The following is a 72,089-nucleotide window of genomic DNA, read 5'->3' as shown; positions in this document are numbered from 1 at the left end:
TTTATTATTTTATGGCAAATTTTAAACATATATAAAGGTGAACAGGATTATAGAATGAATCTCATGTATATCATCCAGCTTTAATAATCATCAAATTATGACCACTCTTATCTCATTTATATCCCCAATAATTGCACCCTCTGTTTTTTTCAAAGCAAATTCCAAATTCATGTCACTTCATCTATAGATATCTTTAAATTAAGGATGACTCTTTTTCTCCAAGCATTTATGTTAAATATTATCATATCTTAAAAGTACCAAAAAAACCCTTTTATTATGAAATATCCACTCAGTGTTCACATTTCCAATTATCTCCTAAAAGTCATCATTTTTAAAGAACTTAATTGAATTGTGATAAAAAGAAGGTAGAATCACTGTTATTGGTTAATATATCTTTAAAGTTTATTTTAATCTACAAAGTTCCCTGTCCATTTCTTGTGTCCTTGAAATTTTTTATTGAAAATATCACATCATTTATCATTTAGAATTTTTTATCTGGATTTTGCTGGCCATGTCCTCATGTTGTCCTTCAACACCACATAGACTTTGGTATGGTTTTGTGTCCATTAATTCATATTGTGATACTTCTTCATATGACTTCCCATGGGCAATGGAACCTGTTCTGTGATCACATGCATAAACCTGACGTGCCTGACATTTTGTGTCTCCCTGGAGTGGCCCTTAGGCAATGACTTGTAGGCACTGGAGTGTGAAAGCTTGGCTTTCTTGCTTCACATCAGTACAGCCTTGAGGCTTCTTTTATGGTCTAAAATTCTCTTGTGGGACCAGGTTGAAGCTATCTTCCATACATCTTTGCCTGAAACCACATACCTGCATGGTTTTGTTTTCTTCCCAGTCTTGCTTCTTCTACTCCTTTACTAGTTTCTCTTGGAAGTGCTACCTTCATAAATCACTTGCAAACAAATCCTCACCTCAGGGAGTGCTGCTGGGGAACCCAACAATGACAACAAGTTGTGGTTCCAGGAAGCAGATTCTAATGGTGGGAATTGGCTCACTCACTGGCCAAAAGAGACTAGAACCCCTTCATTGGTGGTAAGTGGAGTGTTGATTGCCCTTGGCATATTGTAACATGTCATTACTATCTTTTATGGTGAACTGGGGCAAAATATGGTCAGTGGAAGGTGTTGTGCTGGCTTGTGCAGTATATTTGACATTTGAGACACATGGAGGAAATGGTGATCATTATGGGCAGTGGGATTGGTTGATTATTCCTGGATCCTACTGATGCTTTAAAGAGAAAAAAATGACAAACTCAGGTCATCCATTTACTCTCTTAGGACATGATGTGAAAGTCAGAAAGCCTCCATAGTAGTGTTCAAAGACCCTCCTCTCCTGCAGAGGGCAGATGGTGCTAAATACCAGCCTAGGACCTCATCTTGACCTTCATAGAAAGTTGAATTTGTAGCATCCACATGTTCCTCTTTTGTTTTAAATGAAGTATAGGTGACACCCAATGTTAATTCGTTTCAGTGTACAACATAGTAATTTGACAAGTCTATATGTTATACTATACTCACCATAAGTGTATCTACCTTCTGTCACCATACAATGTGATAACAATACCATTGACTATATTCCTTATGCTGAACATTTCATCCCTGTGACTTGTTGATTCCATAACTGGAAGCCAGTAGCTGCTACTCCCCTTCACCTATTTTGCCCATCACCTACTCCCTCCCCTCTGACAACCACCAGTTTATTTCTTTATATTTATGGTTCTGATTTGCTTGTTTGTTTTGCTTTTTATATTCTACATATGAATGAAATCATATGGCATTTCTCTTTCTCTGATTTATTTCACTCAGCATAATGTCCTCTAGGTCCATCCATGTTGTCACAAATGGCAAGATCTCGGGGTGCCTGGGTGGCTCAGTCATTAAGCGTCTGCCTTCAGCTCGGGTCATGATCCCAGGGTTCTGGGTCCCTGCTCAGCAGGAAGCCTGCTTCTCCCTCTCCCACTCCTCCTGCTTGTGTTCCCTCTCTCTCTGCCAAATAAATAAATAAAATCTTTAAAAAAAGGCAAGATCTCATTCTTTTTGTGGCTGAGTAATATTCCATTGTGTATATATACACCACGTCTTCTTTATCCATTCATATGGATGGACACTTGGGTTGCCTCCATATCTTGGCTATTGTAAATATTGCTGCAATAAACATAGGGATGTGTATATCTTTTTGAATTAGTGTTTTTGTTTTATTTGGGTAAATACCTAATAGTGGAATTACTGTATCATATGACATTTCTATTTTTATTTTGAAGGGAATATCTGTATTGTTTTTGGTAGTGGCTGCACCAGTTTACATTCCCCACCCACAGTGGATGAAGGTTGCTTTTTACATGTTTCTTAGACCAATAGCAGGGCCCTGGGGAAGAAATGGGAACATATTCACAAATGTGCTTGATAACACTGAATTCCAGAATCCTCTGAATTTTCTCAGCCTATAGAAATGGGCCACTCTCCTTGGATAGGAGATCTCAGTCTTCACATTCCCATTGGCTGAAGGCTCTAAAGAGACTTTGACTAAAGCAGATGCCTTGTAAGACAATACTTGTCTAACTCAAGATTTGCCCCCTCCACTCCTGGCCATTGGTTAAAGTCTCAGTAGAGCCAGCTGGGTTAGTGCTGTTTCTGCCTTATAAGAGGGAGATCAGGGAGAATTATTCACTGAAGGAGTCGCAAGTAGTATGTTCCAGCACACAGGAGTGCTTACCTGGGGGACGAGCTTGAGAATGTTAGACCATGGGGGGGCGGGGAGAATAGGAGACTGACTAGGAGACTACTTATTGATCTGAGGCAATACTTATGACTCAATTCCCCAGAGATGGTCCTAATATGCTGCTGGGATACTTGTAGGACTTGAAAAGTTATGGTGAAGGTGCCAGGCCACCTGAGAGTATTGAGGAAGGGATAAAGTGTTTGAGAGTTGGATGTGCTAGAATGAATCTATTATACAACCCAAACCAAGCAACTGGATATGTTCTTCAGGAGAGCTCGGAAGATATTCCTTTCATTAAAGTTACAAAGAATGTACTGATTAGGGGGCATCATCATTGAGAAGCCAGGTACTGACTGTCTTCTGTAGTCTGGGGCTGAGGTAGGAAATATTTATTGAACTGGGCTCCACAGTGTCAGTGAGGATGATACGATTCTGGACTAGCAGAGGACAAGTGGCCTTAGCCTTTAGAGGGAAGGAAGTTGTGATTACTATAATAGCAAGATTTGAATGTCAGAATGTTCACCGTTGCCCTGACTCACAGGGATCTAGAGCAATGGGTAATAGAAGTTGGTACTCCTAGGGACAAGAGGGATGGGCAGTCATTAGGGATATATATTTGTTCCATATATATGGCTGATGTCAGCTACCTCAAAGCTAAGTTACAATTCCTTACCCAATATTCAGTCCTGAGGCAGTTCTCAGACTTAGAACCCATTGATTGAAAGGAGATCCAGTCCTCTTGAGGAAGGACCCTACAATACCTCATCAAGTGTATACAATAGTGATGCACCAAATTATTTCCCAAGTAACTATACTTTGGAGAAAGAGAAATATCCAGATCTTTTAAGGCTATTGGATGTATAGTCTGAGCTGATGCTAATATTAGAGGCTCCAGGGAGCATCCTAGTCTTCCTGTTAAAATAAGAGGGTGAGGAAGTCAGGTGACAGAGTTCTGGCCCAGGTCTTTTTCACAATGGGTGCAAGAGGTCCATAGACACAATCAGAGGCCATTTTTTCAGTTCCTGTATGCACTGATGCCTTAAAGATAAGATGAACTTGCAGGATGAACATACTTAGGACTTGGCAGTTTTCTCATATCTCATATCTCATCCATGGAGTAAGACTTATCATAGTAGAAAGGCCAAATTGAAATCCATAACACCGTGCAACTCACCCTCCCCCACTTCCACTAACCAAGACAGTACATAAAATAGAGCACATCATCCTAGGCAGAATGACAGAGATTAGTGCCACTCTCATAGTAGTTCCCATTATACATTCCTATTTAACTCACCGGTATAACCCCTCAAAAACAAAACAAAACAAATAGATCATGGTGCATGATTGTGATGGCTAATTTTATGTGTCACTTTGGAGGGTATTTACAAAGCTAAACATAATCTTATTGTGTGATCCAGCAACTGTGCTTGTAGGCATTGCCCAAATTATTTGAAAATCTATCTCTAAGACAAAAACCTGCATGCAAAGATTTACAGCACTTTTATTCATAATTGCCAAAAATTGAAGCAGACAAGATGTCCTTCAATAGGTGAATGGATCAACGAATTGTGGGATATTCATACAATGAAATATTAGTCAGTGATAAAAAGAAATCAACTACCAAAATATGAGAAGACATAGGTGAAACCTAAATGCATATTGCTAAGTCAAAGAAGCCAGTCTGTAAAGGCTACATGCTGTAAGATTCCAATTGTATGACATTAGAAAAAGCAAAACTATGGGGATAGTATAAGTGTCGGTGGTTGTCAGGGATTCAGGGAGAGCAGGGAAAGGGTTAACAGGTGAAGCATAGGTGAGTTTTTAGGGCAATGAAACTATTCTGTATGATAATGTAAAGGTAGATACATATAATTTTGCATTGTCAAAGCCAATAGAATTTTACAGCATTAAGAGTAAACCTTAATTTATGAAAATTGAAAAAAATTATTTAGGAAGTCAAGGAATCCTAGGAACAATGCAGACTGTGATGAGAGAATCTATGCTACAATGTGTGAAACAACTTCGCTGGAGGGGGTGACCTCAATAACTTTGAAAATGAGAGGGATCTGTAAGACTAACGGCAAAGGAACTGTTCATAGGTATCGTCCCATAGTTGATAATGATATTATACCCATGGAAAGGGGAAAGTGTTCAAGTTAATAATTCTGATTCAACTATATGTGTACACTGGAAATGAATGATTAGGAAAATAGATGGTGGATGGTAGGTATCAGGTTTCTCACTGTTGGAGTCAAAGTTTGAAGGTGGGAAAGGGGAGGAGGCTAGAATGATCCATGTAGTAATGGATTACAGTGAGAGTTATCAGTGTAAACTCATGTTTGCTTTGATTTAAATACAGTTGGTTACATATAGAAACATACACACATATACACACCAGTTAGAATATTCATTATATTTTCTTTGTCAGCTGAGAAGTCCTGGAAGAAGTGACAAACTAGTAGCAATGAGCATACCAAGTGCTCAGGTTTTGGTTTCTAATATCATTCTTCATAAAATGAAACAAAGCTCCTTGAAGAAATTGTTTCTAGACAGGGGCATAAAACATACAAGACAAGCCTGGAGCATTTTGAGGTGCCAGAAAGTAAGAAAGTGCTCAAAAAGCAAAACAAATAAACAAAGAAAAAACAAAAAATAAAACCAAATTGAAAAGCCTCACATTGATGTATTAAGAAAGGACACAGGAGCTAATGGATAGAGCTCCCAATGGCCAGAGCTGGAACAATCTGAGCAACAAAATAAAGTACTGTCCAGGTCCTTTGCCCATTTCTTAATTTGTTTGTTTATTGCTATTGTGTGGTAAGTGTTCTTTATATATTTTGAATATTAACACTTCATCAGATATGTGGTTGGCAAATATTTTCCCATTTCCTTTTCTTTCCTTTTATTATGTTATGTTAGTCACCATACAATATACACCAGTTTTCAATGCAATGATCCATGATTCACTGTTTTCAGACAACACCCAGTGTTCCATGCAGTATGTGCCCTCCTTAATACCCATCACCTAGCTAACACATCCCCCCACCGCCTTCCCTCTAAAACCCTTGGTTTGTTTCTCTGAGTCCATGGTCTCTCATAGTTCATCTCCCCCTCCGATTTCCCCGCCTTCATTTTTCCCTTCCTTCTCCTAATGTCCTCCATGCTATTCCTTATGTTCCACAAATACGTGAAACCATATGATAATTGACATTCTCTGCTTGACTTATTTCACTTAGCATAATCTCCTTCAGTCCCATCCATGTTGATGTAAAAGTTGGGTATTCATCCTTTCTGATGGCTGAGTAATATTCCATTGTATATATGGACCACATCTTCTTTATCCATTCATCTGTTGAAGGGCATCTCGGCTCTTCCCACAGTTTGGCTATTGCAGACATTGCTGCTATGAACACTGGGGTGCATATGGCCCTTCTTTTCACTACATCTGTGTCTTTGGGGTAAATACCCAGCAGTGCAATTGCTGGGTCATAGGGTAGCTCTATTTTTAATTTTTTGAGGCACCTCCACACTGTTTTCCAAAGTGGCTGTACCAACTTGCATTCCCACCAACAGTGTGAGAGTGTTCCCCTTTCTCCACAACCTCTCCAAATTTGTTGTTTCTTGTCAATTTTTGCCATTCTAACTGGTGTAAGGTGGTACCTCAATGTGGTTTTGATTTGAATTTCCCTGATGGCTAATGATGTTGAACAGTTTTTCATGTCTCTGTTAGCCATTTGTATGTCTTTTTTGGCGAAGTGTCTGTTCATGTCTTCTGCCCATTTTTTGACTTGATTATTTGTTTTTTGGGTGTTGAGTTTGAGAAGTTCTTTATAGATCTTGGATACCAGCCCTTTATCTGTTATGTCATTTGCAAATATCTTCTTCCATTCCGTGGGTTGCCTCTTTGTTTTGTTGACTGTTTCTTTTGCTGTGCAGAAGCTTTTTATCTTGATGAAGTACCAAAAGTCCATTTTTGCTTTCGTTTCTCTTGCCTTTGGGGATGTATCTTTTTTTTTTTAAGATTTTATTTGTAGAACATAAGGAATAGCATGGAGGACATTAGGAGAAGGAAGGGAAAAATGAAGGGGGGCATCAGAGGGAGAGATGAACCACGAGGGACTATGGACTCTGAGAAACAAACAGGGTTTTTGGGGGGGAAGGGGGATTGGTTAGCCCGGTGATGGGTATTAAGGAGGGCACGTACTGCATGGAGCACTGGATCTTATATGAAAACAATGGATCGTGGATCACCACATCAAAAAACTAATGATGTATTGTATGGTGACTAACATAACATAATAAAATTTAAAAAATAAAAAAGATTTTATTTATTTATTTGACAGAGAGAGACACAGTGATAGAGTGAACACAAGCAGGGGGAGAGGGAGAGGGAGAAGTAGGCTTCCTGCTGAGCAGGGAGCCTGAAGCGGGGCTCGATCCCAGGACCCTGGGATCATGACCTGAGCCAAAGGCAGACGCTTAATGACTGAGCCACCCAGAAGCCCCTGAGGACATGTCTTGAAAGAAGTTGCTGTGGCTGATGTCAAAGAGGTTACTGCCTATGTTCTCCTCTAGGATTTTGACAGATTCCTGTCTCACATTTGAGGTCTTTCATCCATTTACAGCTTATCTTTGTGTATGGTGTAAGATAATGGTCAAGTTTCATTCTTCTGTATATAGCTGTCCAATTTTCCGAGCACCGTTTATTGAAGAGACAGTCTTTTTTCCATTGCACATTTTTTCCTGCTTTGTCAAAGATTATTTGAGAAATTAGAGAATCGATTCCATTTACAATAGCACCAAAAACCATAAGATACCTCGGAATAAACCTAATGAACGAGGTAAAAGATCTATACTCTAGAAGCTACAGAACACTCATGAAAGAAACTGAGGAAGACACAAAGAGATGCAAAAACATTTCATGCTCAGGGATTGGAAGAATAAACATTGTTAAAATGTCTATCCTGCCCAGAGCAATTTACACTTTCAATGCCATCCCTGTTAAAATACCACTGGGATTTTTCAGAGAGCTGGAACAAACAATCCTAAAATTTGTATGGAACTAGAAAAGACCCTGAATCTCCAAGGGAATGATGAAAAAGAAAAACAAAGCTGGGGGTATCACATTGCTTGACATCATGTTATATTACAAAGCTATGATCACCAAGACAGCATGGTATTGGCACAAAAACAGACACATAGACCAATGGAACAGAATAGAGACTCTAGAAATGGACCCTCAACTCTTTGGTCAACTAATCTTTGTCAAATAGGGAAAAAATATCCAGTGGAAAAAAGACAGTCTCTTCAATAAGTGATGCTGGGAAAATTGGACAGCTACATATAGAAGAATGAAACTGGATGATTCTCTAACACCATACACAAGGATAAACTCAAAATGGATGAAAAACCTCAATGTGAATTGAGGAATCCATCAAAATCCTTGAGAACACAGGCAGCAACCTCTTCGACTTCAGCTGCAGCAACTTCTTCCTAGAAACATCGCCAAAGGCAAGGGAAGCAAGGGCAAAAATGAACTACTGGAACTTCATCAAGATAAAAAAGCTTTTGCACAGCAAAGGAAACAGTCAATAAAACCAAAGACAACTGACAGAATGGGAGAAGATATTTGCAAATGACATATCAGATAAAGGGCTAGTAATATGAATCGTGGATCGTGGATCCACGATTTTGCCATAAACTGCCAAAATCTACAAAGAACTTATCAAACTCAACACCCAGAGAACAAATAATCCAATCAAGAAATGGACAGAACACATGAACAGACATTTCTGCAAAGAAGACATCCAAATGGCCAACAGACAAATGAAAAAGTGCTCAACATCACTCAGCATCAGGGAAATACAAATCAAAACCACAATGAGTACTACCTCACAGCAGTGAGGCTGGCTAAAATTAACAAGTCAGGAAATGACAGATGTTGGCAAGGATGCAGAGAAATGGGAACCCTCCTACACTGTTGCTGGGAATGCAAGCTGGTGCAGCCACTCTGGAAAACAGTATGGAGGTTCCTCAAAAAGTTGAAAATAGGGGGGGCGGAGCAAGATGGTGGAGGAGTAGGAGACCTGGATTTCATCTGGTCTCAGGAAATCAGCTGAATAGGGATCAAACCATTCTGAACACCTACGAACTCAACAGGAGATAGAAGAGAAGAATAGCAACAACTCTCTGAACAGAAAAGCGACCACTTTCTGGAAGGTAGGACATGCAGAGAAGTGAATCCAAGGCGATATTCAGGAGGATAGATGGCAGGGGAGGGGGCCTCCGTCGGCCGCTTCTGGCAAGTGATAGAGCCGCGGAGCACAAAATCAGAACTTTTAGAAGTTGGCTCCGCTGAGGGACATCGCTCCAGTGGCTAAGCGGGGGGTGGAACCCTCGCAGGACAATGTGGTCTCAGGACCCTCGGGGTCACAGAAAAACCGGGGGTGCCTGAGTGCAGCAGAGCTCCCAGGTATCTGAGCGGGGAAGCCAGCTGCAGAGACGGAGCCGAGGCGCGGACTCTCACCTCGGGGTTGCCATAAACTGTGATCCGCGTCCCAGTTGGGCCACTGCTCCTCCAGCAGGGACCCAACAAGCGGCAGATGCGGGGAGACTCCCCTTCCTCCCCGGAGAGGAGTGGCGCGGGAGCGCACCGCAGGGATCTGCTGGGTTTGGAGACTCCACACGGGGTTGGGTGTCAGAGATACAAACGCTTGGTCACAGGCCGGGTGAGCACAGAGTGCGGCCGGAGACCAGGGAGACGGGAGTGACTGCTTTTCTCTGGGGGCGCACTGAAGAGCAGGGCCCCGAGTTCTCAGCTCCTCCAGGTGGAGATTGGGAGGCCACCATTTTCACCCTGGTCCTCCAAAACTGTACGGAGAGCTTGCAGGGAAGAAAGCTCCTGAGAGCAAACCCGAGCAGCTTGCTTAGGCCGGACCGAGAAGGGCGGGGCAATTCCGCCTCCGGCAAAGACATTTGGGAACCACGGCAACAGGCCGCTCCCCCAGAAGATCAGCACGAACAGCCAGCAAGCCAAGACCAAGTTTACCGATCAAGGAGAACGGGAGAACTCAGCACTAGGGGAATACTGCACATAGAATTCATGGCTTTTTTTTTTTACCATGATTCAGTAGTTCATCAAAGTGAATTTTTTAACTGTTTTTTTTTTTAATTTTTCTTTTTCCCTTTTTCAACCGACATCTTATCAATCCCTTTTTTAAAAAAAAAAACATTTTTTATTTTTCATTTTTAGAGTCATATTTTATCCCTTCATAGTAGTTACCCTTATTTTTGGCATATATATATAAGTTGTTCTCTCTTTAAAATTTTGAGATACAGTTTCTTCTAACAGATCAAAATATACCCTAAATCACTAGTGTATGGCTTTGTTCTAGTCTCCTGCCTGATCACATTCTCTCCCTTTTTGCTTTTTATTTTTTAAATCTTCTTCTTTCTTTTTCAAACGACTTATCTTATCAATTTCTTTTATAAAATCTTTTATAATTTTCATCTTTACAGTCATCTTCCATCCCTTCATTGTATCAACCCTTATTTTGTATATATAAATCTTTCTTCCTTTAAAATTTTAGGAGGCACTTTTTTCTAACAGACCAAAATACGCCCAAAATCTAGTGTGTGGCACTGATCTATGCACTAGCCTGATCATATTTGATCATATTCTGTTTTTTTTTTTGTATTGTTCTGTTTTTGTTTTTATCTTTTTCTTTTTGTTTTTTTTCCTCTCTTTCTTTTTTCTTTCTTTCTCTTTCTTTTCCCCTGGTTTCAGGTCTTTTCTGATTTGTATAGAGTACATTTGCTGGGGATGTTGTTAACCTGTTAGCATTTTGTTCTCTCATTCATCTATTCTCCTCAGACAAAATGACAAGACGAAAAAATCACCTCAGCAAAAAGAACAAGAGGTAGTACCGTCAGCCAGGGACCTACTCAATACTGACATTAGTACGATGTCAGACCTAGAGTTCACAATCATGACTTTAAAGATACTAGCTGGGCTTGAAAAGAGCGTGGAAGTTATTAGAGAAACCCTTTCTGGAGAAATAAAAGAACTAAAATCTAACCAAGTCGAAATCAAAAAGGCTATTGATGAGGTGCAATAAAAAATGGGGGCACTAACTGCTAGGATAAATGAGGCAGAAGAGAGAATCAGTGATATAGAAGACCAAATGATGGAAAATAAAGAGGCTGAGAAAAAGAGAGAAACAACTACAGGATCACGAGGGCAGAATTCGAGAGATAAGCGATATGATAAGATGAAACATTAGGATAATTGGGATCCCAGAAGAAGAAGAAAGAGAGAGAGGGGCAGAAGGTATACTGGAGCAAATAATAGCGAGAACTTCCCTAATGTGAGGAAGGAAACAGGCATGAAAATCCAGGAGGCACAGAGAACCCCTCTCAAAATCAATAAAAATAGGTCAACACCCCGACATCTAATAGTAAAACTTACTAGTCTCAGAGACAGAGAAAATCCTGAAAGCAGCTCGGGAGAAGAGATATGTAACCTACAATGGTAGAAATATTAGATTGGCAACAGACCTATCCACAGAGACCTGGCAGGCCAGAAAGGACTGGCATGATATCTTCAGAGCACTAAACGAGAAAAATATGCAGCCAAGAATACTATATCCAGCTAGGCTGTCATTGAAAATAGAAGGAAGGATAAAAAGCTTCCAGGACAAACAAAAACTAAAGGAATTTGCAAACACGAAACCAGCCCTACAAGAAATATTGAAAGGGGTCCTCTAAGCAAAGAGAGAGCTGAAAAGCAGCATAGATCAGAAAGGAACACAGACAATATACAGTAACAGTCACCTTACAGGCAATACAATGGCAATAAATTCATACCTTTCAATAGTTACCCTGAATGTAAATGGGCTCAATGCCCCAATCAAAAGACACAGGCTATCAGATTGGATAAAAAACAAGACCCATTGATATGCTGTCTGCAAGACACTCATTTTAGACCCAAAGTCACCCCCAGATTGAACGTGAGGGGTGGAAAACCATTTACCATGCTAATGGACACCAAAAGAAAGCTGGGGTGGCAATCCTTATATCAGACAAATTAGATTTTAAAACAAAGACTGTAATAAGAGATGAAGAAGGACACTATATCCTACTTAAAGGGTCCATCCAACAAGAAGATCTAACAATTGAAATATCTATGCCCCTAACATGGGAGCAGCCAATTATATAAGGTAATTAATAACAAAAGCAAAGAAACACATTGACAACAATACAATGATAGTGGGGGACTTTAACACCACCTAACTGAAATGGACAGATCATCTAAGCAAAAGATCAACAAGGAAATAAAGACTTTAAATGAAACACTGGACCAAATGGACTTCACAGACATATTCAGAACATTCCATCCCAAAGCAACAGAATACACATTCTTCTCTAGTGCCCATGGAACATTCTCCAGAATTGATCACATCCTACGTCACAAATCAGGTCTCAACCGGTACCAAAAGATTGGGATTATTCCCTGCATATTTTCAGACCACAATGCTTTGAAACTAGAACTCAATCACAAGAGGAAAGTCGGAAAGAACTCAAGTATATGGAGGCTAAAGAGCATCCTATTAAAGAATGAATGGGTCAGCCAGGAAATTAAAGAAGAATTAAAAAAATTCATGGAAACCAATAAAAATGAAAACACAACTGTTCATAATCTTTGGGATACAGTAAAGGCAGTCCTGAGAGGAAGGTCTCTAGCAATACAAGCCTTTCTCAAGAAACAAGAAAGGTCTCAAATTCACAACCTAACCCTACACCTAAAGGAGCTGGAGAAAGAATTGCAAATAAAGCCTAAACCCAGCAGGAGAAAAGAAATAATAAAGATCATAGCAAAAATCAATGAACTCGAAACCAAAAGAACAGTAGAACAGATCAACGAAACTAGGAGCTGGTTCTTTGAAAGAATTAACAAGATTGATAAACCCCTGGCCAGACTGATCAAAAAGAAAAGAGAAATGACCCAAATCAACAAAATCATGAATGAAAGAGGAGAGATCACAACAAACACCAAAGAAATACAAACAATTGTAAGAACATATTATGAGCAACTCTATGCCAGCAACTTGGATAACCTGGAAGAAATGGGTGCATTCCTAGAGATGTATCAACTACCAAAATTGAACCAGGAAGAAATAGAAAACCTGAACAGACCTATAACCACTAAGGAAATTGAAATAGTCATCAAAAATCTCCCAACAAACAAAAGCCCAGCGTCAGATGGCTTCCCAGGGGAATTCTATCAGACATTTCAAGAAGAATTAATACCCATTCTCCTGAAACTGTTCCAAAAAATAGAAATGGAAGGAAAACTTCCAAACTCATTTTATGAGGCCAGCATTACCTTGATCCAAAACCAAAGACCCCATCAAAAAGGAGAATTACAGATCAATATCCTTGATGAATATGGATGCAATAATTCTCACCAAAATATTAGCCAATAGGATCCAACAGTCCATTAAAAGGATTATTCACCATGACCAAGTGGGATTTATCCCTGGGCTGCAAGGTTGGTTCAACATCCGCAAATCAATCAATGTGATACAATACATTAATAAAAGAAAGAACAAGAATCATATGATCCTCTCACTAGATACCGAAAAAGCATTTGACAAAGTACAGCATCCTTTCTTGATCAAAACTCTTCAGAGTATAGGGATAGAGGGTACATACCTCAATATCATAAAGCCATCTATGAAAAACCCACAACGAATATCATTCTCAATGGGGAAAAGCTGAGAGCTTTTCCCCTACGATCAGGAATGCGGCAGGGATGTCCACTCTCACCACTGCTATTCAACATAGTATTAGAAGTCCTAGCCACAGCAATAAGATAACAAAAAGAAATCAAATGCATCCAAATCGGCAAAGAGGAAGTCAAACTCTCACTCTTTGCAGATGATCTGATACTTTGTGTGGAAAACCCAAAAGATTCCACCCCAAAACTGCTAGAACTCATACAGAAATTCAGTAAAGTAGCAGGATATAAAATTAATGCACAGAAATCAGTGGCATTCCTATACACCAACAAGACAGAAGAGAGACAATTCAAGGAATCGATCCCAGTTACAATTGCACCCAAAACCGTAAGATACCTAGGAATAAATCTAACTAAAGAGGCAAAGGATCTGTACTCAGAAAACTATAAAATACTCATGAAAGAAATTGAAGAAGACACAAAGACATGTAAAAACGTTCCATGCTCATGGATTGGAAGAACAAACATTGTGAAGATGTCAATGCTACCTAGAGCAATCTACACATTCAATGCAATCCCTATCAAAATACCATCCACTTTTTTCAACGAAATAGAACAAATAATCCTAAAATCTGTATGGAGCCAGAAGAGACCCCGAATAGCCAGAGGAATATTGAAAAAGAAAAGCAAAGCTGGCGGCATCACAATTCCGGACTTCCAGCTCTATTACAAAGCTGTCATCATCAAGACAGTATGGTACTGGCACAAAAACAGACACATAGATCAATGGAACAGAATCGAGAGCCCAGAAATGGACCCTCAACTCTATGGTCAACTAATCTTTGACAAAGCAGGAAAGAATGTCCAATGGAAAAAAGACAGTGTGTTCAACAAATGGTTTTGGGAAAATTGGACAGCCACATGCAGAAAAATGAAACTGGACCATTTCCTTACACTACACACAAAAATAGACTCCAAATGGTTGAAAGACCTAAACGTGAGACAGGAGTCCATCCAAATCCTAAAGGAGAACACAGGTAGCAACCTCTTCGATCTCAGCCACAGCGACTTCTTCCTGAAACATTGCCAAAGGCAAGGGAAGCCAGGGCAAAAATGAAATATTGGGATTTCATCAAGATAAAAAGCTTTTGCACAGCAAAAGAAACAGTCCACAAAACCAACAGACACCTGACAGAATGGGAGAAAATATTTGCAAATGACATATCAGATAAAGGGCTAGTATCCAAAATCTATAAAGAACTTATCAAACTCAACACCCAAAGAACAAATAATCCAGTGAAGAAATGGGCAGAAGACATGAACAGACATTTTTCCAAAGAAGACATCCAAATGGCCAACAGACACATGAAAAAGTGCTCAACATTGCTCAGCATCAGGGAAATCCAAATCAAAACCCCAATGAGATACCCCCTCACATCAGTCAGAATGGCTAAAATTAACAAGTCAGGAAACGACAGATGTTGGTTGGGATGTGGAGAAAGGGGAACCCTCCTACACTGTTGGTGGGAATGCAAGCTGGTGGAACCACTCTGGAAAGCAGTATGGAGGTTCCTCAAACAGTTGAATATAGAGCTAACATATGATCCAGCAATTGTACTACTGGGTATTTACCACAAAGGTACAAATGTAGGGATCCGAAGGAGTACGTGCACCCCAGTGTTTATAGCAGCAATGTCCACAATAGCCAAACTGTGGAAAGAGCCAAGATGTCCATCGACAGATGAATGGATAAAGAAGATGTGGTATATATACACAATGGAATATTATGCAGCCATCAAAAGGAATGAGATCTTGCCATTTGCAACGACATGGATGGAACTGGAGGGTGTTATGCTGAGTGAAATAAGTCAATCAGAGAAAGACATGTATCATATGACCTCACTGATATGAGGAATTCTTAATCTCAGGAAACAAACTGAATGTTGCTGGAGTGGTGGGGGGGGAGTGATGGGCTGGCTGGGTGATAGACATTCGGTAGGTATGTGGTATGGTGAGTGCTGTGAATTGTGCAAGACTGTTGAATCACAGATCTGTACTTCTGAAACAAATAATGCAACATATGTTAAGAGAAAAGAAAAAGAAGAAGATAGCAGGAGGGGAAGAATGAAGGGGAGTAAGTCAGAGGGGGAGACAAACCATGAGAGACGATGGAGTCGGAAAAACAAACAGGGTTCTAGAGGGGAGGAGGGTAGGGGGATGGGTTAGCCTGGTGATAGGTATTAAAGAGGACACATTCTGCGTGGAGCACTGGGTGTTATGCACAAACAATGAATCATGGAACACTACATCAAAAACTAATGATGTAATGTATGGTGATTAACATAACAATAAAAATTTTTTTTAAAAAACTTTAAAATAGAACTACCCTACGACCCAGCAATTGCACTACTGGGTATTTACCCCGAAGATACAAATGTAGTGATCCAAAGGGGCACCTGCACCCCAATAGCATCAATGTCTACAATAGCCAAACTATTGAAGATCCTAGATGTCCATCAACAGATGAATTGATAAAGAAGATTTGGTATATATATACAATGGAATATTATGCAGCCTGTAAAAATAACTTCTTGCCATTTGCAACGACATGGTTGGAACTAGAAGGTATTATGTTAAGTGAAATAAGTCCACCAGAGAAAGACAATTATCATATGATCTCACTGATATGAGGAATTTAAGAATCAAGACAAAGGATCATACGGGAAGGGACGGAAAAATGAAATAAGACAAAACCAGAGGGGGAGACAAAGCATAAGAGGGTCTTAATCTCAGGAAACAAACTGAGGGTTGCTGGAGTGGAGGGGGGTGGGAGGGAATGGGTGTCTGTGTGATGGACATTGGGGAGGGTCTGTGCTATGGTTAGCACTGTGAATTGTGTAAGACTGATGAATCACGGACCTGTACCTCTGAAACAAATAATACATTCTGTTAATTTAAAAAAAGGTCTGGTATCCAAGATCTATAAAGAACTTTTTAAACTCAACACTCAAAAAACGAATAACCCAGTCAAGTAATGGGCAGAAGACATGAATGGACACTTCTCCAAAGAAGACATACAAATGGCTAACAGACACATAAAAAAATGCTCAACCTCATTAGCCATCAGGGAAATAGAAATCAAAACCACAATGAGATACCACCTTACACCAGTTAGAATGGGAAAAATTAACAAAACAGGAAACAAATGTTGGTGAGGATGTGGAGAAAGGGGAACTCTCTTACACTGTTGGTGGGAATGCAAGCTGTTACATCCACTTTGGAAAACAGTATGGATGTTCCTCAAATGTTAAAAATAGAACTATCCTATGACCCAGCAATTGCACTACTAGGTATTTACCCCAAAGATGCAGATGTAGTGAAAAGAAGGGGCACATGCACCTCAATATTCATAACAGCAGTGTCCACAATCATCAAACTGTGGAAGGAGCCAAGATGCCCTTCAACAGATGAACGGATAAAGAAGATGTGGTTCATATATACAATGGAATATTACTCCGCCACCAGAAAAGATTAATACCCACCATTTGCACTGACATGGATGGAACTGGAGGGGATTATGCTAAGTGAAGTAAGTCAAGCAGAGAAAGACAATTATCATATGGTTTCAGTCATATGTGGAACATAAGCAATAGCATGGAGGACCATAGTGGAAGGGAGGGAAATCTGAAGGGGGAGAAATCAGAGAGGGAGATGAACCATGAGAGACTATGGACCCTGGGAAACGAACTGAGGGTCTCAGAGGAGAGGAGGGTGGAGGGAGGGGGAAACAGGGTGATGGGTATTAAGAACATCATGTGTTGTGATGAATACTGGGTGTTTATACATAACTAATGAATCATTGAGGACTACATCAAAAACTAATGATGTACTATACAGTGGCTTATTGAACGTAAAAAAAATAATAATTCCTATCACCCAGTTACCCCATCCCCCCACCCACCTCCCTTCCAGCAACCCTGTTTGTTTCCTATAGTTAAGCCTCTTATGGCTTTTCTCCTCTGTTTTTGTCCTAAAAAAAAATAGTTCTTTTTGCAACCTGGCATCCCAGATAACTGACCCACCAACAACACATTTCTGGTCCTGGCTTCCCAAGCTGAGGTTGTGGGTACACAGGTTTGAAAGAGGATCTGGGAAATATGATTAGAGGAAAAGAATAGAAGCTGGCAGTTTCCTGTGTGGGAAAGTCAGGTAGGCTGGTTTAGGTGGTAGGGATAGGTGCAGATGGCCGAGGGAAGAACAGGGCATCCAAGTTGACTGAACATCTCTACATGAAAGTTGCTGTACACATAGTATTAATCTATAACAACTCTGTGAGGGAGATATGATCCTCATTTTCCAGTGAGGAACCTGAAGTTCAAAAGGGTTTCAGTTCCTAAGTTATGCAGATGGTAGGTAGCAGAAACAGAATTCAACCCAGGTCTGTCTGACACTGTGACACCTGGACTGGCATTGGCATCTTTTTACTGCACCACAATGCTCTCAGGAGAAGACGAGCCCTGAGATACAGAAGGAACAGAAAAGGTGAGCAACGTTGCAAAGTCAAAATGAACAGAGAAACAAACACCAGAGTCTTAAATACAGAGAACAAACTGATGGTTGCAGAGGGGAAGGGGGGAGGGGAGATGGGCAAAGTAGATAAAGGGGATGGAGAGGTACAAACTTCCAGTTACAAAATGAAGAAGTCATGAAGATGAAAGTACAGCACAGGAAATAGAGTCAATAATATTGTAATAACATTGCATGGTGACAGATGGTCACCATACTTATGGTGGTGACCACTGAGTAATGTAGAGAATTGTTGAATCCCTATGATATACTCCTGAATCTAATATAACTCTGTATGGTAATTATACTTCAATTAAAAAACTGAAAAAGCTTGGCATAGACAAATTTTATTGTTAGTTCCTAGGTCCAGGGAGAAGTGAGGGTTGTCATTCTGTGTGAGGGGGATGAAAGATGCCTCCATTTGATGGATGGTCAAATTCCCTTGTGAAGGTGTGTGGGTTTAGAACTTGTGGCATGCCACTGAACTGGATAAGCTCACCGATTTCAACAGGTGCTGTAAATCGCAGTAGAGCCACCTGTAGGCCCCACATCCACCTAGGTGAGGTGCTTATGTAAGATTGTAGAGCAATCAGCAGCTTATTCAGATGGCAAAACTCTAGAGGGGAGGCAGAGGCCAGAACAAGCTAAGTGAGAAAGACCAGATCATGAGTAGAAAAAACATAAACCTGTGGTTTACCTCAGATTACAGCACTGCTGCTAAATTTCAGGAAAAACAATACCTTGTGTTATGTTAAAGTGTGATTTAATCTTCCATTGATTTGGGTAAGGAGGTATAATTAAATTTACAACACCCAGTCATAACACAAACAAACACTTCAAGCATTGGTATGGCTACCAATCTTATCAAAAAATAGTTGGTAATTAGAGCACTGAGATCCTGGCTGGTGTATCATGGAAAAGAGAAGTGGACTTTAGTCCTCTGTTTTATTAGGGCAACTATGTGTTTGTTGTGAGTGGCAGGTGGTGGCAAAGATGCTCATTGAAATGACAGCGGATGTTTTGTGAGGGGGAGGTTGCAGTCACAGATGAGTAGAGTTTCAATACAAACACATCTCTCTGCACCAGAGATTGAGGCTCAAATAGCCATTTTCAGGATTAGTGATGGCTGTGGCAGAACCACCTGGAATCATACCAATGCTAAGGTTCATTTAGGGAGCCCCCAAACAGAGGGCATGGACTTTTGCACTCTGAGCTGATTCCTTGGTTATTTTAATACACTTTCCATTATATCTATTAGCTTCATGTTAACTCCTTGATGGAGAAACTTAGGTCTGGTTCATTTTATAATATGCCCAGCACAAAACTGGTGCTCAGTAAATTCGTAGTAACATATAAATATATAGTAGCATAGCATTCCATTTTTATTATTTGTGATTATTTAGATTTGGGATTAGGATTAAAAGATAAAGTGGATTTCAGCCTGTTTATAAGAATTTTTCTCTGGGGATGGTGACTTTCCCCTGGAAAAAAAATAGGAACCAAATAAGGAATATGTAATGCTATGGGACAAAATGTATCATAAAACAAAAGTTGGATTTTTCTGGTCAATGTGGACCAAATTGTTCTAGTTTGTTAAATGTACTTCTCTAAGTCAGATGCCATAGTTGAGGCACTAAGGGTTGACTATGCTCTCGCCAACCACATACACTCTCCATTCCTCTGCGTGAGTCTTGGGGAAAATAGCCAATTAGAGATCCACTCCCTACCCTCTTCTTAGGTAACAGCCTAATAATCTTGAGAGACAGAAACTGATTTTATCCTGATAGATCAGGGGCTTGAGAGACAGAGGAGAGAGTTGGTGTTACATGGGTACATTGAGAGTAATACTCAGATGTTCAGCCCTAATCCTTAGGTTTTCTTTGAGATGGAAATGGCCATAGTTGAGTCATGGTCCAGAGCAGCTGCTAAAAGCCACAGTTATTTTCATAGGAAGAAAGTCCAGTGCTTGAGAATCTTCTATACTGGGCCATGGTCAGGCTGATTAGGACCATTTATATCTTCTCCTTCTTCAAATGTTCTTTGCTTTCTAAATGGCTGGTCTTAAAGAATGCTTCTTTTAGTTCTTAACCTTTTTTGAGTGCTGACCATGCCATGTGCCAGGTATACGTATACTTTTATATGTAAGGGTTTATCTATCCTCACAACTACTAACTATGAGGAGATACCGCTATTTTCTCCACTTTACAGGTAAGATAACTATTATAGGTACACCTGTATCGAGGGCACACTTCTTGTAAGGTGTGCAGCTGAGTTTTGACTGTACTGACTCTACTGACATGGGATGCTCTAAATAACTGAAAATAGTCCATGGAAGCTATTCTGCAACCATACATGTTTGTATAATGTATATACTTATATACATACATATATAATTTTATATAAGTATAATTTATATGCTTTACATATAGATGTATAATTTATATTTTACATATGTATAATTTATAGATCTACTTTGCATATAAGTTTGCACATATCAATATAGACACACATTTTCCTATAGATATTTATATAGTAATTTGCATATAGAAAATCTGGAAGAGATTAAATAACAATGGTTATCTCCGGGCAAGAATATTATTGGTGTTTTTGTACTTGTGTCTTTGCTTGTATCTTTTATGATTTCTCCAGATGAACATATAATGGCTTGGAACTAAATTTTCTTAATTTAAAAAAGGATTTTTTACTTAGGGCATTTAAAAACATGCATTGATTGAACTTGTGACTGCTCTGTATAGGATTATATAAAATGCAGGCAAAACCCTGGGTCCAGAGAAGCATCTGGCTGGCTGGTTACTATAACTGGTTTATTTTCTTTTCTAGACAGGAGAGTGTAGACTTCTCATGGTATGCATTACTGCATTGCCCCCAGGATACTTCTCCAACAGGCAGTGCTCTTCCAGTTGGCCCCATTTTGTTATCTTTGTGATGTTAGCTCTTCTCCAGAAAATGCCAGATAAACTAGAACCAGTGTCCTCTCCATATTTCACCCAGAGCCATGGCCTCAGGTGCACTGATAGCACTATGAAATGGGGAGCCTCTTCCCCTGGAGATCTGCTTAGTGCTGTAAGAAGTTTCAGGGAACACTTTCAGCCATGGTAGGAGGTGATTCTGCTTTGAGAGTTTCACCTTATCTGTTTCAGCAGGCCCACCCCTAATCCTGAACCCCTCTACAAGAACTGGGCCTTGGGAATCTGCAAACATCTTTTTACTCAGGCAGACAATAGAGGTAAAGCCATTTGGCTACTTTAGTTTCTTAATTTTCTCCCTCTGTTACATGGAAATATGTCAGAAGAGGAGGTCCCCTTCCACCCCAAACTCTGCCACTTCCCAGAGATGTGGAGAAGGGAACCACCATTCATTACTTATTGCTCCATGAGTAAATGGGGAGCACTGAGGATGCTCTGCACAGCTGAGTGGTCTACTTCCATCCTGGGAGATGAATTCCATGTTCCTATGAGTGGCCAGGACAAAGACAGGGAACTGCCTTGGTCTCAGGGCTCCCAGGAGAAGTGTACAGATTGCTGTTTCTTGCCTTGAGGGGAGGATGTCTACCTTCCTGCCTCTCCACAAGGACCGCTCCAGAAATGTACTTTCCCAGGTGAGATAATTAGGTATCCACAGGGCCATGCCTGTGCAGTGGAGCCAAAGCCCTCCTGCAGAAGCTTCTTTAGAGGCATCAGTCCTCACCACCACCAGGGGGAAACAATGAAGTGTACCTGCCCTCTATATGAAAACAAAGTACTGGTGGAAGAGGTTGGCTGGGCTTTGGAGGAAAGCTTCAGCCATGAGTATCCCTGAAAACCCATCCATTTTACACACTATAGGCAATGTGACTGGGGCTTATGAGCTTTGCAAACATCAACAAAATGTTTGAATCAACAATAAATAGATGTCTTTCTATAGGTATATATGTATGTCATCTCCAAAATAAAATTGTGCAAAATTGAAATCTGTAAATGTTGAAAGGTCTAGAAAGAAAACTTCATGAACCTAGATTCATTGTGAAATCTAGTATTCATAAAAAATTATTTTTAAGCAATTTTTAATATAGAGTTTTTTAAGAATGTGTACTGTAATTGAAAAGAAATCATAGTTAAATATATGACTTATAAGTAAATAATTTTAAAAAATTATTAAAATGTTTCCAAAAACTTTTAGAAAAATTATATTTAATACCTTTTAATATGTTTGATATCATGTGGAAGGATTATTCCTCTACTCTTCAAAAGAAATAGACTCCATCTCAGGGGCTGTGAACACATACACTCCATTCTCATCAAGCCTCTCTATATTTTCCACAAAATTTTCCTCTTGGCTCCAAGAAACTAAAAGTTTGAGTAAGGCCAGTAAGTCCTGAGAGAAGGAGGGGCATGGCCAGGGATGGAGCAGTGAGGTTACCTTGGCAGATGCCCTGTGGTCACAAGGGTTAGTACCCACTCACAGACACCCAGGCTCAGAAGGAAAGTAGATCCTTCTTGAGTGACAGACTCACATCTGCCAAACACAGAGACTAGAATTGGCAGTCATGATTTCAGTTAAACAATTTATAGCAAAAAACATAACTGTTGAAAGGACTGGTTACTCATCCCCTGAGCAATGCCTTTTCCTCCACATGGACAGCAATATCATAATTAGAAGCTGGTGATCACAGACTCAGAGGAGAAAAGTTAGTTTCCTGATTTGGAGGTTAATGGCATCTGGCCAGTCACCTGATAGAGGTCCATTGCCATCATAGACCTTGCCAATGGGACTTCGTCCTCTTGCCTGGACACAGACTGCTTGTATTCATCCAGCATCATTGACTTCCATGAGTCCCCCTTTCTACATTTAGCTGAATAGCTCCCCCTCCCTTCTGAATGAATGGTTCATACCTTAAAGGTGCAGTCAGATTCTGTTGGCTTGGACCCCATTTTTTCTTTTTAAGGTTGACTGTGAATATGTTTCTAATTTGATCCATTCCAGTGTTTAATATTTACAAGGAATCTGTTTTATTTATATCTAAACCTACCCACTGTAGCTTTCAGGCCCATCCAGCAAAGCACAGGAAATTACAGGGGGTAGGCTGCCTGCTCTCACCTCTGCTTGACTTCATTATTGCTGACCTTCTCTTTCAGAGCCACTTCTGCCTCATATTTCCCCCATTGTTCTAGGGTAACCCCCTCCTCTTTCTGGAAGCTCCCTGGAACATGGATCCTGAGAATGGCATCTCCTCCAGAAGTCAGTGGGCTCCCTGCTTTCATGGCCAGAATGTTCTACTAGGGCCAATGGTGGGATTGGAAGGGCCACTGTCTGTGACTTCTTCCCAATTCTGTTAGGTAAATTCTCACACATTCTGTGCCCTTTGCTTCTGTGAGGTGATCAATCACTAAGTTTCTATCCAAAAAGTCTGGGTTTAGTTTAACTCTGCTTTTTCTAACTGCATGGCTTTGGTAACAATAAAACTTTTTATTAAAAATAGAGCTACCTTATGACCCAGCAATTGCACTCCTGGACATTTACCCCAAAGACACAGATGTAGTGAAAAGAAGGGCCATATGCACCCCAGTGTTCATAGCAGCAATGTCTGCAATAGCCAAACAGTGGAAAGAGCTGAGATGCCCTTCAACAGATGAATGGATAAAGAAGATGTGGTCCATATATACAATGGAATATTACTCAGCCATCAGAAAGGATGAATACCCAACTTTTACATCAACATGGATGGGACTGGAGGAGATTATGCGAAGTGAAATAAGTCAAGCAGAGAAAGTCAATTATCATATGGTTTCACTTATTTGTGGAACATAAGGAATAACATGGAGGACATTAGGAGAAGGAAGGGAAAAATGAAGGGGGGGAAATCGGAGGGAGAGATGAACCATGAGAGACTATGGACTCTGAGAAACAAACAGGGTTTTAGAAGGGAGGGGGGAGGGGGGGATGGATTAGCCCAGTGGTGGGTATTAAGGAGGGCACATACTACATGGAGCACTGGGTGTTATACGAAAACAATGGATCCTGGATCATCACATCAAAAGCTAATGATGTATTGTATGGTGAAAAACATAATAAAATTTAAAAAATTAAAAAAACCTGTTTTCTTAGTCGGTATGAGCTTGGTTATATTTATATTTGCTTTTTCATAGTCACAGGGCTGTCTAGAGATTATATGACCTAATGTATGTGAAAGGGGAGATCAAGTTATTCTGTTTTTTCAACAAATAATTATTGAATGCTACTGTCTGCCAGGATCTACTTCAAGCACTGGGAAAAAAGCAAGAACAAAACAGGCAGATGCAATAATGATGACTTTACCGAGTTCCCTCCACTGAGGCTATATAATTTTGCATTCCCACCAAAAACTGAGTGCCTCTTCTCCACAGCATTGTCAACAAAGTCTGTTCTCAAACTTTTAGATGTTTGCCCAGCTGATGTTGAGAAATGATATCTTGATACAGTTTTAATTTTGTTTCTATTGTTATAAACAAGTTTTAGCATCTTCTCATATATTTAAGGATCATTTGAATGTCTTCTATTAACTATTTGTTTATATCTTCTGCCCAGTTATTTCTTATTTTGTGCATTTATGCCTTCTCACAACCTTTTTTTTAAACATTTTTTAAAAATTAGGTTCATGGGCAGAAGACATGAACACACACTTTGCCAAAGAAGACATACAAATGGCTAACAGACACATGAAAAAATGTTCATCATCATTAGCCATCAGGGAAATTCAAATCAAAACCACATTGAGATACCACCTTACACCAGTTAGAATGGCAAAAATTGACAAGGCAAGAAACAACAAATGTTGGAGAGGTTGTGGAGAAAGGGGAACCCTCTTACACTGTTGGTGAGAATGCAAGTTGGTACAGCCACTTTGGAAAACAGTGTGGAGGTGCCTCAAAAAATTAAAAATAGAGCTACCCTATGGCCCAGCAATTGCACTCCTGGGCATTTACCCCAAAGACACAGATGTAGTGAAGGGAAGGGCCATATGCACCCCAATGTTCATAGCAGCAATGTCTGCAATAGCCAAACCGTGGGAAGAGCCGAGATACCCTTCAACATATGAATGGATAAAGAAGATGTCCATATATACAATGGAATATTACTCAGCCATCAGAAAGGATGAATACCCAACTTTTACATGAACATGTGTGGGACTGGAGGAGATTATGCTAAGTGAAATAAGTCAAGCAGAGAAAGTGAATTATCATATGGTTTCACTTATTTGTGGAACATAAGGAATAACATGGAGGACATTAGGAGAAGGAAGGGAAAAAATGAAGGGGGGAAATCGGAGGGTGAGATGATCCATGAGAGACTATGGACTGTGAGAAACAAACTGAGGGCTTTAGAGGGGAGGGGGATGGGTAGGTTAGCTGGTGATGGTTATTAAGGAGAGCACATACTGCATGGAGCACTGGGTGTTATACGAAAACAATGAAGCATGGATCGCTACATCAAAAACTAATGATGTATTGTATGCTAACATAACATAATAAAATTAAATTTAAAAAATTAGGTTTGTTAGTGGTTTCCTACTTTGTTGTTCCAAAGAAATAGGTTGTTTACTTATTTACTTCCTTATGTACTTATTGTACTGCTTTTCTATTAGTCATTAATTTCTGCTCATACGTTTTAAAATTCTTCCTTATATATTTTTTGTTTTCTTCATTGATATTTTTCTAGATTTTTAATTTCCACTTTTAATTCATTTAATTCTTATACACTTGTAATTAAAGCTATGAATTTTCCTGGGAGCATTTATGTAATTAATACAGATCCTTATACATCTAGTTTAATTATCATTTTCTAAAAGTTCTTCAATTTCCTTTTGTATTCACCTCCTTTTTTCCAAGAGTTGTTTAATAGTGTGTGTCTGTTATTAATTTTAAGAAAACAGTAACAACAGAGAGATTTGGCAATATTCACTGATACTACATGAAGAATAGAAGAGAATAGAAGAATAGAAGAACACTATTTCTATTTTTTCTATTTTAAATACTACATTGAGATTTTTTTTGTTGCCTAATATTGAACATTCCATGTGTAGGAGGTGTAATTTTATTGTTGGGTTAATATATTGATGGGATATACATATATGTTTTATGTATATAAAACATCTTCTTTATCCATTCATCAGTTGATGGACATTTGGGATCTTTGCATAATTGGCTATTGTTGATAATGCTTCTATAAACATCGGGGTGCAAGTATCCCTTTGAATCAGTATATTCATATCCTGTGGGTAAATACCTAGTAGTGCAATTGCTGGATCGTAGGGTAGCTCTATTTTTAACTTTTTGAGGAATCTCCATACTGTTTATCAGAGTGGATGCATCAGTTTGCATTCCCACCAAGAGTGTAAGAGGGTTCCCCTTTCTCTGTGTCCTCGCCAACATCTGTTGCTTCCTGTGTTGTTAATTATAGCCATTCTGACAGGTGTGAGGTGACTTCTCATCATGGTTTTGATTTGTATTTCCCTGATGATGAGTGTTGTTGAGCATTTTTTCATGTGTCTGTTAGCCATCTGTATGTCCTCCTTGGAAAAATGTCTATTTATGTCTTCTGCCCATTTCTTAACTGGATTATTTGGTTTTTGGGTGCTGAGTTTGATAAATTCTAGATTTGAATACTAACCCTTTATCAGATATGTCATTTGCAAATACCTTCTCCCATTCTATAGGTTGCCTTTTAGTTTTGTTGATTATTTCCTTCACTATGCAGAAGTTTTTATCTTGATGAAGTCCCAAAAGTTCATTTTTGCTTTTGTTTCCCTTGCATTTGGAGTCATTTCCAGCAAGAAGTTGCTGCAGCTGATGTCAAGGAGGTTGCTGCTTGTGTTCTCCTCTAGGATTTTGATGGATTCCTGTCTCACATTGAGGTCTTTCATCCATTTTGAGTTTATTTTTGTGTATGGTGTAAGAAAATGGTGCAGTTTCATTTTTCTACATGTGTCTATACAATTTTCCCCACACCATTTGTTGAAGAGACTGTCTTTTTTCCATTGGATATTCTTTCCTGCTTGTCAAAGATTAGTTGGCCATATAGTTGTGGGTCCATTTCTGGGTTCTTTATTCTTTTCCATTGATCTGTGTCTGTTTTGTGTCAGTACCATACTGTCTTGATGATTACAACTTTGTAATATAGCTTGAAATCTGAAATTGTGGTGTCTCCAGCTTTGTTTTTCTTTCTCAGGACTGCTTTGACTATTTGGGGTCTTTGGTAGTTCCATAAAATTTTAGGATTGTTTGTTCTAACTCTGTGAAAAATGCTGGTGGCACTTTGATAGGGATTGCATTAAATGTGTAGATTGTTTTGGGTAGCATAGACATTTTAACATGTTTGTTCTTCCATGAGCATGGGATGTTTTTTCCATTTCTTTGTGTCCTCTTCAGTTTTTTTTCATAAGTGTTCTGTAGTTTTCAAAGTACAAATATTTTACCTCTTTGGTTAGGTTTATCCCTAGGTATCTTATGGTTTTTGGTGCAGTTGTAAATGGGATTGATTCCTTGATTAATCTTTCTGCTGCTTCATTACTGGTGTATAGAAATGCAAAAGAATCATGGGACACTACATTAAAAACTAATGATGTACTGTATGGTGACTAATGTAACATTAAAAAAAAGAAATGCAAAAGATTTCTGTACATTGATTTTGTATCCCGTGACTTTGCTGAAGTCATGTATCAGTTCTAGGAAAATTTTTGGTGGAGTCTCTAGGGTTTTCTACACAGAGTGTCATATCATCTGTGAATGGTGAAAGTTTGACTTCTTCCTTGCTGATTTGGATGCCTTTTATTTCTTTGTGTTTGACTGCTGAGGCTAGGACTTCCAGTACTATGTTAAATAACAATCATGAGAATAGACCTCCCTATCTTGCTCCTGATGGTAGAGGAAAAGATCTCAGTTTTCCCCAATGAGGATGATATTAGCTGTGGGTCTTTCATATATGGGCTTTATGATGTTGAGATATGTTCCATTGATTCCTACATTGTGGAGGGTTTTTATGAAGAATGGATGCTGTATTTGTCAAGTGCTTTTTCTGCATCTATTGAGAGAATCCATGGTTCTTATCCTTTCTTTTATTAATGTGCTCTATCGTGTTGACTGATCTGTGACTATTGAAACAAGAATAAATCCCACTTGATCATGGTGAATGATTCTTTTAATGTACTGTGTATTCAGTTTGCTAGTATTTTTTTATTTTTATTTATTTTTAATTAATTTTATTTTATTATGTTAGTCACCATACATTACATCATTAGTTTTTGATGTAGTGTTCCATGATTCATTGTTTGTGTATAACACCCAGTGCTCCATGCAATACGTGCCCTCCTTAATACCCATCACCAGGCTAACCCATCCCCCCACCCTCCTCCCATCCAAAACCCTCAGTTTGTTTCTCAGAGTCCAGTCTCTCACAGTTCATCTCCGCCTCCGATTTCCCCCCTTCATTTTTCCCTTCCTACTATCTTCCTTTTTTTTTTAACATAATGTATTGTTTGTTTCAGAGGTACAGGCCTGTGATTCATCAGTTGTACCCAGTTCATAGCGCTCACCATAGCACATACACTCCCCATTGTCCATCACCTAGCCACCCCATCTCTCCCACCCCCCACCACCCCAGCAACCCTCAGTTTGTTTCCTGAGATTAAGAATTCCTCATATCAGTGAGATCGTATGATACTTGTCTTTTCTCTGATTGACTTATTTTGCTTAGTTTGCTAGTATTTTTTAATTTAAATTCAATTAGTCAACACATAGTACATCATTAGTTTCAGACATAGAGTTCAGTAATTCATCAGTTGCATATAACATCCAGTGTTCATAACATCCTGTGCCCTCCTTAATGCCCATCACCCAATTACCCCAAGCCCCCACCCACTTCCTCTCCAGCAACCCTCAGTTTGTTTCCAATAGTTAAGAGTCTCTCATTGTTTTTCTCCCTCTCTGATGAATTCCCATTCAGTTTTCCCTCCCTTTCCCTATGATAATCTGCACTGTTTCTTATATTCCACATATGAGTGAAACCATATAATTGTCTTTCTCTGACTTATTTCATTCAGCATAATACCTTCCAGTTCCATCCATGTCAGTGTAAATGGTAAGTATTCATCCTTCCTGATGACTAATATTCCATTGTATACATGAACCACGTCTTCTTTATCCATTCATATGTTGATTGACATCTCAGCTCTTTCCAAAGTTTGGCTATGTGGACATTGCTGCCATAAATATTGGAGTGCAGGTGCCCTTCAGATCACTACATATGTATCTTTGGGGTAAATACCTAGTAGTGCAATTGCTGGGTCATATGGTAGCTCCCTTTCTTAAAGAACCTCCATACTGTTTTCCAGAGTGGATGCACCAGTTTGCATTCCCACCAACAGTGTAAGAGTGTAACCCTTTCTCCACATCCTCGCCAACATTTGTTGTTTCCTCACTTGTTAATTTTAGCCATTCTGACTGGTGTGAGGTGGTATCTCATTGTCGTTTTAATTTGTATTTCCCTGATGCCAAATGATGTGGAACATTTTCTCATGTGTCTGTTAGACATTTGTATGTCTTCTTTGGAGAAATGTCTGTTCATGTCTTCTGCCCATTTCTTGACTGGATTACTTGTTGTTTGGGTGTTGAGTTTGAGTAGTTCTTTATAGATTTTGGATACCAGCCCTTTATCTGATGTCATTTGCAAATATCTTCTCCCATTCTGTCGGTTGTCTTTTAGTTTTGTTGACTGTTTTCTTTGCTGTGCAGAAGCTTTTTATCTTGATGAAGTTCCAAAAGTTCATTTTTGCTTTTGTTTCCTTTGCATTTGAAGTCATGTCTAGCAAGAAGTTGCAGCAGCTAAGGTCGAAGAGGTTGCTGTCTGTGTTCTCCTCTAGGATTTTGAGGATTCCTTTCTCATATTGAGGTCTTTCATCCATTTTGAGTTTATCTTTGTGTATGGTAAGAAAATGGTCCAGTTTCATTTTTCTACGTGTGTCTATCCAATTTTCCCCACACCATTTTGTTGAAGAGAATGTTTTTTTTCCCCATTGGATATTCTTTCCTGCTTTGTCAAAGATTAGTTGACCATAGAGTTGAGGGTCCATTTCTGGGTTCTTTATTCTGTTCCATTGATCTATGTGTCTGTTTTTGTGCCAGTACATACTGTCTTCTTCATGATTACGGATTTGTAATATAGCTTAAAATCCAGAATTGTGAGACCCCCAACTTTGGTTTTCTTTTTCAACATTCCTCTCGCTATTTGGGGTCTTTTCTGGTTACATACAAATTTTAGGATTGTTTGTTTCAGCTCTATGAAAAATGTCGATGGTATTTTGATAGGGATTGAATTGAATGTGTAGATTGCTCTGAGTAGCATGGACATTTTAACAATATTTATTCTTCCAATCCATAGCATGGAATGTTTTTCCATCTCTTTGTGTCTTTCTCAGTTTCTTTCATAAATGTTCTATAGCTTTTAGAGTACAGATCCTTTACTTCTTTGGTTAGGCTTATTCCTAGGTATCTTATGGTATTTGTTGCAATTGGCTATGGGATTGACTCCTAATTTCTCTTTCTTCTGTATCATTGTTAGTGTATAGAAATGCAACTTATTTCTGTGCATTGATTTTATATCCAGCCATATTGCTGAATTGCTGTATGAGTTCCTGCAATTTTTGGGTGAGGTCTTTTGGGTTTTCCACATAAAGTATTATGAGATCTGTGAATAGTGAGAGTTGACTTCTTTGCCAATTTGAATGCCATTTATTTCTTTTTTTGTCTGATTGCTGAGGCTAGGACTACTAGTACTATGATGAAGAGCAGTGGTGAGAGTGGGCATCCCTGTTGTGTTCCTGACCTTAGGGGAAAAGCTCTCAATTTTTCCTCATTGAGAATGATATTTGCTATGGGATTTTCATAGATGGCTTTTATGATTTTGAGGTATGTTCCCTCTACCTCTACATGGTGGAGGGTTTTTATCAAGAAAGGATGCTGTACTTTGTCAAATGCCTTTTCTGCATCTATTGAGAGGATCATATGCTTTCTTGTCCTTTCTTTTATTAATGTGATGTATCACATTTATTTTTTATTTTTTATTTTTTTAGTTTTTTATTGTTATGTTAATCACCATATATTACAACATTAGTTTTTGATGCAGTGTTCCATGATTCATTGTTTGTTCATAACACCCAGTGCACCATGCAAAACGTGCCCTCCTCAATACCCATCACCAGGCTAACCCATCCCCCCACCCCCCTACCCTCTAGAACCCTCAGTTTTTCAGAGTCCATCATCTCTCATGGTTCGTCTCCCCCTCTGACATACTCCCCTTTTCTTCCTCTCCTGTTATCTTCTTCTTTTCCTTTTTTCTTAAAATATGTTGCGTTATTTGTTTCAGAAGTACAGATCTGTGATTCAACAGTCTTGCACAATTCACAGCGCTCACCGTAGCACATACCCTCCCCAATGTCTATCACCAAGCCATCCCATCCCTCCCACCCTATCACATTTATTGATTTGTGAATGTTGAACCACCCTTGCAGCAGAGGAATAAATCCCACTTGGTCATGGTGAATAATCCTTTTAATGTAGTGTTGGATCCTATTGGCTAGTATCTTGGGGAGAATTGTGGCATCCATGTTCATCAGGGATATTGTCCTGTAATTGTCCTTTTTAGTGGGATCTTTGTCTAAAGGTTTTGGAATCAAGGTGATGCTGGCATCATAGAATCAGTTTGGAAATTTCCCTTCCATTTCTACTTTTTTGGAACAGTTTGAGAAGAACAATTATTTGCTCTTCTTCAAATGGTTCATAGAATTCCCCTGGGAAGCCATCTGGTCTTGGACTTTTGTTTGTTCAGAGATTTTTGATTACTGACTCAATTTCTTTACTAGTTATGGGTCTCTTCAGGTTTTCTATTTCTTCCTGTTTCAGTTTTGGTAGTTTAGGCTTCATTTTCTGTTTCTTTTCTAGCTCCTTTAGCTGTAAGGTTAGGATGTGTATTTGAGACTTTTCTTGCTTCTTGAGACAGGCCTGTATTGCAATATACTTCCCACTTAGGATCATCTTTGCTGTATCCCAAAGGTTTTGGACTGTCATGTTTCATTTACATTTGCTAATATATACATATATATATATGTATATATCTTCTTTAATTTCCTTTTTAACCCATTCATTTTTCAGTAGTATGTTCTTTAATTTCCACGTATTTGTGGTCTTTCCACATTTCTTCTTGTGGTTGACTTCAAGTTTCATACAGTTGTGGTCAGTAAATATGCATGGTATGATCTCAATTTTTGTACTTGTTGAGGCCTGATTTGTGACCCAGTATATGATCTATTCTGGAGAATGTCCCATGTGCACTCTGAAAAGAATGTGTGTTCTGCTACTTTAAGATGAATTGTTCTGGATATATCTGTTAAGTCCATCTGGTCCAATGTGTTATTCAAAGCCATTGTTTCCTTGTTGATATTCTACTTGGATGATCTGCCCGTTGCTGTAAGAGGGGGTGTTAAAGCCTCCTACTATTATTGTATTATTATCAATGAGTTTCTTTATGTTTCTTATTAACTGATTTATATGTTTGGGTGCTCCCAAGTTGGGGGCATAAGTATTTACAATTGTTAGATCTTCTTGTTCGATAGACCCCTTCATTATGATATAGTGCCCTTCTTCATCTGTTACACTCTCTGGCTTAAAACCTAGTTTTTCTGATATAAGTATTGCTACTCTGGCTTTTTTTTTTTTTTTGATGTCCATTAGCATGATCAATAGTTCTCCATCTCCTCATTTTCTTTTTTTTTTATGTTATGTTAATCACCATACATTACATCATTAGTTTTTGATGTAGGGTTCCATGATTCATTGTTTGTGTATAACACCGGTGCTCCATTCAACACGTTCCCTCTTTAATAGCCATCACCAGGCTAACCCATCCCCCCACCCCCTCCCCTCTAAAACCCTCAGTTTGTTTCTTAGAGTCCATAGTCTCTCATGGTTTCTCTCCCCCTCCGATCCCCCCTTCATTTTTCCCTTCCTACTATCTTCTTCTTTTTTTTTTTTTAACATATAATGTATTATTTGTTTCAGACATACAGGTCTGTGATTCAACAGTCTTACACAATTCACAGTGCTCACCATAGCACATACCCTCACCAATCTCTATCACCCAGCCACCCCAACCCTCCCAGCCCCCACCTCTCCAGCCACCCTCAGTTTGTTTCCTGAGATTAAGAATTCCTCATATCAGTGAGATCATATGATACATGTCTTTTTCTGATTGACTTATTTTGCTCAGCATAATACCCTCCAGTTCCATCCACGTCGTTGCAAATGGCAAGATTTCATTCCTTTTGATGGCTGCATAATATTCCATTGTATATATATACCCCATCTTCTTTATCCATTCATCTATTGATGGACATCTAGGCTCTTTCCATAGCTTGGCTATTGTGGACATTGCTGCTATAATCATCGGGGTGCACATACCCCTTCGGATCACTACATTTGTATCTCTGGGGTAAATACCCAGTAGTGCAATTGCTGGGTTGTAGGGTAGCTCTATCTTCAACTTTTTGAGGAAACTCCATACTGTTTTCCAGACTGGCTGCACCAGCTTGCATTCCCACCAACAGTGTGGGAGCGTTCCCCTTTCTCTGCATCCCTGCCAACATCTGTCGTTTCCAGACTTGTTAATTCTAGCCATTCTGACTGGTGTGAGGTGGTATCTCATTGAGGTTTTGATTTGGATTTCCCTGATGCAGAGCAATATTGAGCACATTTTCATGTGTCTGTTGGCCATTTGGATGTCTTTGGAAAAATGTCTGTTCATGTCTTCTGCCCATTTCTTGATTGGATCATTTGTTCTTTGGGTGTTGACTTAATAAGTTCTTTATAGATTTTGGATACTAGCCCTTTATCTGATATGTCATTTGTAAATATCTTCTCCCATTCTGTTGGTTGTGTTTCGGTTTTGTTGACTGTTTCTTTTGCTGTGCAAAAGCTTTTTATCTTGATGAAGTCCCAATAGTTCATATTTGTGCTTGCTTCCCTTGCCTTTGGCAATGTTTCTAGGAAGAAGTTCCTGTGGTTGAGGTTGAAGAGGTTGCTGCCTGTGTTCTGCTTCAGGATGTTGATGGAATCCTGTCTCACATTTAGGTCTTTCAACCATTTGGAGTCTATTTTTGTGTGTGGTGTAAGGAAATGGTCCAGTTTCATTCTTCTGCATGTGGCTCTCCAATTTTCCCAACACCATTTGTTGAAGAGACTGTCTTTTTTCCAGTGGACATTCTTTCCTGCTTTGTCGAAGATTAGTTGACCATAGAATTGAGGGTCCATTTTTGGGCTCTCTATTCTATTCCATTGATCTATGTCTTTTTTCTTTTTCTTTTTCTTTTTTCTTTTCTTTTTTCTTTTTTTTTTTTTTTGGTGCAGTACCATACTGTCTTGATGATGACAGCTTTGTAATAGAGCTTGAAGTCCGGAATTGTGATGCCACCAGCTTTGCTTTTCTTTTTCAACATTCCTTTGGCTATTCAGGGTCTTTTCTGGTTCCATAGAAATTTTAGGATTATTTGTTCCATTTCTTTGAAAAAAGTGGATGGCATTTTGATAGGGATTGCATTAAATGTGTAGATTACTCTAGGTAGCATTGACATCTTCACAATATTTTTTTTCCAATCCATGAGCACAGAATGTTTTTCCATTTCTTTGTGTCTTCCTCAATTTCTTTCATGAGTATTTTATAGTTTTCTGATTACAGATTCTTTGCCTCTTTGGTTAGATGTATCCCTAGGTATCTTATGGTTTTGGGTGCAATTGTAATTGGGATCAACTCCTTAATTTCCCTTTCTTCTGTCTTGTTGTTGGTGTATAGGTATGCCACTATTTTCTGTGCATTGATTTTATATCCTGCCACTTTACTGAATTCCTGTATGAGTTCTAGCAGTATTGGGGTGGAGTCTTTTGTGTTTTCCATATAAAGTATCAGATGATCTGCAAAGAGTGAGAGTTTGACTTCCTCTTTGCCGATTTGGATGCCTTTTATTTCTTTTTTGTTGTCTGATTGCTGTGGCTAGGACTTCTAATACTATGTTGAATAGCAGTGGTGAGAGTAGACATCCCTGTCGTGTTCCTGACCTTAGGGAGAAAGCTCTGTTTTTCCCCGTTGAGAATGATATTGGCTGTGGGTTTTTCATAGATGGCTTTTATGATATTGAGGTGTACCTTCTCTCCCTATATTCTGAAGAGTTTTGATCAAGAAAGGATGCTGTACTTTGTCAAATGTTTTTTCTGCATCTATTGAGAGGATCATATGGTTCTTGTTCTTTCTTTTATTAATGTGATGTATCACATTTATTGATTTGTGAATGTTGAACCACCCTTGCAGCAGAGGAATAAGTCCCACTTGGTCATGGTGAATAATCCTTTTAATGTAGTGTTGGATCCTATTGGCTAGTATCTTGGGGAGAATTGTGGCATCCATGTTCATCAGGGATATTGGTCTGTAATTCTTCTTTTTGATGGGGTCTTTCTCTGGTCTGGGGATCAAGGTAATGGTGGCCTGATAAAACGACTTTGGAAGTTTTCCTCCCTTACTATTTTTTGGAACAGTTTTAGAAGAATAGGTATTAATTCTTCTTTAAGTGTTTGGTAGAATTCCCCTGGGAAGCCATCTGGCCCTAGGCTTTTGTTTCTTGGGAGATTTTTCATTACTGCTTCAATTTCCTTAGGGGTTACAGGTCTGTTCAGGTTTTCTATTTCTTCCCGGCTCAGTTTTGGTAGTTTATACATCTCTAGGAATGCATCCATTTCTTACAGATTATCTAATTTGCTGGCACATTTTTGCTTATAATATGTTCTTATAATTGTTTGTATTTCTTTTGTGTGGGTTGTGATCTCTCTTTAATTCATGATTTTATTGATTTGGGTCATTTCTCTTTTCTTTTTGATAAGTCTGGCCAGGGGTTTATCAATATTATTAAATCTTTAAGAACCAGCTCCTAGTTTCGTTGATCTGTTCTACTGTTCTTTTAGTTTCTATTTTTTGATATCTGCTCTGATCTTTATTATTTCTCTTCTCTTGCTGGGTTTAGGCTTTATTTGCTGTTTTGTTCTCCAGCTCCTTTAGGTGTAGGGTTAGGTTGTGTATTTGAGACCTATCTTGTTTATTGAAAGCTATATACTTTCCTCTGAGGACCGCCTTTGCTGCATCCCAAAGATTTTGAACAGTTGTGTTTTTATTTTCATTTGTTGCCATGAATTTTTTAAATTCTTCTTTAATTTCCTGGTTCACCCATTCATTCTTTAGTAGGATGCTCTTTAGCCTCCATGTATTTGAGTTCTTTCTGACTTTCCTATTGTGATTGAGTTCTAGTTTCAAAGCACTGTGGTCCGAAAGTATGCAGGGAATGATCCCAATCTTTTGGTACTGTTTGAGACCTGATTTGTGACCCAGGATGTGGTCTATTCTGGAGAATGTTCCTGCGCACTAGAGAAGAATGTGTATTCTGTTGTTGTGGGATAGAATGTTCTGAATATGTCTGTGAAGTCCATTTGGTCCAGTGTGTCATTTAAAATCTTTATTTCCTTGTTGATTTGTCCATTTCAGTGAGGGGGGTGTTAAAGTTCCCTACTATTGTTGAATTTTTTCAATGTGTTTCTTTGCTTTTGTTATTAATTGGTGTACATAATTGGCTGCTCTCATGTTCGGGGCATAGATATTTACTATTGTTAGATCTTGTTGCATAGACCCTTTAAGTACAATATAGTGTCTTTCCTCATCTCTTATTATAGTCTTTGGTTTAAAATCTAATTTGTCTGATATAAGGATTGCCACCCCAGCTTTCTTTTGGTGTCCATTAGCATAGTAAATAGTTTCCACCCCCTCACTTTCAGGCTGGAGTTGTCTTTGGGTCTAAAATGAGTGTCTTGCAGACAGCATATCAATGGGTCTTGGTTTTTTATCCAATCTGATAGCCTTTTTTTTTGATTGGGGCATTGAGCCCATTTACATTCAGGGTAACTTTTGAAAGATATGAATTTAGTGCCATTGTATTGCCTGTAAGTTGACTGTTACTGTATATTGTCTGTGTTTCTTTCTGGTCTATGTTACTTTTAGGCTCTCTCTTTGCTTAGAGGACCCCTTTCAATATCTCTTGTAGGGCTGGTTTCATGTTTGTAAATTCCTTTAGTTTTTGTTTGTCCTGGAAGCTTTTTATCTCTCCTTCTAGTTTCAATGACAGCCTAGCTGGATATAGTATTCTTGGCTGCATATTTTTCTCATTTAGTGCTCTGAATATATCATGCCAGTCCTTTTTGGTCTGCCAGGTCTCTGTGGATAGATCTGTTGCCAATCAAATGTTTCTACCTTTGTAGGTTACAGATCTTTTGTCCCAACCTGCTTTCAGGATTTTCTCTTTGTCTCTGAGACTTGTGTTTTACTATTAGATGTCAGGGTGTTTACTTATTTTTATTGATTTTGAGGGGGCTTCTCTGTGTCTCCTGGATTTTGATGCCTGTTTCCTTCCCCAAATTAGGGAAGTTCTCTGCTATAATTTCCTCCATTAGACCTTCTGCCCCTCTCTCTCTCTCTTTCTTCTTCTTCTGGGATCCAATTATTCTACTACTGTTTCATCTTATGGTATCACTTATCTCTCGAATTCTGTCCTCATGATCCAGTAGTTGTTTTTCTCTCTTTTTCTCAGCTTCTTTATTTTCCATCATTTGGTCTTCTATATCACTAATTCTCTCTTCTGCCTCATTTGTCCTAGCAGTTAGAGCCTCCATTTTTGATTGCACCTCATTGGTAGCCTTTTTGATTTCAACTTGGTTAGAATTTAGTTCTTTTATTTCTCCAGAAAGGGTTTTTCTAGTATCTTCCATGCTTTTTTCAAGCCCAGCTAGTATCTTTAAAATCATCATTCTGAACTCTAGTTCTGATATCTTACTAATGTCCATATTGAGTAGGTCCCTGGCAGTTGGTACCTTCTCTTATTCTTTTTTGAGGTGATTATTTCAATCTTCTCATTTTGTCCAGAGGAGAATAGGTGAATCAGAGAACAAAATGCTAACAGGGTAATACGACCCCAGAAAAATATACACTAAACAAATCAGAAGAGACCTGAAACTGGGGGAAAAGAAAGGGAAAGAAAGAAAAAAGAGAAAAAAAAAGAATATGATCAAATATGATCAGGCTGGTGCATAGATCAGTGCCACACACTAGATTTTGGGGGTATTTTGGTCTGTTAGAAGAGACTACCTCCCAATATTTTATTTTATTTTTTTAAAGATTTTATTTATTTAATTGACCGAGAGAGACACAGCGAGAGAGGGAACATAAGCAGGGGGAGTGGAGAGGAAGAAGCAGGCTTCCCGCTGGGCAGGGAGCCCGATGTGGGGCTCAATCCCAGGACCCTGGGACCATGACCTGAGCTGAAGGCAGACGCTTAATGACTGAGCCACCCAGGCACCCACCAATTTTAAAGAAAGTAAAATTATATATGTACATAAATAAGGGTAAGTACGATGAAGGGATGGAATATGAGTATAATGCTGAAAATTATAAAAGACTTTATAAAAGGAATTGATATGAAGTTGGTTGAAAAAAGAAAGAAGGGAATTTAAAAAAAATGGGAGAAAATGTGATCAGACAGGAGACTAGAACAAAGCCATACACTAGAGATTTAGGGGATAATGTGGTCTGTTAGAAGAAACTATCCCAAAATTTTAAAGAGAGAACAACTTATACATATGTACCAAAAATAAGGTTAACTACTATGAAGGGATTGAATATGACTCTAAAAATGAAAATAAAAAAGATTTTAAAAAATGGATTGATAAGATGTTGGTTGAAAAAGGGGAAAAGAAAAGTTCAATAAAAAAAGAAAAATTTAAAAAAGAAAACTAAAAAAATTAACTTTGAAAGACTAATGAATCAGGGGGGAAAAAGCCATGAATTCTGTGTGCTGTATTCCGGTAGTGCTGGATTTCTGCCGTTCTCATTGATCGGCAAACTTGGTCTTGGCTGCCTGTTCTTGCTGATCTCCTGGGGGAGGAGCCTGTTGCTGTGGTTCTCAGGTGTCTTTGCAGGAGGCAGAATTGCCCCGCCCTTGCTGGGTCTGGGCTGAGTACTTGCTCAGGTGTGCTCTAGGGAGCTTTTGTTCCCTGCAAACTTTCCATACAGCTTCCGATGCCAAGAGTGAAAATGGTGGCCTCCCAATCTCCACTCTGGAAGAGCTGAGAACTCGGGGCCCCACTCCTCAGGTAGCCCCCAGAGAAAAGCAGTCAATCACTCCCGTCACCCTGGTCTCTGGCTGTACTCCATGCTCACCTGGCCTGTGACCGAGCATTTCTATCTCTGGCACACGACCCCATGTGGAGTCTCCAAATCCAGCAGATCCCTGCGGTGCGCTCCTGTGCCACTCCTCCTGGGGGAGGAAGGGGAGTCTCCCCAGGTCTGCCACTTGTTGGGTCCCTGCCCAAAGAGCAGTGGCCTGACTATGCCATGGATCATGGTTTATGGCAACCCCTAGCTGAGAGCCCACTCTTTGGCTCCGTCTCTGCCGCCCATGTGCAGTCTCCAAACCAGCAGATTACTTTGGTGCGCTCCCGCGCCACTCCTCCTGGGGGAGGAAGGGGAGTCTCCCCAGATCTGCCGCTTGTTGGGTCCCTGTCTGAAGAACAGTGGCCCGACTGTGCAGCGCATCACAGTTTATGCGGACCCTGAGCTGAGAGCCCACTCCTTGACTCTGTCTGTGCAGCCGGCTTCCCCGCTCTAATACCTGGGAGCTCTGCTGCACTCAGGCAGTCTTTCTGTGACCCTGAGAGTCCTGAGACCACACTGTCCCAGTGAGAGTTCCACCCCCTGCTTAGCCACTGGAGTGACTTCCCTTGGCAGAGTCGACTTCTAAAATTTCCAATTTTGTCTCTGCAGCTCTATCACTTGCCAGTAGCGGCTGACAGAGGCCCCCTCCCCCACTGTCTATCTTCCGGAATATTGCCTCGGATTCACTTCTTCACACATCCTACCTTCCAGAAAGTGGTTGCTTTTCTGTTTACAGAGTTCCTGCTATTCTTTTCTTCGATCTTCTGTTGAGTTTGTAGGTGTTCAGAATGGTTTGATCCCTATCTAGCTGAATTCCTGGGACCAGATGAAATTTAGGTCTCCTACTCCTCTGCCATCTTGCTGTTCCCCCCTCCATCTCCTCGTTTTCAATCTGTAGGTGTCTTTAGGTCTAAAATGAATCTTTTGTAGGCAACGTATAGATGGGTCTTGTTTTTTTTTTATTCGTTCTGCTTTCCTATATCTTTTGATTGGAGCATTTAGTCCATTTACATTCAGAGTAATTATTGATAGATATGAATTTCGTGCCATTGTATTACCTGTAAAATTGTTGTTTCTGGAGATCTTCTCTGTTTCTTTCTAGTCTTTGTAGCTTTTGGTCTTTCTCACTCAGAGTCTCCTTTAATATTTCTTGCAGTCTGGTTTAGTCATCACAAATTCCTTTAGTTTTTTTTGGTCTTGGAAACTCTTTATCTGTCCTATTCCAAATGACAGCTTTACTGGATAAAGTCTGCTTGGCTGCATGTTTTTCCCATTCCACATGTTTAATATATCATGCCACTCTTTTTCCTGCCTGCCATTTTCTGCTGCGAACCTGATTTGTCTTCCCCTATAGGTTAAAGACCTTTACTCTCCTGCAGCTTTTAGGATTCTTCCCTTATCTCTGTATTTTACTAATTTTACTACTATATGTCTTGGTGTTGACCTGCTTTTGTTGATTTTGATGAGTGTTCTCTGTGTTTCCTATATTTGGATGTTTGTTTCCTTCCCCAGATTAGGGGAGTTTTCAGCTATAATTTGCTTAAATAAACCTTCTGCCCCCTTTTCCCTCTCTTCTTCTTCTGGAACTCTTAGGATATGAATGTTATTACACTTTATGGAGTCATTGAGTTTCTTAAGTCTCCATTCATAATCCAATATTTTTTCCTCTTCTTTTCAGCTTCATTATTTACCATAATTTTATTTCTATATCACTTATTCATTCCTCTGTTTCTTCCATCATCCTTGTGGTCATTACACCAGTTGGTTTTGCAACTCAGTTATAGCTTTTTTATTTTACTTTATTTTATTTTGGCCTGACTAGTGTTTAGGTCTTTTATGTCTGCAGTAAGGAACTCCCTGGTGTCTTTTATGCTTTTCTGAAGCCCAGCTAATAATCTTATGATTGTTGTTTTAAATTCTGGATCAGGCATATTACTTTCATCTGTTTTAATTAGATCCCTGGCCTTGACCTCTTCTTGTTCTTTGTTTTGGGATCAATTCTGCCATCTTGACATATCATCTAGGTCTCTGTCTTCTGTGTGTTAGGAAAGCCTGCTATGTTTGCTGCTCCTGAGAGTAATGGCTTTATGAAGAAGAGATCCTATACTGTTCAGGGCCTTGTGCTTCAGGAACTGTTTCTGGTATATGCTTTCTGTACTCTGCTGTTTTGTTTTAGCTGCTCTTTCCCTCAGGTCAGTCCTCTGCAGTTGCCTGCAGTGGGGAGTGTTTGAACCTTGTCCACTGTGTGATGAGTTTTAACTTGTTGTGTTTTGATCTGCTTGTTTAAAAAGGCTAGATCCTAATTTCCCTAGAACTTAAGATTTGCAGATCTCTATGGTCAGTAGAGTTGGTGTGTGTGGGTGGTGGTGTTTGTGTTGGTCTTCTGGGGGAGAGGCCTGCTGCCCCGAATCTCAGGCGACTTGTCCTAGTGGAACTGTACCTGTAGGGCACAGTGGCACAGTGCTTGGTGTAAGTGGCTCCAGCCTCCACCAGGAGTACTGTATTTCTCACTGAAGTTGATCAGTGGCATCAACCCACTCTTTTGTCCTTGGAGTGGGGCATTTGCACCTGCCACTATTCAGGAAAGCCCTCACAGAAGAGCAAACAATCTCCCCTCTTGTGTCCCTGGCTTCTGTCATAACCCTGCCTTAACCCTGTCTGTGTCCAGGTTGTCTGCCCACTTGGAAGTGCAGTGCTCCTGTGTTTTATCTCAAGCACACTGGCTGGGCTTCAAAACTCCACATTTTAGAGATCTGGTGGAGCACAGACCCATGCTGATCCTCTGAGGGAGGGTCTTACTGTGCTGGGGCTGGTACTGGTTTGTTCCTGAAGGCAGTTACAGGAATGTGCAGGAGCTTGAAGTTTAGAGTTTAGAGTGCAGCAAAAAGCCAGTGTCCAGGCTGGCTCTCCTCAGGAGGTGTCTCTGCTCCTATGCTTATAACAGAGCTCGCTGGCTCTTTTGTCCCTAGAAAGGCCATGCCATATCTCCCAAAAGCACTCCAAGAAGGGGAACTGTCTCTCCCAGTGTGACCCAGGGATCCTCAGACCATGCTTCCTGCTCCTGGCCTCCACCCTCCTTCTCCACGGGAATGCCTCTACACCCACCAGGTTCCACCCTGGTGATGGCAAGGACTTCTAAAACATCAGACTTTGAGCTCCATTGCTTATAAAAACTTGCAATAATCAGCCCCTCTCATTTTCTCCATCAGTGATTTTGGGGAAGTATTGTTCTTGGGCAATGCTCTGCGCCCTGTTCTCTCTCTCTCTCTCCTCTCTACCTGATCAGGGCTCCCTTCCCTCTGTAGCTTCCATGACGCTTTTCTCCCCTAAATTGCATCTTTGCACCTCCTATCTTCCATGATGTGGCCTCTTCTCTCCCTCTAGTTCTGCAGTTTTTTCTCTCAATCTTCAGATAGATTTCTTAGGTGTTCAGAATGATTTGATATTTATCTAGCTGTGTCAAAATTGAGGCAAGCATGGGATCCTCCTACTTCTCCACCACTATAACTCCTCCCCTGCCTAGGGGTTGTTATTCACCCTAACACATTTTGTTTTCTCCTTGGAGATTGCCCTTACTTCCTGTATACCAAAATGAAATGGAGAATATGCTTTATGCAGGATCTAGTTATTTTGTTGTGGAAGACCCTTCAGAGTATCTAGTCTGCCACACTGCCAGAAGCAGAAGTCCCCTTATAGTTTTTACACAGTTGTCTCCCATCCAAGTACTAACCAGGCCCGACCCTGCTTAGCTTCCGAGATCAGACGAGATCGGGCGCGTTCAGGGTGGTATGGCCGTAGACTTTTACACAGTTGTCATAGGCTCCACTTGAAACCTGTGGACCCAGTGTTTCTGAAGTTAGGTGGATAAATCTATATTTTAAAAACTACCTCTGAGGTGATTATTACAATAAACCAGAGTTAAGAATTTTTACCCCAGAACTTGTTCATATCCAGCAGGTGAAATGTAATGAAAGGTCAGAGCTGACACAGAGGAGGAGCCAGGGCTCTAGTTCTTGGCTCAGTTCCTGGTAGCTCATGCCTTTCCCTTCTTTCCTACACAGTCCTCAGTGGCCTTCTTCCATTTATTAGTAACCTTAAGTCAGCCTTCCTATGTGAACTTACATGTGAACAGAGACTTAACACTCTAGAATTAGAGCCTACCTACCTACCTAAATTCTCCTTGTTTTTTAAGGGTATTGCAAAAAAGCCTTTTCTGGTTGAAAACTTTTCTGATCCACTCTGCCAAGTATAAAACTATAATATCTACTCTCTTCACATTTTTGTAACTCTTGGAATCTTGTGCAATATTTTCTCAACCAGATGCTCTTCTAGGGTAGGGACCATGTTGAGCTCATTATCACAGCCCTGTAGCCCTTAACCCATCATGTGGGTTCAATAGTGATTGAAAGGGACATGAGCTTAGTTGCTTAGGAAGGTTTTATTGGTGCATTAGGATAGATGGGGCAATGGACAGATGGAAGAGATAAAAGTAGCTCTGAAACCTCCCACAAACTAAGGTGAATTTGGCACAAATGGTTTACTGGCTCTGTGTCTTCCTGTTCCTGAGGGTGTCTGTACAGCAGAGCAGCTCAGAGGAGTTTAAGATAGAAAGCACCTTGCAGAAATGTTTTCATTGAGAAAGACCTAAGAGAGAAACACCATGATTAAGAACTGATGTCCAGAGACATGCCAACTGGACTGGTCAGGGCAGGACAAGCCAACCTTGAGGAAGAAGGTATCTTCTTCCAGTACTGGGCACTTTATTCTGGGGCTAGGACATTCACAGCTTGTTGCTCTTGAAGTAGGAATATAGCCCCCTGGCTGTGAGGCCTCACTTGCCTTCTGGCCGGGCTGCCTCCTGGCCCTGGGCTGAAGGCATGCCAATGTGCAGGCTGCCCTGGTTCTGCCTTGAGGTCACCATCTCCCTTGTGTGGTCATCCACCCACTCCTGGGTAACCACTGTGGGTTCTCTCTCTCCCTGCCCACCTGTCACAGTACACCTTGGGTGAGTGTTGCTCCAGTCCTGTCTGCCTGTCAGAGTGCTTGCCCCAGCCTGGGTCTGTCCTCCCAGCTTTCTCTCTCCTGCCTCATAGTGGCTCACTTGTGTCCATCTTTGACCACTGCCTGACTGCCTCTGAGTCTGTCCCTCATCTCTATCCCCTATGTGACTTGCAGTCTGGCTCCTGTCCTGTGCCATGGTCTGGGTGTGTGTCTGGGTTTGTGACCCTGCCTGTGTCTGAATGTGTTCTCCTGTCACCACTTCACTTGTTTGGCACCAGTCTTGACCCTGAACCTCAGTCCCTCTGGTCTGGCCATGGGTGGACTCCTGTGGCTGTGTGCCAGGCCTTCCTATCTGACGGCTCCTGTCCTGCTCCATGGCCTGGGCGGCACCTCCCGGTGTCTGAACATGTTCTCCTGTCACTATCTGGCTTGTCTGGCTCCTATCTTGACCCTGGACCTCAGTCCCTCTGGTCCGGCCATGGGTGAACTCCTGTGGCTGCGTGCCAGGCCTTCCTATCTGATGGCTCCTGTCCTGCTCCATAGTCTGGGTTGCATCTCTCTGGGTCTGAGTTCCAGTTCCAGTCATTGGGTCACTTGTCTGGTGTGTTCTGTCCTGTTCCCTGGTCTGTGACTGTCTCTCTGACTCCCTCTGTCTGGTCTGGTGACTCTTGGCTTCTCCCACTCTCTGGGTCTGCTGCACATGTCCCCCAGCTTGTGTCTGCTGACTCTCTCTCTCTTGTCTCTGAGATTCAGACTGCCTGTCCTGGCCAAGATCCTGACCATGGGTCTGAGCCCCAATCCCTGCCTGTCCTCTGGAGGCCTGAGTGCTCTGTCCACATTGGCTCCCCTCTCGATGCTGTCCTTCTCTAGCCTGCCCCACTTCAGCTCTCCTGCTCTGTTCTTTCCCCAGCTCTTGTGAGGCCCCAGTGGGAAGGCTCCTAGACTCTTGAGATCCACAAGCCCCAGCAGGACTTTCACTCATTGTCTTGAAACAGGCTTGGGCAACTTTAAACACCAGGACCAGGAATTCCTTGAATTCCACAGTCCCTGTATCATCTTCATCCAGCAGGTGCAGGACTTCATCCACAGTGGCAGGATCATGTGGTTCCTGTGGAGAAGAGGCCAAATCAGCATCTCTCCCTTGAAGAAAGTGTGGTTGGGCCAGTGCACTCAGCTTTCAGGCTTCCCACCCCTGAACGGAGCCCACTTGTGCTGGCCGCACACCACTCACATAGCTACAGCAGCCCTAACATGAAATCACTTTCAGTGTGCAGTCCTGCCCCTCTTGTAAGGGTAGAAAGCACCTTTCGTTATGTATCCTCCATGCCTGGCATAATTTCTGGGCTATAGGAGAACTGGATCAAGATTCAATGAAGAATGAATGAAATGATTGAGCTCATAATGATTCTTTGGGTTGTCCATGGCCCCTGGCACCTGGCATTGAACAGGATTCTCTCCAGCAACCCCAACACCAGGAGAAGCATAGCAGGAACATGGCCCCAAGAGGATTCTGTGAGATCGTCACTGAGGTTCAGGTGTTTTTTGAAAATGGGGTGGGTGGGGTCTGGTGGAACCACACGTTGCCCTGAGTATGCATTCTGTTGTGTCTACATTGCTGTCTCTAAGACCATCATCCTGGTTGCTTTAGTTGCAAGCCAAAGACAGGGAGAAACAGGGAAATGCCTCAAGGCCCTGGGTCCGCTTTGCCAGTGGTTGGGGGAGTGGGGAGGGGCTACGGAGTATTCCCCCAGCTGATAATAACCAAACTGCCCTCCAAAACTCATTTCTGTTGTGACCACTCAGCTAATATTTTTGAGCAACTGCAAGACACAGAGCTATGCTTTTAATGAATTCTTATTAATGGATGATCAAATTTCTGATAGACATAAGAAGTAGTTACTATATCAGATTTAAGAAACAGCAGAAAGCAGCAATTACTTTCATTTCTGGAGTATTCAAAGGCTCTGTTTCTCTCTGAGCTGTCCCCTGTGACTCCTTTCACCTTGTTTCCAAATTAGAATTAATTGAAGTCAAAGTATTTTCTCTAAGGACCAGGCCTGTCAACTGCTGTGACTGTCTCTTGTTCCTTTGCCTTCCCTCTTTCAGCCTGCACAGCTGCCAGGAGGCCTGGTGGGCCTGGATCCAATGGCTGTCTCCTCAGATTCCTGAGGCAAAGCATCTGCAGGCAAACCTGTTTCCTCTCTCCTCTCTGGCCCTCCCCACCTGGCCGGGCACATCATACCACAATGACATCAGCAAACTCATGTTCTAGGAGCCTTTTTAGCTCCCCCCGGATGAGCACCGTGCAGCTGCCCTCGGTTCTGGCGTAGCGCCTGAAGGCTTCGATGATCCCATTAATGTTTCGCAATAACTGAGGCATCTTTGGACTCAAGCTGGAGAAAGAAACAAAGCCCCCATGGGGGCTCCAAAATCAACCTTAGCGTTTGCTCCTGCTTCTTCCAGGTCTCTTCTTGCATTTTCAGCTCTGCTTCCGGTGTCTCAGTCTGGGTCTTCCCTGCCCTTTCCTACTTAATGGATTTTATGAATGGGAAGGAGGGGCACACCATGGTTAGTGGCAGGCTCCAGAGTCAGGACTTCTATGCTAGCCTCACCACCTACCTGTCAGGTGAGCTAGGACAGGTTGCTTTGCCTTTCCATGCCTTGGTTTACTCATTGTGAAAGGAAGGTAATCCTATCAAGTATGTACTTGATAGGATTATTGTGAAGATTAAAAGGGATAATTCATATAAAGTATTTGGCAGATGCTGGCTTATACTAAGTGGCAGTTATTAAATATCATTATGATATTATTATACACATACCTAATGTTTTTACATCTATGTAGACTACTGCTCACAAAGCATTTCCATATGCATCATCTCTTGTTCTCCTTATTATCTCCACTTTTTTATAGGTGAGGAAATAGGTTCAGAGAAGTTAGGAGATTTGCTCAAGGCCCCACAGCTTGGGGGAACCAAGAAACCAAGAACCCGTATCTCCTTAACCCAAATGCAATGAGCCTTCTAGACTGTTCCCCGTGGACAGTCTATCCAGTCAATGGTTGTCTGTTATATGATGTTAGGGTCCTGCTGGGAACACTGACAGGCAATAAATACATATGTAAGTCAACCCCTGCCTCGGGTGGGGCCAAGCAGGAACATCAGGGACCTGACTCCACCCTTTCTTGCTGCCTTTTGGGTAGGTGTTCAGGAAGAGGCTGGGCTACCAGCTATTGGCAATGCTCCAAGTCCTAAGTTCCTCTGAATGTAACTTCTGTCCTCAGCACTGGAACCTGTAAGGGAGGTCAGCCTGCCCATAGGTGTGTGGCTTCTGCCAGCCCACAGTGCTGTTGGCCTGTGAGGAATGGCTCCAAAATGAAGGGAGAGATTTTCCTTCTCGTTAGCCAGGGATCTGGGCATAGCTTAAAGTGAGTCTTGGGTGCAGCTGGTTGGGCAACAGGCAAAGGGACTTGGAGATGCATTAAAGCAGAAGCCTCAGAGACCAGGAGATGGCATTGGAGATGGCAAGTTTCAAATGCAGGGGGAGATAGAAGGCTACAGAAGCTGGGACACTGGGAGAGGGCACCATGAGATGGGAAGGAGAAGGCATGAAAGAAGGAAGGCCTGGGTGCAGAGGCAGGAGAATGAGGGGAGGCAGGAAGGAGGAAGACTTGGCACTGGGGAAGGTGGGACAATGTGGCCGAAGGTTACAGACCCTAGGTGGGCTCTTCAGGCAGTGTCCTTTCTACCCCCCAGAAGCCAAAAGTTTCAGACAGACTTTGCTTTTGTACATCAAGGTACAAAACTCAGAATATTGTATCTCAACAGAGAAATGAAAAGATCCTGTTTTTTTTGTTGTTGTTGTTTACCACATGGCAAACCTTAACCTCTGACCTATAAATATTAAAAACAATAAGATGACTTTTTAGTTACACTTCAGATCCCTTCGGGTAAATCTATAAACTCATCTTGCCTAAATATGGCCCTGAGGTGGGGGAGAACCGCCATGTAAGCCCCTTCCCCTGTGAGAAGTTTCAAGCCCATTGTCAGGCTGGCAGGAGTAACCTGATTCTGGCCTCACAGACTCTGAGCACAGCAAAGAGGCTTCCAGAACCTTAAGAATAAGACACCTTTGATGTACAGGAAGGCACATGGGTGGTTCTATTGCTGCTGCTAAAACAAGCTTCAGGAGGAGAAGCTGCTGCCAGGCTAGCCACAGGGGAGAAGGAAAGAGGCCCATGGCTTCAGAAGAGCATCCTCTCCCACGTGCACACACCCAGTTTGCCTGAGGCCCAGTCAGAGTGGATACTTTCTGCCCCCAGCTGGCACCTACAGCCTGGATCTGACAGCCTGGTTTTATGAGCTCAGATCACCAAGACACTGAGAATGAGAAAGAGGTTCCTCAGGAGGGCACTTACCTAATACACAGGCAGGATGAACAAGTGTCTGTTAGGCGATGTACGGAGTACCAGGTCAGCAGCAGAGGAACCTTTTATAGGGGATTTAATGGAGGCTAGTGTTTTAGATAGGCCATCCCCACCCCATGGGAAGGCTTGATTCATCCAAGGCTTGACCCAGCCCAGCCCCACTTCCCTTCTTGTCTGTTTTACTTGCTGACACGTGGCTGTGTTGGCTTAATGAGCAGGCCCTCTTACTACACTGGGTGTCTTTCCTGAATCCCTCCCTGGGTCTGTCTTCTCATGTCAGATGTAATGGGCTCTGCAGTGCTCAGCACAAGTTGGGGTTCCCGGTGAACACTCTCCATCTCCATGTGACTGCAAAGTCATGGGACTCCTATTTTTTTTAATACAAACATTCTAAAACATTTCCATCTGTTGAGGGGTACCCTTTCCAAAGTGGCCACTTTGGGAAGCTATACATGTTTTTCTGGCAATGTTGCCATTACTCAGAACATTCTTGGAATTCTTGTTTTGGAATTGCCTTTCATACCAAATTTATGAGACATGCAAGAAATTCAATTTCATTTCTTTTTGGTTGGGTCTCATTTTTGATTAAAACAAAAAAAGTTAATAGCTGTCCCCAGCCCCGTCCTGTGGGTAGGCAGCATTTTACAGCTGGTGGGAGAAGAGGCTTAAGATAATTAAGTGCAACCCCTTCATTGAAAAGATGGGGAACTCAACTGGTCAACCAATCAGCAAATATTTATGGAAAGCCTGTTCCATTTCAGACATAGGGTCGGGCCTGAGGGAAACAGTGTGGAACAGGATGTCAGCAGTTTCTATTCTTACAGAGTTTGTAGCCTGTCAGTCCCAGGAGAAAGTCCCCAAGAGGTTAACAGTACTGGCAATTACTGCTTGATTTGCTTTGCTTTGATTTAATTTTCATTACCACCTCATTTTGTTGGATCCTCATAACTAAGCCCTTTTATAAATGAAGATACCAAGAACCCTTGGAGAAGTGGTCACTCTGAAGAAGGGATGGGTGCACCAGAGCCTTCAATTTCTGGTCACGTTTCCCCTCTATTACAATGTGGCACTTTACAAACATCAAATTTGTTCTCTGTGGATGAAGAACAACCATCCTTGAGGATGATGAGAAGTAAGCATTCTGAGCTCTGAAGCCAAGTCCCAAATGGGCTCCTAATACACATTTTTGCAGAAAGTACATGGAGCTTCTGGAAAGGCATCTTCGCAGTAACTTGTCTGCATGCAGCCAACAGGAAAGGCAGTGACAGTCAGGATGGGAAGGTGCAGTAAGGGCCGCAGCACAAGCCCCAGTAAGAGGATCAGAGCACAGGGTAAGATGCAGCCTGCAGGAGGGCCATCTGCATGGAGAGGGGCTGGCTCCAGTCCCTGGTGAGATACCCCATCCCAGAGGTTGCTATGGTAAACTGGTCAGTTCAGAGAAGGCCAGTGTGAGAGGGAGGTTGGGGAATAAGAGGAAGTCCTGCAGATTAGACCTTCCTGCTGTGAGTGGTGTGCTAAGCCTTATCTGAAGGGGCTTTGAACCTCCAGAAAGGTTTGGGAACTAAGGGAAAGTAAGTTTGGGAAGTAACAAGCCCAGGTACTTTGTCTATGAGGTAACTCTGAGGTAGGTATCATTACATCCGATTTACTGATGAAGAAACTGAGATACAGAGAGGTTAAGTAAACTACACAAGGTCACATACCTAGAAAGTGATAGAATTAAATTTGAACTTAGGTCTGCCTGCCTCCAAAGCCTGTGTCTTTCCATGGGCAGGACTGAGCCTCGGGAGGTGGCTGGCATGGGTGGTTGGGGCTGGGGGAGGTGAGGGCGTGTGAGGGATGGGACTGACAGTCTCTGAGGATGTAAAAACGTTAGTTTGTGAAGTTTGTGAAGAATTATTACAAATGAGTGGCTTTACTTAGTAGTCACATCCCTTGGGTCTGCCAGGAACCTTGTCCGAAGTTGAATCAAACTCTTATCCTATGTTCACTTTGCCTTGCAATAAACAGAAATATCTCAACAAAACAAATTCAGTTTGTACTTTGATTCCTTCTTACACACTCACTCAGAAATCATTACTGATGTTCACTTGATTTATTTCTACAAGCACCTAAAAGCCTATCTTTGCTACATTTAGTGGGCTACAAATGGAGAATAAAACTCTGCTTCCCAGGGAATCAGTCTAGCCGGGAGAACAGACCATGAACACCCCAAAGAATTATTTAATAATGGAAGACAAGATGTTGTAAAATGTAAATCTGTAAAACCAGATACCTTCACCTGACCCTGGATCACAAAATGGTGACATGGGATAGGGGACTGGAAGTGGGGAATGATTGGAGGGTGGCCATTTGAGTCTCCTCCAAAAAGCTGAAGATAGAAAAATGCCATAATCTTGGGTTTCACCCTCAGAAAAGAACAAAAACAGGTCTGAAAGCCAGAGAGCATTGCCTGCAGTATCACGTGTGGTGAGAGAAGTCACCTGTCCATGTACTGCCTACACATCCTAAATGAGGCGCAGGATGAGGGCACAGCTATCAGAGAGAAAAAGAACAGTGGATGGTTCTGGGCCTCCTTATTCTTTCTCTGCCCCAAATGTGGTCTCTTCTCCCAAACCCACCCCACCTGGGTCCTGGTCAGAGCATCCTGGAAGCCCAGATGCCCAAGTTCAACCCCAGATATGGCAGGGAGGATTAGGCAGATACCTGAGTCGTGCCTGTTGACACAGTTTGCAGTGTCTTAGTGAGTATCTATTACACATTCTGGGCCTAATCCCCAACCTGACAGGTGGTGTTGATCCCACTGTGTCTCTGAGTCCTATGCAGACAGTAAGCATGTGACTAATAATGTCATTACCATTAGCCAGGAAAGCTGGAAGCTGTCATTTGAAAGGGAGTCTGAATTTCCCAGAGCTAGGTGTTCAACCCAAAGACAGAGCTTCTAGAACAAGCAAACCAGAAGGTTCCAACCTCCTTCCCGTTGAGAAAAAGGAGAAATATCATGGGAGGTGGGGGAGTTTTTCCTTTTTATGCCTCATCAGTGCTCAGAAGTCTGCACAGGTCTGGTGGTACCAAAGGTTTGCTGACTTAAATGTAATGGGAATAGGCAAGACACTTCCCAGCATGTCTTTATTTCTGTCATAATTTCTGGTCAAAATTTGGACCTGCCTAGAGGCCAGAAAACTCCCTTTCCCTGCCTTGCTGATATGCTTACAGGGTGCTGGCATCTGAGCAGTGTGCCTAGCCACCAGACACATCCACATGGGACTCTAATTCAGAAGTGAGGGGTGTGAAGAAGTAGGCACACACAGAGAGGTCTGTGATAAACTGAAGCCTTTGGATCTGAGGGTGATGCAGGACAGTGGGGTCTTTCCTGGAATAATCCTATAGCCTGATTTGGGCTTTTGTTCTTGTCTGGCAGCCTCTAAATTCAACCCCCTAGTCCTAAAGTGGTTCTACTTGCTTTCACGTAGGCCTTCTAGTCCATGGTTTAGTGCAATGCCATTTCATCATGTTTAGGAAAATATTTTCTTTAACAGGTGGGGTTTTTTTCCCCTAGTTATTTAACCATGTTTAAAGATTTCAAGATATAATACCCTAAGTTTAGTCAGGAAATATGAAATAAATGTAATGCCAAGCATATTCATGTAATAGAATTCCATACAGCAGTGAAAATGAAAAACTGTTATATATAGCAACATGGGTGACTCTGACATAAATTTCAACAAAAAAAGTCAGTCACACAATCTACATGGTAGGAGTCCATTTATAGAAAATTAAAGCGACAGCAAAACCAAACCATGGTGTTACACATAAGAATATTAACTCTGGAGAGGCATTAGCCTAGCTTCTGTTTCTACAGGAAATCCCAGGACCAAACTGGGGCAAAGCTTCAAGGTAGCTTTCATCAGGATGAACCGGATTTGTGCTGGTCTCCCTACAAACCCCACAAACCTGTCTGTGCTGGCCTGCCCTGGGGTTGGTCAACTTTGAACTATTTCCTCCTTCATTGATCAAAGTGCCTATCCCTCCCAGGGAGGTAGCCAGGATTAAAAGGTGATGACAGGGTGTTCTGAGCACACTGCATGATAAAAGGACACTGAGGGTATACAAAGGTGAAAGCCATTAAGAGTTAATTGGTTTTGGGGCCTGGAAATACAGTCCTAATTTAACGGGAAGAGGGTGAGGTGTGGTGTGCTGTGGACCTGAGGTCATTCTAGGGGCTGTTGGCTATTGGCAAATGTCACATTCATTGTCTTCAGACCACTGTGTTGTTAGGAAGACAAGAAGGCACACAAGCATGTTCTTATCTCTGAGAGCAGAAAGGACCAGCATGGCCCCACTGCTTCACTGGCTCCCTGGCTTCACTTACTTGCTGAGCCCCTGTTTCCTTATTTATAAACTAGTGACAACCTCTGTTTGTGCCACTTGGTTATTATGAATTAACAATACACATCCAGTGTAGAAGTGCCTTCTAAACTGATGAAGTCTAAAACCTTCATGGAGCATTATTATCGTTGTCATATGAAGTAGTAATGAGTAGTCCTTTTGAATATGGACAAAAGGAATGTACACAAAATTACTGCTCAGGTGGATCACTTATTCTGCCCTTTTAAAAAGCTCTAATCTATAAATAATGGATAACGCATACACGTTGGAAAATCCAAAAATAGAGATTAGAAAAAACACAGGGGGTGATTATTCCCTAATGAAGGTATGTTTATTTTTCCACAAAAGGATTTACCACAGACTTCCTTCACTTACCTTTGTATCAGTTTATACATTATTAACTATTTCAGATCAAATGTAGATAAAACTAACATTTATTTAACATTATATTAACATTATTTGCAAGTCAATCCAAAGTAAGTGTATGCAACAGGAGGAAATGATATTCAACTTACACAACTTTTGTAGGGCAAAAGCGACATGGCCTTGCAGTGAGCCTGACTCCAGTTCTTAGCATGTAGAGCTGCTGGGTTCTCTGGGGCAGTGACAAACCGTCTGGTGCCCGGTCCTCCCACCTGAGTCCTAAGAACCTGCTTTCACTCCCTGGTTCCAGAACTGAAGGCTTTCAATGCCTGGTAGCCTTTGCCATAGTTGTGAGGGTCCTATGAGTCCACGTACATGCCCATCATTGCTGCATAAGGAATTCCTATCCTGCACATGTGTGTGCTCTTGTTTTCTAAATATGTTCTGGCCAAGTGACCAGGACAGAAGTCACTTTCTTCTAAGCATACCAGTGTGGAGACCCTCACCCACCATCTACGGGAACTGGTCGTGGGCAAGGCCTAAGGCCTGCAAGGCTGGATAGTGGCAGCAGCTGACTCTAGGGAGCAGTCACCAGAGCCAAGATCCACCAGCTCAGGACTGAGCACTGACTGTGTGCTGGTCACTATGCTATGGTGACTCCCAACACCCACTATCTTAACCTCTCACAAACTCTGTAAGCTTCTCCTTCGTATTCCTATATTCCATAGGATGCACCTGAGTTTCAAAGAGGGGACATGGACAAAGTCACACAGTTTTGGGTGGAGATAGGACTGATCCTATGAGTTTTTTTTCCTGGCTCAGTAGGCCTCTCACCACACAGCTGCCTCCACGGAGGGCTGGGAGAAGATGGGAACCTAAATGCCCTGAATAGGAAGTCATGTGTTTTTGTTAGCATGCGGCCTCTTCCACAACCCCCTGAGTTGTGTGGGAACAAGGAATTAGGAGAAAGGTCACGTTGAGGAATACTGGCATGTGTCAAGGTGGCCCCATGGGAGGGCAAATCCTCAGAAGCAGCTTGCTGAGGTGTGGGCATGGTGATATCATGTGGGATCACAGGTGACAGTTTTAGCCTCTTCCTTTGCTGTCACCAACCAAGAATTTGGGCCTCCCTGCTTGCTTATGCATTTCTCTCTTCTTAGCCCTTGGACAGGCATGACATTTTGTTGTTGTTAAATGGAGAACAAGGGCTTTGCTGGCCAACCTATCCTAGGATATATCCTGGCTCTACCACTTATGAGCTCAGTGACTTAGGACAAATCCCTTAACTTCTCTGAAATTTGGCCTCTTCTCTAAAAATGGAGCTTATATAATGCAATGCCTCTTCTATGGATGGTTTATAGATTAAATAAAATAATGAGTCAAACATTTTTCATGGAGACTGGTAAAAAAGTAGGCTGTCAATAGATAATAGGGGTCTGATGTCAGTCATGAAGATGGGTCAAGAACATGTTGATAATAGAACACCTGCTACTCAGGATTGGGCTCAAGGCCTTTAAACAACAGGGACTGATGTGATTAAACAGAAAAACCAGAGGTTCCTATGGTCATGAGGGAGGTCTTTAATAACTACTAGAACATAACACAGTTGAATTATGAGTGTGTGTGTGTGTGCATGTGTGCCCATCTGTAGAAGATAAATCTTAAGTTTCAACATGAATTTCACTGTTCAGTAGAAAAATGGGACTAGAAGTAGTTTGAACTACAAGTTGATGAAAATTCTGAACTTCGGGCAATTGCAAATAGAAAGCCAGAACATTCTTTTAATTTCTATAACAACTGTGGCACAAGGATGTGACATTTTGGAGGTATGTTGATGAAGAAGTTCAGCGGGTGACACAGAACCAGAATAGCACAAGAGGGAAACCCAAAGAGGACCACACCTGCATGGTTCACTCATTCCTCAGTGAGGAGGGAATCCATTTAACCCTGGAAGCACTCTGTAAGTTGTTTTGTAATTTGTTGCGAATGTAATTTTGCTTACGTTAATATTTTTGTCAAAGTTCAAATCATTTATACAATAATGTGGGTTCCATCTTCATAATAAGCCATTTTGCTGTCTATTCCTAAGATCTGAGTTAAAAGAAGCCCTGTGTGTTTTCTTACTGGAGTCCTGAGCATTGAGTGGGGCCCCTTGGCCTCTGCCTTGTAGATTTGGTGCCCAGACCTGCAGTCTATATCTTGCCCAGGGGTTGTTTCTGTCTGGATGTGCCATTTGGGAGGAACGCCCCTCCCAAAATGCAGCTTCCACTCGGCTTGTCTCTCTTTGATCCTGCTGCCATGTGTGTAAAACTAAACATAAAACCCTGCAAGGTGTGAGGTAAAGTCCTCAAGGTAAACCATCAGGGAAGCACCAACTCTGCTCCACCATGAAGGGGAGTGCTTTTCCTTTGTTTCTCAGATGAGAAAGGCTGTGTTCTTACACACTTCCAGGCACTAATAATCCCTCTGACTGGTTGTTTTGAGCATAATAATAACTGTTCCTACAGATAATAAAGAGGATATGGACACCGATAATTACAGGCTAGCTCACCACTTCCTGGGGGGCTGTGTAGATGGTTGTGTGTCAGAATCATTCTCACTAGTTTCTTCACATGGTCTATATATCAGCTGGCATTCTCCAGAGAAACAGCCAATTGAGAGTGTTTATGTTAAGGAAATGGCTATTTCCCCCACAATTGCTGGGGTTGGCAAGTCTGAAATTCACAGGGCTGATCAGCAGGCTGAAAACTCTGTCAAGAGTTGATGCTGTAGTCTTGAATCCAAAGGCAGTCTGGGGGGAGAATTCCCTTTCCCTTGGGGGAACCCCAGTTCTTTTCTCTTAAGGCCATTAACTGATTAGATGAGGCCCACCCACATTGTGGAGAGTAATTTGTTTTATTCAAAATCTACTGATTTAAATGCCAATGACATCTAAAAAATACCTTCACAGTAACATCTAGACTGATGTTTGACCAAACGACTGGGCACCATGGCCTAGCTAAGGTGACATATTAAAATAACTTTCACAGACTAGGTACTCTGTTCCCCAATCCTGGTTTTTTGAAGTTTAGAGTACCCCTACTCCCAGTTTCTTAGTAAATCATTGTTCTCATATCTTGGTCTGGACCTTTATTCCATATTTTTCTTCCCAAGACATTTGCATCAAATTTCTTTAATTTTAATTAAGCAATATACTTTTTCTTATTAAAAGTACTACAAATACATGAAAGAAAATTTAGAAAATTAAGATATCAAAAGGAAGAACAAACATTACTGTGACACCACCCAGCAGAACCAATCATTAGATTATACATCCTTCCAGTCATTTTTCCGTGTGCATACATAAGCAATGACAATAATGGCTAACACATATCTTACTATGTTCCAGTTATTAACTCATTCAGTCCTTTCAGCTTCAGAGAGGTAGTTTCCATTATTATTTTTATATTCAGATGAGGAATACAAGGTGCAGAGAAGTTAAGTGACTTGCTCAAGGCCACAGAGCCTGTGAAGGGCAATTTCAGGCACCCAGTTTGTGGATGGCGAGGATGAGAATGAAGGGTTCTAGGGGTCCTGGCACCTGCAGTGCCAGCTCTCTTCCCAGGTTTGTATCTGTCATTCCACTGTTTCCCCTACAAACACAATCAGTGTCTTCAGGTAGGGGGAAAAAAGCCCTCTGGCTCTGGAATGTGGCTTTTAACTATTTCATTATAGTGCCCCTGTATACAGATTTTTTTACAGTATACAGATTATTGTAAATACAATACTATTTATTTTTACCTGATTTTTACAAGTACCTTTTTAAAAGGCACAAAATAATCTTCAAGTTTTGTGTGTCATATTTAGTGGTAGCAAGGAATTCCACTGAATGAGACACCGGTTCTTATATAATCATACCTCTCTTAGCAACTTACATTGCCTCTTGTTTTTCTTGTGTTAAACATACAACATGAATATTCTTAAACATATATTTTTGTATGTATTTATAAATTTTTCCTTAATAAATATCTAGAAATGAAATTGAGGAGTCAAAGAACATCAGTAACTTTAAGTTAACCACAGACCAAACTATTCTCTCAAAAGGTGGTCACAATTTACACTTCCATCAATATTTAGCCCCTAAAAGTCACCAATATTTTATGATTTAAAAGAGTTCTTACTCTAATTGATGGTATTTGGGTGCAGTGATTTGAATTCCTTTTACTGATTGTAATGAGGACATGTTTTTTCTTCATGTGTTTATTGGTGATTTGTATCTTATATATACATTTTTGGTTCACTTCCTTTGTCTCCTTTTTAGAGATGGAAAACTAGTCTTCCAAACTAAACTCTTTTATTTTGCAAATTACTTTTGAATTTAAAAAAAAATTTCCAGTGATGATTTTCTGTTTTTTATTATGTTATATTAGTCACCATACAGTACATCATTAGTTTTTGATGTAGTGTTCCATGATTCATTGTTTGTGTATAACACCCAGTGCTCCATGCAATATGTGCCCTCCTTAATACCCATCACCAGGCTAACCCATCACCCCACCCTCTCCCCTTTAAAACCCTCAGTTTGTTTCCTGGAGTCCATTGTCTCTAATGGTTCATCTCCCCTTCTGATTTCTCCATCTTCATTTTTCCCTTCCTTCTCCTAATGTCCTCCATGCTATTCCTTATGTTCCACATATGAGTGAAACCATATAATTGACTTTCTCTGCTTGACTTATTTCACTTAGCATAATCTCCTCCAGTCCCATCCATGTTGATGCAAAAGTTGGGTATTCATCCTTTCTGATGGCTGAGTAATATTCCATTGTATATATGGATCACATCTTCTTTATCCATTCATCTGTTGAAGGGCATTTTGGCTCTTTCCACAGTTTGGCTGTTGTGGACATTGCTGCTATGAACATTGGGGTGCGTGTGGCCCTTCTTTTTTTTAATTTAATTTTATTATGTTATCTTATCACCATGCATTATATCATTAGTTTTTGATGTAGTGTTCCATGATTCATTGTTTGCGTATAACACCCAGTACTCCATTCAATATGTGCCCTCCTTAATACCCATTACCAGGCTAGCCCATCCCCCAAACCCCCTTCCCTGTAGAACCCTCAGTTTGTTTCTCAGAGTCCATAGTCTCCCATGGTTCCTCTCCCCCTCTGATTTCCACCCCTTCATTTTTCCCTTCCTATTACCTTTTTTTTTCTTTAACATATAATATATTATTTGTTTCAGAAGTACAGGTCTGTGATTCATCAGTCTTGCACAATTCACAGCGCTCACCATAGCACATACTCTCCCCAATGTCTATCACCCACCACCCCATCCCTCCCACCCCCCACCACTCCAGCAACCCTCAGTTTGTTTCCTGAGATTAAGAATTCCTCATATCAGAGAGATCCTATGATACATGTCTTTCTCTGATTGACTTATTTCACTTAGCACAATACCCTCTAGTTCTATCCACATCATTGCAAATGGCAAGATTTCATTTTTTTGATGGCTGCATAATATTTCATTGTATATATATACCACATCTTCTTTTTCCATTCATCTGTTGATGGACATCTCGGCTCTTTCCATAGCTTGGCTGTTATGGAAATTGCTGCTATAAATACTGGGGTGCACTTACACCTTCAGATCACTACATTTGTATCTTTGGGGTAAATACCCCGTACTGCAATTGCTGGGTCATATGGTAGATTTATTTTCAACTTTCTGAAGAACCTCCATACTGCTTTCCAGAGTGGCTGCACCAGCTTGCATTCTCACCAACAGTGTAAGAGGGTTCGCCTTTCTCCACATCCTTGCCAACATCTGTGGTTTCCTGACTTGTTAATTTTAGCCATTCTGACTGGAGTGTGGTGGTATCTCATTGAAGTTTTGATTTGGATTTCCCTGATGCCGAGCGATATTGAGCATTTTCATGTGTCTGTTGACCATTTGGGTGTCTTCTTTAGAAAAACGTCTGTTCCTGTCTTCTGCCCATTTCTTTCTCTTTTTTTTTAATTTTATTATGTTATCTTAATTACCATACATTATATCATTAGTTTTTGATGTAGTGTTCCATGATTCATTGTTTGCGTATAACACCTAGTGCTCTGTTCAGTACATGCCCTCTTTTTTTTGGAAAAGGTAGACTTTTAATAACGGCTTTTATCACCAGGTTAAGTCATGCAGTTACAAAGTAGTTAGAAACTTCTGAAAGGATATTGTTTAGAAAAAAAAAAAGGCTCATTCTTACATAAATAATATCTAGTACTTCACTGGGACACTACTGTTCAAAAGGCCCTGGCGAAATAACTCCCAAACAAAACACTCAACCCAAGGTTGTTTCCAGCCCAGTGGTAATGAAGCTGTGTGCAGAATTCAGGCCTCTCAAAGAGGACACCAAGTCAGGCCAAGTCGGGGCCATTGGCAGGGCTCGGAGCCGCCAGCTAGACTCCAAAGTGGGAGCCCAAGTGGTTTTTTTCTGGGACACTCTACTTGAAATATTGTTCAATTAGACAACACAGTAGATCTTCAAAGGAGAACAATTAATTAACATGATAAGGAGGTCACTGCACTCTTTGGACTATATGTCATAATTGCAGTTAGTAAATTCTGACAGTCTTAATAAAAATAGCCTCCACCATTTGCAGGTATGAGGATAACTTAATTCTCCATCGGACATTTTATTTTTGCTGGACAACAATACATGATTGATAAGCTATAAATGATACTGTTTTATATTATAAAAATACTAGCTTTTTTTCATTTATTATGTTTATAGGCATTCACTGCTTGAGTCAAGGTTAGGCTTGGTAAGTGATTAAAGGCAATTTTATTACAGCAGCATCTACTTATTTTATTCTAAGTGAATAAAATGCATAAAGAGAAACAGTTTTATTTTTGTTGCAATCTGTGAAATTGAGTTTTTTTGCTGATGTAAAATACCAGTAACTCACTTGAGGACCATGCCACCTTCTGAAAATGCTCACATCTGATGCTTTAGAGCGTGTCTGACTCGTCCAGAGCTGAAGCGGTCAGTAGCTGGCTGCTCCTGGGCAACGGGTGTGTTCCTGGCCCCAGCTCTGACCACACTCAAAGCGGCCACGGAACAAAGCAGCACAGACAGACGGAAGAGGCCTTTCATTTAATGGCAAAATATCCAAATGGCTCTCTGGCATAGGTAATTTCTACTTTCATATTCATCAGCTTGTACATGATCCCCCAACCTTAATTTCTTTTTTCTCAAAGGGGCTGATTTGGACTGACTTGTTGAGAATGATGTCCATTATCTAGTAAGTTGAGAGAGAGAGAGAGATTTCTGTGGTTACATGTAAACTTGTGAAGAGTCTGCAGATGAAGAGGGGAAGAGGGCAGTGAAGAGGTCAGCCACACTCCGTCCATGTGAAGGTCACACCAGCTTCATTGTACACCTTGAAAACTTTCTCAATGGCGTTGACATACGCGGCCATTCTCAGATCCAAACCCAGGTTGTACTTCATGGTCGTGTGCATGATTTGCCTGGCAGAGTGCTCCATGGTATAAGCTAAGCTAGAGTGCACGATGTCTTTCTCGGAGGCATCCGATATCCTGTCTTGGAACTCTGCTGTGGGTACAACGGGAATAGTGCCACCATGTTTCCCAAGTTTTCTTTCTAAGCTCTCTTGAACAGACATGAGGAAGTGGTAGTTAGAATCCCTTTCATATTTGAAGGTCAAACGGCCGTAGCTGACATGATTTAGATTCTTAAGCCACTCGAAGTAAGATACTGTCACTCCTCCAGCATTCAAGTAGAGATCTGGAATCACCATAATGTTCCTCTCCAGGAAGATCTTATCAGCTTCTGGAGTTGTCGGCCCATTGGCACCCTCGGCAATGATCTTGGCTTTGACTCTGGGTGCATTGGACTTGGTCAGCTGCTTTTCACTGGCAGCAGGGATCAGGATGTCACAGTCAGCTTCCAAGATGCTCCCTTCATAGGGCTTTGCCTTGGGGAAGCCCAGGATTGATCCATGTTGCAATTTGAAGTCTTCCAGTTCCTTTGGGTCAATACCATCTGGATTCCCTATGCTCCCATCAGATTCACCAACACCAACACATTTAGCACCAAAACGATGTAAATATCTCATAGAGTGCAGGCCTACATTACCAAATCCCTGAACAATGAATGTTTTATCTCCAAACCCTGGTGTCATTCCTAAAAAAATCATGTAAGAAGCTTCGTTGATGAAATTTTCAAGCCCATGGAAGACTCTCCAGCCAGTAGCAGAGATCCGCCTATGGATTCTGCCCTGACTGATGGGCTTACTGGTAACACAGGCATGGGCATTAATATCATAGTGCCCTATGGTGCTGGCATAGGTGTCAGCAATCCAGGACATCTCCCGCTCGCCTGTGCTCATGTCTGGGGCAGGCACATTAATGCCAGGACCAATAAAGCCCTTCTTTGCCAGCTCCATGGTAAACCTCCTTGTGATCTTTTCCAATTCATTATCAGTATAGTTCTTGGGATTGATCTTAGCACCAGCCTGGGCACACCCAAATGGCACATCAACCACTGCACACTTGTATGTCATCAAAGAAGCCAGAGCCTTCACTTTATCCACACTCACATCAGTGCTGTAATGGATACCTCCCTTGCAGGGCGTGTGGTGCTGGCTGTGCTGGGCCCGGTAGCCTTCGATGACCTCCCAGGACCCATCGTGGGGCCGGATGGGGAAGCTCAGGCTCAGCATATGGTTGCAGGGCTTGATGATCCGCAGGATGCCGTGCACCCGGTCTTGAGGTCTGCTCCTCGCTCTCCCGGGTCTTGAGGTCCTCCACCAGCTTGTCCTCCACGATGCTGGCCCCGTGGTCGAAGAAGCCCTCCACCATCTTGAAGAAATTGGAGTCGTCCTCGCGGTCGGCCGCCGCCTCGCTGTAGTGTCGCCGGCTGGGCGGCGCGAGCCCTGCCTACGGGGCAGCGACCACGGCGGCGATGGCGTGCTGCCCGCAGGGCCGGCCCAGCAGCGCTGCCGAGTTGGCCAACACGGAACCCAAGGCAGCGGGCCCTGCGCGGGACAGCAGCAGCGCTTCGCCCAGGCAGTGGTACATGGCGGCGGGGTGGAGGCCGCGGAGCAGAAGAGCTCTCGGAGGCCGGGGAACAGAGGGAGGGAGGAAGTACATGCCTCTTTAATATCCATCAGCAGGCTAACCCATCACCCCACACCCCTCCCCTCTAGAACCCTCAGTTTGTCAGAGTGCATAGTCATTCATGGTTCAGCTCCCCCTCCGATATCCCCCCCTTCATTTTTCCCTTCCTGCTATCTTCTGTTTTTTTTTTTAATTTAACATATAATGTATTATTTGTTTCAGAGGTAAAGGTCTGTGATTCAACAGTCTTACACAATTCGTAGCACTCAACATAGCACATACCCTCCCCAATCTCTATCACCAAGCCACCCCATTCCTCCCACCCCCCACCACTCCAGAAACACTGTTTGTTTCCTGAGATTAAGAATTCCTCCTATCAGTGAGATCATATGATACATGTCTTTCTCTGATTGACTTATTTCGCTCAGCATAATACCCTCCAGTTCCATCCACGTCGTTGCAAATGGCAAGATTTTGGTTTTTTTGATGGATGCATAATATTCCATTGTATGTATATACCACTTCTTCTTTATCCATTCATCTGTCGATGGACATCTTGGCTCTTTCCACAGTTTGACTATTGTGGACGTTGCTGCTATAATCATCGGGGTGCACGTACCCCTTTGGATCACTACATTTGTATCCTTGGGGTAAATACCCAGTAGTGCAATTGCTGGGTTGTAAGGTAGCTCTATCTTCAACTTTTTGAGGAACCTCCATACTGCTTTCCAGAGTGGCTGCACCAGCTTGCATTCTCACCAACAGTGTAAGAGGGTTCCCCTTTCTCCACATCCTTGCCAAAATCTGTCATTTCCTGACTTGTTAATTTTAGCCATTCTGACTGGTGTGAGGTGGTATCTCATTGAGGTTTTGATTTGGATTTCCCTGATGCTGAGCAATGATGAACACTTTTTCATGTGTCTGTTGGCCATTTGGAGGTCTTCTTTGGAAAAATGTCTGTTCATGTCTTCTGCCTGTTTCTTGATTGCATCATTTGTTCTTTGGGTATTGAGTTTGATAAGTTCTTTATAGATTTTGGATACTAGCCCTTTATCTGATACGTCATTTGCAAATATCTTCTCCCATTCTTTCGGTTGTATTTTGGTTTTGTTGACTGTTTCTTTTGCTGTGCAAAAACTTTTTATCTTGATGATGTCCCAATAGTTCATTTTTACCCCTGCTTCCCTTGCCTTTGGCGATGTTTCTAGGAAGAATTTGCTGCAGCTGAGGTCGAAGAGGTTGCTGCCTGTGTTCTGCTTCAGGATGTTGATGGACTCCTGGCTCACATTTAGGTCTTTCAAACATTTTGAATGTTTTTCCTCTTTTTGTTTTGTCTTCAGTTCTTTCATGAATGTTCTGTAGTTCTAGAGTATAGATCTTTTGCCTCTTTGGTTGGTTTATTCCGACTTATCTTATGGTTTTTGGTGCTATTATAAATGGAATCATTTCTCTAATTTCTCTTTTACTCTTGTGTTGTTAGTGTATAAAAAGCAACTGATTTCTGTGCATTGATTTTGCATCCTGCCACATTACTGAATTGCTGTATGAGTTGTAGTAATTTGGGGGTAGAGTCTTTTAGGTATTCCACATAAAGTATTATGTCATTTGCAAAAAGAGGGAGTTTGACTTCTTCTTTGCCATTTTGAATACCTTTTATTTCTTTTTGTTGTCTGATTGCTGTTGCTAGGACTTCTAGTACTATGTTGAAAAATAGTGGTGAGAGTGGGCATCCTTGACATGTTTCTGATCTTAAGGGAAAGTCTCTCAGCTTTTCCCCATTGAGGATGATATTCGCTGTGGGTTTTTCATAGATGGATTTTATAAACTTGAGGAATGTTCCCTCTATCCCTATACTCTGAAGAGTTTTAATCAGGAAAGGATGATATTTTGTCAAAAGCTTTTTCTGCATCAAATGAGAGGACCATATGGTTCCTCTCCCTCCTCTTATTAATGTGTTCTATCACATTGATTGATTTGTGAATGTTGAACCACCCTTGTATCCCAGGGTAAATCCCACTTGGTCATTCTGGATGATCCTTTTAATGTATTGTTGGATCCTATTAGCTAGGATTTTGTTGAGGATTTTGCAATCCATATTCATCAAGGATATTGGTCTAAAATTCTCCTTTTTGATGGGGCCTTTGCCTGGTTTGGGGATTAAGGTAATGCTGGCCCCATTCAATGAGTCCAGAAGCTTTCCTTCTGTTTCTATTTTTTGAAACAACTTCAGTAGAATAGGTATTATTTCTTCTTTGAATGTTTGGTAGAATTCCACAGGGACTCCATCAGGGCCTGGACTTTTGTTTTTTGGGAAGTTTTTGATCACTGGTTCAATCTCGTTACTGGTTATTGGCCTATTCGGGTTGTCAATTTCTTCCTGTTTCAGTCTTGGCAGCTTATAGGTTTCTAGGAAGGCCTCCATTTCATCCAGATTGCTTAGTTTATTGGCATATAGTTGTTGATAATAATTTCTAATGATTGTTTCCATTTCCTTGGTGTTAGTCATGATCTCTCCCCTTTCATTCATAATTTTATTAATTTGGGTCCTTTCTCTTTTTTTTTGGATCAGTCTGGCCATTGGTTTATCGATCTTATTAATTTTGTCAAAGAACCAACTTCTAGTTTCGTTGATCTGATCTACTGTGTTTCTGGTTTCTATTTCATTGATCTCTGCTCTAATCTTAATTATTTCTTTTCTGATGCGTGGCTTAGGCATCATTTGTTGCTTTTTCTCTAGTTCTTTACGGTGTAGAGTTAGTTGGTCGGAGCTCGTTTCTGCCTTTTGTGCTTCTAAAACCGCCAGCCGCCCCCAGTTCACAGGCGGGCCCCACCCCTCCGGGTTTCCATCCAGGGGGCTGCCCTAAATTCCTTTCCCTGCCACTAAAGGTTTGCGAGTCTGTGCCTAGTCCCCAGCACAGGAGGCTATCACTCACTGACAATGTAGGATCCCCATGGCCAGCCTTCCTCCCACTGCCATTTATCCTCCGATATCTGCTTGTGGAATCACGGCTCCCTGCTATGTACCTCAAAACAACCACCTGAGATATTCTGTTTGTAGAGATCCAGATCTATCTTCTTACATCTCAGGCTGATTTCATGGGTGTTCAGAGTTGTCTGGTAGATATCCAGCTCAATTCCTGGGGCCGGTTGGAATAGGGTCCCCTACTCCTCCGCCATCTTTTCCCCCTCCCTCTCCTTCTATTTTCAGTGACAGCCTAGCTGGATATAGTATTCTTGTCTGCATATTTTTCTCATTTAGCGCCCTGAATATATCATGCCGGTCCTTTCTGGCCTTCCAGTCTTCTGTTTCTACCCTGGTAGGAGAAACCACTTCTTGTCCAGAGCTGCTTTCAGAATTTTCTTTTTGTCTCGATATTTGCAAGTTTCACTTTTAGATGTTGGGGTGTTGACCTATTTATACTGATTTTGAGGGTGGTTTTCTGTGCTTCTTGGATTTGGATACTTGTTTCCTTCCCCTGGTTTGGGAGGTTCTTCAGTATAATTTGCTCCAATATACCTTCTGCCCCTCTCTCTCCATCTTTCCTCTTCTGGGATCCCATTTATTCTATTATTATTTCACTTTATGGTATCACTTATCTCTCTAATTCTCCCCTCGTGATCCGTCCTTGTTTTCCTCTCTTTTTCTTACCTCCATATTCTGCATCGTTTGGTCTTTTATATCACTAATTCTCTCTTCTGCCTCATTTATCCTAGCAGTTAGAACCTCCATTTTTGACTGCACCTCATTAATAGCCTTTTTTATTTTGACTTGGTTAGATTTTAGTTCTTTTATTTCTCCAGAAAGGGTTTCTCTAGTATCTTCCATGTTTTTTTCAAGCCCAGCTAATATCTCTATAATCGTCATTCTGAACTCTAGTTCCAACATCTTACTGATGTCCATATAAATTAGGTGCCTCGCAGTCAGTACTCCCTCTTGTTCTTTTTTTTGAGTTGAGTTTTTCCGTCTTGTCATTTTGTCCAGAGGAGAACAGATGAACGAGAGAACAAAATGCTAACAGAGTAACAATGACCCCAGAAAAATATACACTAAACAAATCAGAAGAGACCCGAAACTGGGGGAAAAGAAAGGGAAAGAAAGAAAAAAGAAAAGGAAAAAAAAGAAAAAGAAAAAGAAAAAAAAGAATATGATCAAATATGACCAGGCTGGTGAATAGATCCATGTCACACACTAGATTTTGGGAGTATTTTTGTCTGTTAGAAGAAACTGCCTCCCAAAATTTTAAAGAAAGAAAAACTCATATATGTACAAAAATTAGGGTAAATATGATGCAGGGATAGAATATGACTGTAAAGATGAAAATTATAAAGGATTTTATAAAAGGAATTGATAAGAAGTTGGTTGAAAAAAGAAGAGAAATTTAAAATAAAAAGGGAGAGAATGTGATCAGGCAGGAGACTAGAACAAAGCCATATACTAGAGATTTAGGGGATATTTTGGTCTGTTAGAAGAAACTGTATCCCAAAATTTTAAAGAGAGAACAACTTATGTATATATACCAAAAGTAAGGTTAACTACAATGAAGTGATAGTATATTACTCTAAAAATGAATAATAAAAAAGATTTTTTAAAAAGGGACTGATAAGATGTTGGTTGAAAAAGTGTAAAAGAAAAATTAAAAAAATAGAAAAAGAAAAAAGAAAAAGAAAAAAATTAACTTTGAAAGACTAAAGAATCAGGGGAATAAAACCATGAATTCTATGAGCTGTATTCCCTTACTGCTGGAGTTCTGCCATTGTCATTGATCAGTAAACTTGGTCTTGGCTGGGTGTTCTTGCAGATCTTATGGGGGAGAGCCTGTTGCAGTGGTTCTCAAATGTCTTTTCCTGAGGTGGAATTGCCCCGCCCTTGCCAGGGGCCATGCTAAGTAATCTGCTTGGGTTTGCTTTCAGGAGCTTTTGTTCCCTGCAAGCTTTCTGTACAGCTTTGGAGGATGAGAAAGAAAATGGAGGCCTTCAATCTCCACCCCAGAGGAGCCGAGAACTAGGGCCCCACTCCTCAGTGAGCCCCCAGAGAAAAGCAGTCAATCACAATCCAGTGAGCATGGGCTCACCTGGCCTGTGACTGAGTGTTTCTGTCTCTGGCACATGACCCTGTTTGGAGTTTCCAAACCCAGCAGATTCCTGCAGTGTACTCCTGTGCCACTTCTTCTACAGGAGGAAGGGGAGTCTCCCCAGATCTGCCGCTTGTTGGGTCCCTGCCTGAAGAGCAGTGGCCCGACTGTGCCGTGGATCACGGTTTATGGCAACCCCAGCTGAGAGCCCATTCCTCAGCTCTGTCTTTGCAGCCAGCTTCCCCGTTCCAATACCTGGGAGCTCTGCTGCACTCAGGCACCCCTGGTCTTTCTGTGACCCCGAGGGTCCTGAGACTGCACTGTCCCAGCAAGTGTTCCACCCCCTCTTAGCCACTGAAGTGACCTCCCTCAGTGGAGCAGACTTCTAAAATTTCTGATTTTGTGCTCTGCTGCTCTATCACTTGCCGGTAGCTGGCTGATGGAGACTCCCTACCACCTCCCCCCGCCATCTATCTTCCCATATATTGCCTCGGATTCACTTCTCCGCATGTCCTACCTTCCAGAAAGTCATCGCTTTTCTGTTCAGAGATTTGCTGCTATTCTTTTCTTCGATCTCCTGTTGAGTTTGTAGGTGTTTAGAATGGTTTGATCCCTATTTAGCTGAATTCCTGGGGCCAGACGAAATTTAGGTATCTTACTCCTCTGCCATCTTCCTCCTCCTTTCGCATGTGGCCCTTCTTTTCACTATATCTGTGTCTTTGGGGTAAATACCCAGTAGTGCAATTGCTAGGTCAGAGGGTAGCTTTATTTTTAATTTTTTGAGGAACCTCCACACCGTTTCCAAAGTGGCTGTACCAACTTGCATTCCCACCAACAGTGTAAGAGGATTCCCCTTTCTCCACAACCTCTCCAACATTTTTTTTTTTTTTGCCTTGTCAGTTTTTGCCATTCTGACTGGTGTAAGGTGATATCTCAATGTGGTTTTGATTTGAATTGCCCTGATGGCTAATGATGATGAACATTTTTTCATGTGTCTGTTAGCCATTTGTATGTCTTCTCATTTTCTTTTTTCTATCATCTGCGGACCTTGGAGCCTCAGTAGTTTTGCTATAAGTTCTCTGACCTTCTTAATGGTATGAGCCAGGCCCTCAGCAGCCACAGTGGAGCAGGACAAGTTTTTCAGTCCCTGGAGGAGGTGTGAGGAAGAGGAGGTCATGGGGCTGCTAATGCCCTGTGGCCCGGCCTCCATGCTGGAGGCTGCTCTGACCTAGAGGAGGGGCTCTGACCAGGAGCCATGGTACCTGCCTTTGAGAAGGAAGCTTCTTGCTTCTTGCACACATGCATTCCTTTGAGAAGGCAGCTTCTTGCCTCTTTAGACATCAGGTGCTCATCTGAAAAGCAGGATGGATAGGGCTCTTTCATCAGGGTGCAGTGAGGATATAATGGGAACGTGTTTTGCAGATGGTTATGAATTACAACAAAAGAAAGTTCGTAATATTTTGAGCTGTGATTGTGGTTCTGGTTCTTCAGAGAAAGAGTTGGGTGGTTTGGGGTAAGCAGGTCGAAGTTTGTTATGTTTGAAGAATGTGTGACATTTTGGGGTAGGCTATGTTGATGATCTCCCCACCCATGCTGTCTGGATCTCAGTTTCCTCCTCTATAGAGTAAGATAATAATAGTACCAACTTCATTGTGCTGTCTGAGGATAAAATGAATTAATCTACTCGGAGCACTGAGATTAGCTGTTGGCACCTAATAAGAGTTTTACATAGATTAACTCATTAAATCATCACACAATCCAGTGAGGTTAGATACTATTTTTCCTTACTCTACAGGGGAGGAAACCAAGATCAGATAGGCGAAGTGGGTAGCCCAAAGTCACACAGCTGTTAAGTGGCTGAGCTAGAATATACAGCCAGGCAGTCTGCCTTGAGAGTCCACATTTTAACCCCTGTCCTATACTGCCACTACCCTATATTGGGATGAAGAGAAAAGGTGGGTAAGGAAGGAGAAAAGCCTGGCCTTTCCCATCCATCAGTTAAGACAATAGTCAGGCTTCCTTCATGCTTCTTAGCCCCTCCTCACATAGTCCCCTCCAGCCACACCTCCTTCAGGAAGTCTTCCCAGAGGAGTCCCCCCATGTGATCACTCCTATTTTCTCCATCTACTTTGAACTTATGAACCTAGTTGTTTGCTTGGTGTTTTGTAATGCTTTGAAAATTATTATTCAATTCGATGGGCATTTATCAAATGCCTAGAACATAGGGCTAGAACCACAGGGTATGCAGACATGGATATAAAACATAGTTTCTCCCTGCCAGGTAATTTTTAATCATGCCAAGGATGTAGACTAAGATAGCCATACAGAATACCTTTGAAAGAGAAATTGAGATCAGTGTTGTAAAAGAAATATGAACAATGTACTACAGAATTGTGGGGGAAATAATGGCCAATTCAGACTGGGCTGGATGGCTTTGGACAGCTTCACAGACTCCAGGAGGAGTCAGTGATGACTTCCGGTGGCATTTGAACTGAGTCTTAAAGGATGGCTAAGAGTTTAAAAGGTATAATATGGTGGGAGAGCAATCAGAGTAGGATGAGGCAACACTGTTAGTGCTATGGTAGCCCCTTTGTGGTTGTTATTCACAGGAGCAGGAGCTCTTGAAACTTTTTCAAGTGTTTGCATCTAGTTAAATCATCAATGGAGACTCTGACCTTTGTGCTCTTGTTCTGGATTTCCCCAGGCTGACACATGACTCAGAGCTCTCTTCTTCTGCAGGGGACCAACTGTCTTCTGATCACATGCTTCCCTACACTGCTCCCATTTCCCTGGTCTGGCAGGAGCACCTCTCTGGGCTGAGAGAGCAGAGCTGGAGCCCTGTGCCTACACTCTCTGGCAGTGCACCCAGGGAGGCTGTTCCAACTCCCTGGTCCCAGTGGAAGCATCCAGCTATGGTGCTTTAGGTTCTGAGGCCTGAGATCTCATGTAATAGGTGCCAGAGGCTTGGGGTTAACATGAGGAATCTAAACAGTAGACCACCTCTGAATAAGCAGGGAACTTTTCCCAGGCAGTAACTTCATTTTTCCATCCATCCATCCATCCATCCAACCATCCAACAAACACTTGTTTAGCCCCCTCTCTGTGCTGGGGATGCAAAGGCCAACCCCCCCCCCCCAGCTCTTGCCCTCAAGTTCAGAGTCTAGTGACATGTGATTACATGTTTATAATACTGAGTACTCTGATGAAGGAACCACAGAGAAGGGGTACCCAAACCGGATCTGGGGTTAGAGAGTTGACAAATCTTGAACAGTCTCAGTGGGCAAAAAGAAGGTAAAAGAGGTGGTGCAAGCAGGAGGTGTAGTAGAAGACAAAGGTGTGGGGTGTCCAAGGACACTTTTGTTGTGGTAGAGACAGAGTTGGGGGCAGACGCTACACAGCTTTGTGGCTGGAGGAGGCAGACAGAGTCAGAACATGAAGGTTCTTGGGGGCCATACAATAGCATTTGGATGCTAACCTTGGGGTCCTGAGGCTTTTGAGCATAAGAAATTGTTTGTTTAATAGAGAAAACACTGTGGTGAGGAGAATGTAGTGTTGGGGGAGGCAGTTTTCAGGGAAGAGAAGATGAGGACCTGGCCTGGGACAGGAAAGGGGACTAGAGAGGGGGAGAGGTTTGGGAGGTAGTAAGCAGGTACAATGGGTAGGACAGCACTGTCAAGAAAGTGTGGGAGGACATGGAAGAGTCAATGATGACTTACAGTGGCCTGACTTTGGCCATCACTTGTCGCTGGTCGCTGGTGATATTCTTCACTGGGACAAAGAGCAGGAGGAGGAGCAGGAGAGCAGCAGGCCTGGGGCAGAGATGACTTCAGTGTGGGATGAGTTGAATCAGTCAGAGATAAGGTGCTGGAACTGAGGGTTCATTGGGTCCTAAGGTAGAGATCTGGAAATCTTCCAGACATAAGTTCTAGGTAAAAAGCAGAGAGTAGGGGACTAGGAAAGATGGCGGAGGAGTAGGGGACCCTATTTCAACTGGTCCCTGGAATTGAGCTGGATATCTACCAGACCACTCTAAGGACCCATGAAACCAGCCCGAGATGTAAGAAGATCTGGATCTCTACAAACAGAATATCACAGGCGGTTGGTTTCAAGTTATGAAGTGGGGAATGTGATTCCGCGGGCAGATATCGGAGGATAAATGGCAGCGGGAGGGTGCCTGGCCGTGGGTTTCCTATACCGCCGATGAGCGACAGCTTTGTGCGCTGGGGATGGGGCACAGACTCGTAGACCAGTAGCGGTGGGGAAAGGACTTTAGGGCAGCCCCTGTGGCAGAAACCCGGAGTGGCGGGGTTGTGTGTGCAATCTGGGGGCGGCTGGTGGTTTTAGAAGCACAAAGGGCAGAGAC

At 41.6% G+C, this 72,089-nt stretch overlaps 2 protein-coding genes and 1 long non-coding RNA gene across 3 annotated transcripts; 1 reads left to right on the top strand and 2 right to left on the bottom strand.

Annotated features, from left to right (window-relative positions):
• Positions 1-44,195: 44,195 nt before the first annotated feature.
• CRNN (cornulin) lies at positions 44,196-46,747 on the bottom strand. Its single transcript, XM_025858441.2, has 2 exons — positions 46,608-46,747; positions 44,196-45,473 (listed from the first exon to the last, which is right to left on the bottom strand). The coding sequence occupies exons 1-2, from the start codon at positions 46,743-46,745 to the stop codon at positions 44,196-44,198; spliced, it is 1,416 nt and encodes a 471-aa protein (XP_025714226.1). The 5' UTR covers positions 46,746-46,747.
• LOC141371724 (uncharacterized) lies at positions 44,345-46,747 on the top strand. The gene is made up of 3 exons (XR_012376894.1): positions 44,345-44,369; positions 45,432-45,894; positions 46,472-46,747. It is a non-coding gene; the product is annotated as an uncharacterized lncRNA (long non-coding RNA).
• A 13,667-nt stretch (positions 46,748-60,414) lies between these two features.
• LOC112813362 (glutamate dehydrogenase 1, mitochondrial-like) lies at positions 60,415-62,630 on the bottom strand. Its single transcript, XM_025858430.2, is given in 2 exon segments — positions 60,415-62,308; positions 62,310-62,630. Coding segments are annotated over 2 exon segments (1,707 nt in total). The 5' UTR covers positions 62,616-62,630; the 3' UTR covers positions 60,415-60,907.
• Between the last annotated feature and the right edge of the window lie 9,459 nt (positions 62,631-72,089).

This window comes from Callorhinus ursinus, unplaced genomic scaffold (genome assembly GCF_003265705.2).
Source record: "Callorhinus ursinus isolate GAN/ISIS: 27379988/994484 unplaced genomic scaffold, GSC_fseal_2.0 scaffold90, whole genome shotgun sequence".
Lineage (NCBI taxonomy): Eukaryota > Metazoa > Chordata > Mammalia > Carnivora > Otariidae > Callorhinus > Callorhinus ursinus.
Note: the sequence above shows the minus strand (reverse complement) of the source record. Positions and strands in the feature narration are given on the sequence as shown.

What these genes read in the sequence shown, in the direction of transcription:
- CRNN (XM_025858441.2), bottom strand. Translation starts at nt 46,745, where the DNA reads ATGCCTCAGTTATTGCGAAACATTAATGGGATCATCGAAGCCTTCAGG. An exon ending in AGTTTGCTGATGTCATTGTG is followed by an intron (nt 45,474 to 46,607) that starts GTATGATGTGCC and finishes TCTTCTCCACAG; the next exon opens with GAACCACATGATCCTGCCAC.